Here is a 57,977-nt window from a genome sequence, read left to right on the forward strand (position 1 = left end):
AGAAGACTTTTAGTTTTATGAAGTCTCGCTGGTCAATTGTTGGCCTAAATTTGTAGGCAAGTGAAGTCTTCTTCAGAAAGTCCTTTCCTATACTTAGATCATGTAGGGTACTGAAATGGGATATCTTTCCATTTTCTAGTGTCTTTCTCAGTCTTTTTCTTCAGAGGTTTACAGTTTTCTTTTAGAGTTCCTTCACTTCTTAGGTTTACTTGTCAATATTTTATTTTCTTTCAGGCTATTGTGAATGGAGAGTATCCATGATTCCCTTCTCTGTACGTGTGTTGTTGCCATATAGAAAAGCTAGTGATTTGTGCAGATCAATTCTGTATCCTGCCACATTGATGAATTTTTAAAAAATCATTTATAGAAATTTCCTGGAGAATTTTTGGGCTCTCTAATGTATAGTATTATGTCATCTGCAAATGGCAGTCACTCTCCTCTTCCCTGTTGGTTTCCCTTGCATTTTTTCTCCTGCCCCACTGCTCCAGCTTGTACTCCAGGCACAATATGAAAAGGAGCAGGGATGGTGCAGAGCACTGCTGTGTTTCTGACTCCAAAAGTTTTCTCTGTTTAGGGTGATGTTGGCTGTTTGTTCTCATACTTCACTTTTTTACACTGAAGTATAGTCCTTCTAGCCCTACATTCTTCTAGGACTTTTATCACGAAGGCATGTTGGATTTTGTCAAAGGCTTTCTCTGCATCTATTGAGATGACCATGTGTTTTTGTCTTTATGTCCGTTTATGCGCTCTATTACATTTATTGGATTGTGTATGCTGAACCATCCTTGTATTTCAGGGATAAAGCCAACTTGGTCACAGTTTATAATCTTGATGTATGTCTGTATTCTGTATGTAAGTATTTTTTGAGCAGTTTTGAGTCTATGTTCATCAACTACAGGAAATTGGCCTGTAGTTTTCTTTCTGTGTTGTGTCTTTACCTGGTTTTGGTGTTAGAGTAATGCTAGCATCTCAGAAGGAGTTTGGGTGTGCTCCCTCTGGTTCTTGTGAAACTTCAGTAACCCCCCCTCTATCCCCTACAGACAAAGAGAAGCTTAAACCAGGATTCCTAAGCGTAGATAAGAACTTAGACCCCTTTTTCCCAGGTGGCGGTATCAGCTACAGGGACTTTAAAAAACACAGAGTCAGAATATTCGACCAAAAGACTAAAAAAGGGAGGTGGGTTGTGGAAAATGAATTATATGGTCTGTGCCTTTAAGAACTAGCCTCACAAAGAAAGGGGAGCACTCCTTCCAACCTCCCTGCAGAGGCTTGTAAACTTAGAATACACCTTGCTTTTGCATTCTGTACCTAAAGTCTCCGGTGGCTTCTTTGGGGATGCGATCTGGGCATAACACAGGCCAGTTTGGGCTATAGAGATCCTGTCTCAAAACCAAATGGGATGGGAATATGGTGGCACACACCTTTAATCTCAGCACTGGAGATAAAAGACCCAGACACAGTTTCCCCAGAAACTCAAAAGAGCTGAGGAAAGAGATCTTAAAAATGAGTCAGTTCCCCCTTCCTGGAGAGGGTAAAGACAGGTGTTTTCAAAAGAACAAAGTCAGGATGTCTGGTGGTAACCAATTAACCACGAGATAACATGACCAGACCCCAGAGATGAGTTGTAAAACTCCTGACAGGGCAAACAGATAAGGTAAAATAAGACAAAGTCCAGGCCCGGGAAAAACTGGACCAATCAAGGATGGACCCGTACTAACCCCCTCCCCTCTAAGAAATTTTATGGGTTTTGCCTATAAAAACTAACTTCCCCAAGAAAGAGTAACTTCTCCCTGCCTCACTGTGCTGAGGCCAGTGAATGCTGGAGATGAGTTCCCTGTCGCACAACTTGTAACAAAGATAAACCTTGCTTTTGCATTCTGGTATGCTTGTCCTTGGTGGTCTCTCTGGGGGTCACGATCTGGGCACAACAGTTCTGTTTTTGAATAGTTTAAGAAGGGTTTGCTGCATGCCTTCTCTGAGTGTCTGGTAGAGTTCTGCTGTGAATTCATGTGGCCTTGGACCTCCTACAGTTGGGAGGCTTTTATAACTGCTTCGATCTCCTCATCCATTATCACTCTGATTAGGTTGCTGGCTTCTTCTTGGTTTCACTTTGGTGGTTTGGCTGAATCTGGAAACTCCTTCATTTCCTTTAGGATTTCCAGAATAGTGGAGCCCAGGATTGTAAATATCCCCTATAACACCCTGAGTGTCTTTGGTGTCTCTTGTGATGTTTCCCTGTTCCTTTCTGAGTCTGTTAACTTGAGTCCTCTCCTTCTTTCTTTTGGTTACTTGGATCAAGGGTCTTTCCATTTCTTTTATCTTCTCCAAGAACAAGCTCTTAGGTTTGTTGATTCTTTGTATTATTTTCTTTGTTTCTATTCTGTTGATTTCTACTCTGATTTTCATGATTTCTTGCCATCAACTGTGTTTGAATTTGGTTTGTTCTTGTTTTTCCAATTCTTGTATTGCATCATTAAGCCATTTATTTGTGCTCTTTCTGAATTCTAAATTTCTGATTTAGGCACTTAGAGTTATAACTTCCCTGGTAGGGCTTCTTTCTATGTGTCTCAGGGCTTTTATTGGGTTGTGTTTTGATTTTCGTTTAGTTCCAGGAAGTTTTTTTTTGTTTCTTGATTTCTTCTTTGACCCGTTCATTCAATTATGAGCTGTTTAATCTCTATGAGTTTGTATCTTTACTAGAGATTTGTTGCTGTTAATTTTAAGTTTTATTGCATTGTGGTCAGATAAAATATGAGTGATTTCAATTTTTTTGGGGCCCAGGATGTTCTCTACATCAGAGAAGGTCCTTGCTGAGTAGATGTGTTTTCTTTGGGGTTAGGATATAATACTCTGCAGATATATATTAAGTACATTTGAAGTATGATGCCAATTAATTTTGATGTTTTTCTGTTTGTTTGTTTTTTTTTGGTGGGGGCAGATGACCTGCCCATTGGAGAGAGTCCGTATTGAAACCATCTATTATTAATGATTTAATGTTGATCTGTGTCTTAAAATCCAGGAGTAGATTTTTTTTTTTTTTTTATGAAATTGAAGCCCGGTGGCGGTGGTGGTGGTGGTGGTACATGCCTTTAATCCCAGCACTCGGGAGGTAGAGGCAGGTGGATCTCTGTGGGTTCAAAGCTAGCTTGGTCTACAGAGTGAGTTCCAGGACAGGCTCCAAAGCTACACAGAGAAACCTTGTCTCAAAAAAAACCCAAACCCAGCCGGGTGGTGGTGGTGCACGCCTTTAATCCCAGCACTCGGGAGGCAGAGCCAGGCAGATCTCTGTGAGTTCGAGGCCAGCCTGGGCTACCAAGTGAGTCCCGGGAAAGGCGCAAAGCTACACAGAGAAACCCTGTCTCGAAAAACCAAAAAAAAAAAAAAAAACAAACAAAAAAACACACACACACACACACACACACACACAAAAAAAAACAAACCAAAAAACCCAAACCCAAACCCAAACCCAAACCAAAAAAAAAAAAAAAAAAAAAATGAAATTGAGTTCATCAGAGTTCTGTGCACATGAAATTGAGTTCCTCTGAGCTCTGTGCATGTGTTTAGGGAGTAATGTCTTCTTGTCTAACTGCTTCCCTGATTAGAATGCAATGCCCTTCTTTATCTCTCCAGATTAGTTTTAGTTCAAAGTCTATTTTTTCAAATATCAAATTAATGACGCCTGTTTGCTTCATGGTCCCATTTGATTGGAGTGCTTTGGTTCCTCCACAGGAGGTGCTGCTGTGGGACGTCATTCTGGATGCTGTGAATATGTGTTGCTCTGATTGATTGATAAATAAAATGTTGATTGGCCAGTAGCCAGGCAGGAAGTATAGGTGGGATAAGCAGACAAGGAGAATTCTGTGATGAGGAAGGCTGAGTGAGGAGTGGCTAGCCAGACAAAGAGGAAGCAAGATGTGAAGGCAGAACTGAGAAAAGGTACCAAGCCACATGGCTAAACATAGGTAAGACTTATGGGTTAATTTAAGTGTAAGAACTAGTCAGTAATAAGCCTGAGAAAATGGCCATACAATTCCTAATTAATGTAAGCTTCTGAATGATTGTTCTATAAGTGGGACACCAGACTGCCAGGGCTTGGCAGCACCGGAGAAACATTCCAACTTACAAGGTGCCTATTTGTAAAGATAAGATGTGTCTTGAAGACAACAGATAGATGGATTTTGCTTCTTGATCCATTCAGTGAACATGAGTCTTTTGATTGGATAATTGAGGCCATTGATATTTAAAGTTATTGAAAAATATGTGCTGATTATGGTCATTGTATCACTGATTTTGGTGGTGTTGTTTGTGTTCTCAGTGTTACTTTGTGTTTCAATAATTATGACTTTGTCTTTTTTCCCACGGTCTCACTGCTTCCTTCCTTCCTCTCTTCAGCTTGAAATATCGCTTCCTATTTTCCTACAGGTTTTATTTTTTCGGAAATATTTTTTTTTTTTTTAGACAGGGTTTCTCTGTGTGTAGTTCTGGCTGTCCTGGAACTCACTCTCTAGAACTGGCAGGCCTCAAACTCACAGAGATGTGCCTTTCTCTGTCTCCCGAGTGCTGGGATTAAAGGTGTGCGCCACCACTGCCTGTGGCATATGATTTTCTATAGATTGTTATATAGTAGAAATATTTTCCTTCTCTCTCAGTTATGGTGTGTGGTTTTTGGGGTGTGTTGTACTAGGCTGATCTTGAACTCAGAAAGTGTATACTATGAAGTACCTGTGTCTTCCAAGTCTTGATGGTGGCCTATATCAGGAGGTTCCTGATCTTCTGGGAAATCATTCACAGTGTCTTCACAAAGCTTGGAAGCAGCTGCATTCTGTGAAGTAATTATGTATTCAAAGCCCTGATATTGGCCATGGGGAGGGGATGGCATTGAACCTGTAGAAACTGCATCTTGTGTCAATGAATAAAGCAGATTTCTGTGTTCATAATACCATGGGTCTTCAGTAAAACATTCTTTTTTTCAGAGACCTTCTCATCCCTTTAAGACAATATAAATTTATTAGCCAGGGAGCATATTCTGCTCTTCTGGGATATCAATCATGACATTTTCACAAAGTTGGCCTCATAAAGTGTATCATGTGAAGTAACTGTGTCTTCCAAGTCTTGATATTGTGAGGTTCCTGCTCTCAAGAACATCATTCAAAATGTACTGACATAGCTTGGATGCAGCAGCTGCATTCTGTGAAGTAATTGAGTTTCAAAGCCCAGATATTGGCTCTGGTGCCAGGATGGCTTTGAACCTGCAGAAACTGCATCTTGTGACGATGAGGAAAGCAGACCTGTGTGTTTGTGTGCTCTGGGTCTTCAGGAAAAAGTTGACTTTTTTTTTTAAAAAAAATCTTGATATCCTCGCATTGTTCTCCCTTTAAGACAATATAAATTTATTAGACAAAAGTTATTTTTACCATTCTAAAAACAGTTTCCCTCTTTGTCCTCCCCAAATTTGTAGAGCCTGTATCATGATACTGCTTTAAATATGTTCTTATTTCTTAAATTACTAGAGTAAATCTTATGTATTTGGGTTGGGGTGATACCTCAGTCTGTAAAGCACTTGCCACACAAGAATGAAACCTGAGTTCCATCCTCAGCACAGGTCCCAAGCTGGGCATGCTTGCAGTCCTGTGCTAGCGAGACAGAGTTGGATCCTGGGCCCTCTGGCCAGTGATCCCAGCTCAATCTGTGAGCCTCAGGACAGTGAGAGACCCTGTTCCAAAGCCCAAGCTGAACAGCTCCTGAGGGACCACACCTGAGTTTCAACTCTGACCCTGCGCGCACACACACACACACACACACACACACACACACACACACACACCCTGCCCACTATACACACACTCACATTAACAAAAGTTAAACAGCTGTTACTTACCCAGGCGTCTTACTTTTCAGAAATATCATCTCTGACATCTGACACATCCCACATAGCCAGGAAAGAGCCAAAGTGTGAAACTTCCTCTGCCTCTTGCAGGTAGGGTTTATAGAAAAATGAATAATGATGGGCAATGGCTACAAGGAACATTTCAATGCAGACTATGAAATCCTACAACAGCCATGAAAATATCCAACATCTTTGTGCTTAAATCTAGTTTTTCAAACTGCTAACTTTTTCAAAGTTACTTTGGGTGTCAATAACTTTTAAAAATATAATCCAGATTATATTCATTTTTCAACATGCTTTTTTTTTCCCACTTCAAAACATGACAAGATGCCGGGTGGCAGTGACACACACTTTGATCCCAGCACTTTGGAGGCAGAGCCAGGAGGATCTCTGTGAGTTCGAGGCCAGCCTGGTCTACAGAGTGAGATCCAGGGCAGGAACCAAAACTACAGGAAGAAACCCTGTCTCGAAAAACAAAACAAAACAAAAAAACTAAAACATGACAAGCCAAGATTTACATCTTTCTGCTTTCCCTCAGTCAAGTATTTGCTAATTCATCACCTAAGTAGTGCAATGAAGATCTTCACAACCAAAACTCTTTTGAGAAAGAGACTTATTTGGGGAGGAGGAGTCCAGGAAAGTGACTGCCTCTGCCAGGGTGGAAAGAAGAGCCACCAACTGACCAGGCAGGCTGGTTTATATAGGATCTCTTGGGGGTGGAATCAATCAGGCAATGGTTAGTTTTTCTGCCCAGGGATTGATCAGTTTTGTGGGCTAGGGGCAGAGATGTCCCTGATTTCTTTAAAAGGCCCAAACTGTGTTTCTTTCACTGGCCTTTCTTGGCTTTTTGATTCTAATTCTAAGGCCAGGGCACATTTCTTTCACTGACTCTGATTCTAGGGACCAAGAGTGTTTCTTTGGTACTGGTTTCAGAGTCAGGGTCTATTTCCTTGTTTCTGGGTTTGGGGATAAAGTGTTCCTTTCTCTGATTCAGTTCCCAGACCCAGGCTGTGTTTCTTTCCCTGGTTCTGGGCTCTAGGGCCAGAGTGCTACTTTCCTGCTCTGTGATTGGTTGGTTTCACAGGTCAGTTGGCCAGGGGCAGAGATGGCTCCGATCTGAGCCAAACTGTATTTCTTTCACTGGCCTTACTTAGCTTTTTGACTCTCATTCTAAGGCCAGGGCACATTTCTTTCACTGGCTCTGATTCTAGGGACCAGCAGTGTTTCTTTGGTCCTGGTTTCAGAGTCAGGGCATGTTTCCTTGGTTCTGGGTTTGAGGATAAATTGTTCCTTTCTCTGGCTCAGGTCCCAGATTCAGGTTGTGTTCCTTTCCCTGGTTCTGGGCTCCAGAGCCAGGGTGGGTTTCTTTAGCCAGCCCTTTTTCCCTACACAGATATAAGTGGACCAGGAATAAAATCATACCAATCAGTACCTATGTGCCTTTTCTCTAGGGTTCCCGCTCCTCACCTCGGAGTAAGCTAACAGTCTTGCCCATGGTTTGCACGATGGCAGGTTTAGGGCAACAGTAGGTCAAACAGCTTAAACAGTAAAAACCCCCGATTCACTGACAGTACTACTTACCTGCAGGCCCATGGCCACAGCTTCCACGCTCTGCCATTCCCCTAAAGGCTTTTCAGAAATCACTCCTGCCTTCACCAACAGTGCTATAAGGCCTGCTTGCCTGTAAGTCAAGAAAAGGTAAATGTCAAATCTAGATCATAAAATGACCAACTGTTTATGGAATTAGGGGCTCGGGAGGGGGCTCGGTGTGTAAAGCACTTGCTGCACAAGTGTGAGGATCTGAGTTAGTCACAGAAGCCAGGGAAGGCTGGCATGGTGGTGCACATCTGTAAACCCCGTGCTCCTGCAGTGAGCTGAGAGGTGGGGAAAGAGAATCCTGGGAAGACTGCAGGTCGGCGATCCTGATGTGTGCAGAGTGACAGTTAAGAAACCCCATCTCAAATGAAAGTCGAGGACCGATACCCAAAGCTGTCCTCATTTCCACATGCACACATGGCATGGACATGTCGCCACTCACACAATAAACACATACATATCATATACACAAAGAGATTAAAATGTTCCCCTTAAAAACAGTTAATGCCTCAACATACCCCAGGACTCCCCACTGTTCTGCCTTCAGGGCATATTTCCAAACAAGGTCTGCTTATATTAAATATACTCACCCAGCTTTACAAATTTATTCTACTACCTTCATAAGATGAATTTCATTATGAATTCTCAGAACCTCATCATTTGATTCGTACCTTTTTTTGCTTTGAAATCATGTAGAATTAATTAGATTCTAACAGCTTGTAAGTAAAGGCCTGATACTCAAGTGCGTTTACATGTGTATTCACTACTAGGATTTTATTTTATCATTCATTCATTTAGATACAGGGTCTACTAATGTAATAATCCTGGCTGTTCTGGGACTTGTTATGCTGACCACCTATCCTTGAACTCAGAGATCTGGCCGCCTCTGCCTCCCAAGTGCTGAGATTAAAGGTATGTGCCACCATGCCTGGATAATGAGTAGGATAAAAAAATAATATTTATTGCTGGCTGTGTGTGTGTGTGCACACATGTAACATGTTGTGTGTGTGTGGAGGTCAGAGGACAGCCTGCAGGAGTCATTTCTTTCCATCTACCTCGTGGGCTCTTTGATGGAACTCCAACTGTCAGGTTGGTGATGGCAAGCATCTTTTCCTGCTGATCCATTTCACTGGCCCTATTAATTTCAGTTTTGTTTTATCTTCCTTTTTAAGGCTTACTTCTTATGATTTGTGTGTCAGGGTGCCAGAGATCAGCTTTGTGGAGTTGGTTCTCTACTTCCACCTATACAGGGGTCCTGGGGATTAAACTCAGTTCATTAGACGTGCATAGCAAGTGCCTTTCCCCAGGGAGCTAGTCTGCCAGCCCACAGCATATCTGCATTATAATACCATCGAGTCCCAGAAGTCTCTATAGCATATGATGTACGCCTTCAACTGCTAATGATTACTTCTGGCAGTGCAATTTCATGAATTCCTTCTCCTTTGCCCTACTGAATTGCTAAACTGGATCTGACTGTTTCTATAACTCTTAGTACCTATCCTGTCCTAACACCATGGCTAGTTTGCTGTTTGCTTTGTGACATTGAGGACAGACAGTAGAGTTGTGAATATACCATGCAGACACTCTGATGGATCTCCAGCCTTGCCTTGTGTTTTAAAGGACACTCACTGATAAACATTTCCCTGTCATTAAATATTTTCTCCCAAATTGATACTGTTTGATTTATGGCAGAGTTTAGGTAATTTATTCATTTTGAGACAGGGTCTCACTATGTAGCTGACTGGCCTCAAACTTGCTATGTAGACCCTGCTAGCCTTGAACTCATAGAGAGTCACCTGCTTCTGCCTCCCTGGGGAGTGCTGGGATTAAAGGTATACACCACCACACCAACATCAAGATATTTAGGCTATCTCAAATTATCTTCGTCTTTTAAATGTCACAGTGGCCATCTGACCACTTCTTTGATTGTTCAGATACAAGATAACACAATGTGGCATAGGCTGCTCCACAACTTGCTTTATAGAGCAGGCTGTCCTCAAACTCACAATGTGGGATTCTCTTGCCTTACCCTGAATGTTGGGATTACAGGTATGTACCACCACACATGACTAAGATTATTTGTTTTTTTATCTTTTTAAAACTATTTAATATTTATTTTAATGTGCATGCGTTTTGCCTGCATGTATGTATATGATGCATGTGCAGTATCTGCAGATACTAGAAGAGGGCATTAGAACCACCTGGATCTGAAGTTACAGAAGGTTGTGAGCCACTAATCTTGTTAGTGTTGGGTCCTGAGCAAGAGTAGCAAAGCGCTCTTGTCTGCTGAGCCATCTCACCATCCCTGTTTTTGTAAATCTTACAAAAGCTGAAGGGATGGCTTTTTAAAAAGATGTCCTTGTGTGTGTCTGACTGCAAGTATGTGCATATGCTCACAGAGGCCAGAGGAGGACTTCAGACCCCTTGGAGCTAGAGTTACATGAGGTTGTGAGCCGCCAGACGTGGGTGCTGGGGACCAAACTGCGGTCCTCTGGATATGCAGCACACTCTCTTAACTGCTGAGCCTCTCTCCAGCCCCAGAGACATCTTCCTAGTTCAGGCTGGTCTTGAATGGTAGTCCTGCCTCAGTCTTCCAAGAGCTGGGATTACAGACAGGCACCACTGAGCCTGGCATTGTATTCACATTATTTAAAAAACTCCCTTAACCAACAGTTTATTGGCATTTATAAAATGAGAATATTTAAGAGCAAGCAGTACTTACCAAAACAAGACAAAGGCTACCAGTTTGACACAAAGAAATTTGCCATCGGGTTTTATAGGGCTGAGCTCTTCCTTCAGCACGTTGTAAAACAGCAGGAGGCAGTACATGGCAAACTAGAAACAAAAGCCACATTCAACATTCTGCAGTAGGAAGACAGTGACAGAACCATTCGTTAAAGCCGAAACCAGAGTCTACAGTAATGTTCCCGGCAGAGCTTAGAGCTAATCAGCCGACGTTTTAGTGCTTTTAATAATATGTTGCAGAAGATGCATATATGTGAGATTTCAAGAGAGGTATGTCACATTTTTCCTGAATATGTTTCTAAGTGTTCACGTACTGGAACTCAAAGCAATAAACAAATGATATGATCGAAAGGTTTCCTTCAGTCAAAGAAAAGGCAACACAAATTACCACCACGTTTATAAATACTACTTGATTATTATTATTAGCTAGTCTCTCATGCAACATTTACACAACACACACAGTTTATAAGGCAACACGTTAAATAAGCACAGTTTCAGCAAAACTGTGATCATGAAATCTGCATCATACAAACCGATTTCCTTGAGAGCAGTGTGTAAGTCCAGCTGGCCTTACTTCTTAAAATAAGTGCTCACATATTTAGAGTCAGTTATAATAACCAAACAGCATTTCAACAGCAAGAAGCATTTCTGGAAGCTTACTTTCCCCATTAAGACCAGGAGATACTTTATGCTCATTTAAAATACTTCAGGATATGAGAGCAGTAGAGCAAGAACCAAGCTCAGACCCTTGCACTGGAGCAGGACCACCCAGGGTGCATGTCACACACTCCCGAGCCCTGGGTTCTAGCTCTAGTACCACTAGAAACAAACAGACTCTTAGCACTGCGCCATTTCTCTGTACATAGGAACTGTGACCCTCATGCTGGGATCTGACCCAGGGCTGTGTGATAGGCAAACACTCCAGGCACATTCCACAGTCATAACCCAATTTTCTAACATCTGTCATGAACTAAAATGAAATGTTGTTCCCCAATATCTTTTTCAACTGAAAGTAGCTAACTTTTGTGTATGTTTCATAAGTTTTTTTTTAAATGGAATTCTTTTATTTATTTATTTATTTATTTAGTATTTATACAGTGTTCTGCCTGCATGTGTCCCTGCAAGCCAGAAGAGGACGCCATTACAGGTGGTTGTGAGGCACCATGTGGTTGCTGGGAATTGAACTCAAGTCCTCTGGAAGAGCAGCCAATGCTCTTAACCGCTGAGCCATCTCTCCAGCCCTGTTTCATAAGTTTTACTTTTAGTATCTGTCTAAATGCCAATGGGAAGACCAAACTATGCCTACCAGGTTTAAAGTGTTTCCAGTCCTTTCTTATAATGGGCATTACATCCCAGAAGGCAAGAACACTTCTACCATTTCTTTAGAGTACATTCCCAGAAAAAAGACTGCTGGTCATGGAGATGAACATGAGAGAAAGCTCTGGAGACAGACCCCATTTATTTCCATTATAAACTTCTTTCCTTCCTTCCTTCCTTCCTTCCTTCCTTCCTTCCTTCCCTTCCCTTCCCTTCCCTCCCTCCATCCCTCCCTTCCTTCTTTTTTTTTTTTGGTGCTTTGAGACATGGTTTCTTTGTGTAGCCCAGGATTTCTCTGTATAGCCCTGGCTGTCCTGGAACTCACTTTGTGGATCAGGCTGGCCTCAAACTCAGAGATCTGCCTGCCTCTGCCTCCCAAATTCTAGGATTAAAGGCATGCAATGCCATGCTCGGCTCCATCATTAACTTCTAGTAATTTATGTATTAGAAGTGTTTACTATACTGTAAAAAGCACTATCCAAAGACTTTAGATGAAATACACATCAGCTTAAGAGAGCCTTTCAGTTCCTAGAACAGCACTCATTAAAAAAAATCAGTTTTTATGTTCCTTTAATTCTAAATATAGATCAGAAATTTGAATTCTTGCTTTTTTTTTTTTTTTCTGGAGCTGAGGACCGAACCCAGGGCCTTGCACTTGCTAGGCAAGCGCTCTACTATTGAGCTAAATCTCCAACCCTGGTTGGTTGCTTTTTTGAGACAAGGTTTCTCTGTGTAGCCCTGGCTGTCCTGGAACTCGCTCTATAGACCAGGCTGGCCTCAAACTCAGAGATCTGCTTGCCTCTGCCTCCTGAGTGCTGGGACTAAAGGCATGCACCACTGCCTGGCAAACTCTTCCATTTTTATTTAAACTCTATCTTCTCATGCCAATTAGACTTTTTCCTCTCACTGAATAGGCCGATTGCATTATGTTTTGTTTATTTAGAAGGCACACCATGCTTATCCCCACAAGGCTGTGTGGTCACAAGAGCAAATAGCTCTGCATGTAAGTCACCAAATCATTCATGAACATATTACTGTACTTCTATATTGTATAAAGGTATACATTAAAGCTGTTTCAAGTTCCATGTACAAAGTAAAAGGTAATTTTTTTCTCAAGAAATTGTGCCTGATAATATTTAGCAACAGAAAGAAATTTAGTACAATTAAGAAGAAGGATGATTCACTTACCAGTTGTGACAAATAATTTATTATAACCAAGTAAGTCCAAGCATTGGAGAAACCTAAGTTCCCTTTGCCATAGACACCAACAAGCTCAAATACCCTTAAAAATGGCAAAAATAAACTTTATGACTGACCAAGTAAACCTTATCTTAATATGTACACTTTAGAGACTTATTTTATGCATATGAATGTTTTACCTGCATGTATACCTGTGCACAATGTGCATGCAATGCCCTTGGTGACCAGAAAAGGGCACTGGATACTCTGGAACTAGATTTCACTAAACCTCTGCAAGAGTATCAAGTGCTGTTAATACTGAATGCTCCACTGAGTGCTCTCCAGCCCTGAACACATTCTTAAGGTGTAGTGGTAGCAACACTTAAAATTTGGAGTCCTTTTACTTCAGTAAGTCTATGGAAAATTACTTGACTTTGGTCACTGACAGAGAAACATTTTTCTAGATATGTGATATGATTATTCCTTTTAATTTAAAGAAATTATAAACTGAGAACCATTAAGCTAGAGAATAATCATTAACTTCAAAAACAAGGCCTAATTTTGGAAAACTTGACTGATAATCATTAACTACAGCTCACCTTTTCCTGTAAATTGCAGGTAAGTATCTGAAGACCCAGACACTCCCACCCTGCATATAAATTTATCATAAGTATTAAGTTATATGCTCACCCAGTTTCTAAGCATCAGGGAAATGAAGCAAAATTCTATAAATAATTCTAGTTCAAAGGCTAGTAAAGAGTTGAACTGTTTTTTCTTTTTAAATATGGCTTTCTTTTATTTTGTGAGCTGCTGAAAGTTAAGATCTAATAGATAAATTATAAATTGACATTTTGGATTTTTTAGGGAACAGTTTCCCAGATAGTTTGATTATGTTTCATATTTTGACATCAAATCATTTTTGTGTGTGTTTATTTTTAGACTCGGTCTCTCTATGTAGACCAGGCTAGCCTCAAACTCACAGAGATCTGCTTCCCTCTACCTCTTGAGTGCTGGGATTAAAGGTGGCACCAGTTAAAGACAGTGTTCCTAATAAACTCTTAACAAGGTAGAAAATAAATCTGTGTTTATTTAGTTTAACCCAACTAAAGGAGTTTTGGTTTTTCTGATGTGTTGTACAGTCTGCTCTCAAAAGAATGTGAATCTCATGGCGATCCTTTGCATTGTTCATTGTAATGGAATCTAGCTTTTTTTTTTTTAAAGATTTATTTATTTATTATGTATATAGCATGTATGACTGCAGGTCAGAAGAGGGCACCAGATCTCATTACAGATGGTTGTCAGCCACTATGTGGTTGCTGGGAATTGAACTCAGGACCTCTGGAAGAGCATGCAGTGCTCTTAACCTCTGAGCCATCTCTCCAGCCCCAAGGAATCTAGCTTTTATATATGTATTTACACTATTTTTTTTTTTTTTTTTTGGTTTTTCGAGACAGGGTTTCTCTGTGTAGCTTTGTGCCTTTCCTGGAACTCACTATGTAGCCCAGGCTGACCTCGAACTCACAGAGATCTGCCTGCCTCTGCCTCCTGAGTGCTGAGATTAAAGGTGTGCGCCACTACCGCCCGGCTAAAATTTATGACTACATTTTCATATTGATATCTTTTTTTTCTCCCTGAGCTGAGGACCAAACCCAGGGCCTTGTGCTTGCTAGGCAAGCACTCTACCACTGAGCTAAATCCCCAACCCTTGTATTTACACTATTAATCAACATTGTTTTTCTACTTGTTTTTTCCATTAAAGAACATAGATTGTTTTTAAGACAGGGCCCAGTCTGGCCTTAAACTCTCGATTCTCCTGCCTCTACCTTCAAGTGCTATGATTATTTGCCATGAATCACTACACTTGGTTTCTGTCATGCTGCGAATTAAACCCAGGGCTTTTTGCATACAAGGCAAACACTCTTATCAACTGAGCTATATTCCCAGCCATGCATCATGAAGATTAAAAAAAAAAAGCTAAGGGAAGGCCATACTTACAATGCTGTAAGAGTGGTAATTGGTCTGATTAGAGTGTACTGCAGGACTCCCAGCTTGCATCGAAAGAGCAGCGTTCTGCAGAAGAAAGAGAACATAACATCTCAACTATTCAGTGGCATCAGAACATGGCAAAGCCTCCAAATTAAAATCACGCTGACAGCTGACACTAATTATATTGAATCCTGCCAATTTCGTTCTCCTAAATGATAGTAGGGTAAGAATGTGGTGGCAACATGGAAATCTGAAGACCACTTTGAAAATAATAACTTTATCTTCTAAAGCCTCCCTTCAGCTCCACTATAGTGCAACACAGAACAGAAGGAACAGAAGAAGGTGCTGGGACCTTGGTCTTTTCCTGTTTCCCTCTCTTGCCATGATACACTGCAAATCAACAGGACCAAATGAACTGAGTCTGTGAGTCAAATAAAACTGATTATCTCAGGAACTTTGCTGATAGAATTGATAGTGATGGCTCTAACTAACACAGGAGAAAAACGGAGGCACAAAGGAACTGTGAGCTTGTGCACATGCATGTGTATAAAGCATTGACATTTAGGATGCAGCTTCCTGGTGAATGTGTTCACAGAAAGATTTACTGGGACAAGGCAAACCACCCTGAGGGTGGGTGGCCATCCACAGGCTGGGGCCCTGGACTGAACATGAGGCAGTGAGTTGAGTTCCGGCTTTCCTCTCTGCTTCCTGACAGCAGATGCAGTATGACATCATGCACCTGCCACGTGCCTTTCCCACCATAAGGGACTGCACCCTCAACTGTGTTCCTAAGTTGCTTTTGTCAGTGACTTTGTCTCAGCAGGGAGACAAGTACAAGACAATTAGCTGCGTGATCATGTGCATAATCTTTTAGGCTCCAATTCCCAACTGTAAAAAAGATGCTGATTAAACATTTTTTAAGGTTTTCTCCCTCATTACATTGATGAACTTTTCTACTGGGGTAAGCAATGTAAAAATAAATAAAAAAAACTTCTCAACATGTACATTGTAAAAATATATTTTATTATCTTTCAAACTGTATTACGTGCTACGTAGGGTAAAGGCTCTGCCTACTGTCCCTGCCCCTTGCAGAGAGCTGACTGATATTTAAGACCCACACAGAGGCCCATCAAAACCAAACACACTTACTCTCCCATCACCCATGGTGGACAGCAGCAGAATGGAAAGAGATGCTGTTGCTGATCTTTAGATTCCAGGTGTAGTATCACGTTTGGCAACCGTATTGTTAAATAGTTGTTAAAGAAGATCATAAAGTTATAGATCACGTAAGCTTCATAACAGTCCCTCCAGGTATCAATATATATTGCGATTTTTGGGAATTTCAAGGCAAACCACTATGGAAAAGCATAGATGTTAAAGAGAAACGCTACTATTTCAGAAAATGTTACCGAAGACATTATTTTTCTTTTTGTTTTTTGTTTTCTTTTTTGTGGGGGACAGGATCTATGTAAACTGGATGTTCTGGAGCTCACTATGTAGACAAGCTGGCCTCCAACTTAAGAGTTCCACCTGAGTGATGGGATTAAAGGGATGCAACACCACATCTGGCTAAAGCCATTTTCTTTAGTTTTGTCTACTGTGGAAAATGTTTTTTCCTTTTATTTTCTTTTTTGGGGTGGGGTGGGGTACAAATAAAAGACTTAGTAACTAAAAAGCATGATAGTGAACAATCAGCATCCTTATGAGAATCTGCATCTATGGATTCAGCCAACCCTGGAGCAGAAATATTTGTAACAGCTCCTGACCCCAGGTCTGCATTCTGAACTCACTATACAGACAAGGCTGGCCTCGAACTCATGGAGGTCCCCTTAAATGCCTATGGCACTGATATTCTATCAGGTGTCATAAGCCATTTAGAAATGACTGTAAGGACAAGGGAGACACACTAATCCATATGCTGATGCTAACCATTTTATATAAGGGAGCTGAGCATCAGCACATTTTGATGCCTGGGGTGGGAAAGTATTCCCTTGTGGCCACGTATCAATGAGGGTAATTTATAATATTATATTCGTTAAAAGATTAAGAGCCACTAATCTTAAATTTAAGCAACTGAACAAAAAAAAAACAGCTACACATTAAAAATACTTGAAATATCTGCATTTTTCATTATATTATCTTCCTTACCAATATTAAAAACAAGTGAACTTGGCCAGAGACAGAGGCAGGGGGCTCTCTGTGAGTTCAGGACCAACCTGCTCTACATAGTGAGTTACAGGACAGCCAGAACTACATAGTGAGACCCTGTCTCAAAAATATAAAAATAAATAAGTAAAAATAGAAAGAAAGAAAAAGCTGGGTTGTGGTGGTGCATACCTTTGATCCCAGCACTCAGGCGGCAGAGTCAGGTGGATCTTTGAGTTTGAGGCCATCCTGGTCTACAGAGTGAGTTCCAGGATAGCCAGGGCTACACAGAAAAACCCTGTCTCAAAAAAAAAGAAAAGAAAAGAAAAGAAAAGAAAAATTTCACTATTAATCTCTTTTAAAAGTCAATATCATGTGTTCATTACTTTATTAAGCATTCTTTAGTAAGCATAGTTAAGTGTCAGAAAAGAAGCAAGGTGGTGGTGGCACAAGCCTTTAATCCCAGCACTCACTGGGGAGAGAGAGGCAGGTGGGTCTCTGAGTATGAGGTCAGCCTGGCCTACAGTATGAGTTCCAGGACAGTCAGGGCTACATGGAAAAACCCTGTTTCAAACCCCCCCCCAAAAAAAAAAGTGTCATAAAAGAATTCTTTTTTAAAAGATTTATTTACTTTATTACTTTATGTGCATGAGTATTTTGTCTACTTGTATGCATTACTAATACTGCTTGGTATTTCCAAAATAATTAGTAGCAATTAAAAAGATTTACTTTTTAATAAATTCTATGTATGTGTCTGTGTGAATATGTGCATGTGTGAGTGTGGGTACCTGCTGAGGTCAGAAGAGGCTGCTAGATTCCTTGGGGCTGGAGTTACAGAGTGTGGTAGCACACACCTTTAGTCCCAGTAACTTGGGAGGCAGAAGGTCTCTGTGAGCTCCAGGACAGCCTGACAAAAGAACCCTCCTCCTCATCCTTCTCCTCCAAGACAAACAAACAAAAAGAACATTTACGTAGTATCTCTGCCCATTCCTAGTGTGTTATTTGCTTTCTGTATCTGATTCTTGTTTGCTGTTTATGAGCTATCTTTATAGGTATTAGCTCCTTTTAAGCTAGATATTGTTTGCAAGTCTTTTTCCCAGTAGGTAGGCTGCTGCTTGAGGTCACTGATATTTTTCCTTTGCTCTGCAGAAGGTTTTGATTGATATAGTTGTTCTATCCTTAGGGGAGCTCTAGATATGGCAAGTAAAATAGTGTAGGTGTTTTGTGTGGAAAGCAAAGACGAGAAAAGGTCGGTGTCCAGCACAAATGCCATCTTCCCAGGGCTTTGTGACCTAGGGCTGTTTGAATCTGTGGGTGCACATGTGGTGGTATTGTGTTCCCCAAAATATTGTGCACCCCAATAAACTTATCTGGGGTCAGAGACAGAACAACCACAATATTAAACATAGAGGATAGGCAGTGGTAGCACACGCCTTTAATCCTAGCATTCCAGAGGCAGAAATCCATGTGTTCAAGGATATAGCCAAGCATGGTGACTCACGCCTTTAATCCCAGAAAGCGAACCTTTAATCCCAGGGAGTGATGGCAGAAAGCAGAAAGGTATATAAGGAGTGAGGACCAGGAACTAGAAGCATTTGGCTGGTTAAGCTTTCAGGCTTTCCAGCAGCAGTTCAGCTGAGATTCATTCTGGATGAGGACTCAGAGGCATCCAGTCTGAGGAAACAGGATCAGCTGAAGAATTGGCGAGGTGAGGTAGCTGTGGCTTGTTCTGTCTCTCTGATCATCCAGCTTTCACCTCAATAACTGGCCTCAGGTTTGATTTTATTACTAAGACCTGTTAAGATTCCTGCTACGTGCACAGGTGCCATCTGTTGTAGAATGTGGCAGATCAAGTCCTGCTGACTCATGTTTTGTTTTTGTGGGCTAAACTTATGGTGTGATTTTAATTTAATTTTTTTTAGAATGTATTTACGACGTTTCTCCATTTCCTTTTCTCCCCGCAAAGCCTCCCATATATCCCTCCCTATTCTCCTTCAGATTCATGGCCTCTTCTCATTGTTATTGCATGCACATATGTACACATATATATTCCTAAATGTAACCTGCTCAGTCTGTATAATGCTACCTGTATTTATGTTTTTAGGAGCTGAGCATTTGGCACTAGACAACTAATTATTATGCTTTTCCATGGAAAAGACCATCTCTCCTACTTCCAGCTTTCCTCAGTTGCCTATAGTTCTTTGTGTAGGGTTGAGGCCCTTGGTGTTGTCCTTGTTCAGCTCACATTTGGGCAGTCATGTTGGTGAGACTTTAGGGGTGTAGCTTCTGACATTACTAGGAGACACAATCTCACAGCAAAGTCCCTGATCCTCTGGGTCTTACAATCTTCCTGTTCCCTCTTCTGCGATGTTCCCTGAGCCTTAGGTGTGGGAGTGTTTTGTTGATGTGTCCACTGGGACTGGGCTCCACAACTCTGCATTTAGTTATGGTTTTCTGTAATGGTCTGTTGCAGACAAGTTTCCTTGATGAGGAAACTTGATGAGAAACTACACTTATCTGTGGGTTTTCGGACAGATATTTATAGACTGTTGTTAGGGATTATGCTGGTTTAATAAGTCAGTGGTTGTAGATTCTCCTCCAGTAATCACTGACACCAAGTAGTTAGCCAGGTTTCCATTCCCAGGCAGGTTTCCTCTTGTTGAGCAGATCTTCAGTCCAGTTAGAGCTGTTGCCAAGGTGTGCATGCCGCTGTTGTGCCTTAGGGTCATCATGGCATGCGGGTTGTTGACGTGGTTCTTCCATAGCTGGGTAGGACTTTGGAAGCTTGCATGGTACCTTCTGGTGTGGTGTTCTGAAAGTCACTGGCAAAGCCAATGGTTCAGGGGCTTCTCTTAGTTTTGTTACCAGTCTCACATTTGTGTGCCTTGCACAGTGAGTTGATTTTGGTGTCTGGTGTAAAATTAGGGTCTGGTTTCATTCTTTGGTATTGGAATCCAGACTTCTTGGGACAATTCACTGGGTGGAAGCTATTTTTTCTTAGTGTGCCCACTTGGTGCTCTTGTTAGCAATTATTCTGACTTTCCATTTTGTTCTACTTGTCTGGTTTTTGTTAGCGTCATGCTTTTTTTCCTTTAAACATTTTTATTTATGTGTTTGGGTGTTTGGCCTGTATACATGCCTGTGCACCAGTGTGCATGCCTGTGCCTGAGCTGGTCAGAAGAGGGCACTAAATTTCACAGAACTACAGTTACAGATGGTTTCAAGTTACCATGTTGGTGCTGGAAATCAATCCTGGATCCTCTGGGAGAGCAGCCAGTGTTCTTGACCACTGAGCAAACTCTCCAGCCCACCACCCTGTTGACCATTGTAGCTTTGTAACAATTTTTTCTTAAGACATGGGGTATTGGTTTTTGACAAAGAAGCCAAAACTATACAATGGAAAAAAGAAAGTATCTTCAACAAATGGTGCTGGCATAACTGGATGTCAATATGTAAAAGTTTACAAATAGATCCATATGTGTCACCATGCACAAAACTCAAGTCCAAATAGATCAAAGACCTCAACATAAATCCAGTTACACTGCACTTGATAGAAGAGAAAATAGGAAGTACCCTTGAACGCATTGGCACAGGAGATCACTTCCTAAATATAACACCAGCAGCACAGACACTGTGCACAACAATTAATAAATGGGACCTCTTGAAACTGAGAAGCTTTTGTAGGGCAAAAGACACGGTCAATAAGACAAAAGACAGCCTACAGAATGGGAAAAGACTTTCACCAACCCCACAGCTGACAGAGGACTAATCTCCAAAGTATATAAAGAACTCAAGAAACTAGACATCAAAATACTGAACAATCCAATTAAAAAATGGGCTAAAGAGCTAAACAGAGAATTCTCAAAAGAAGAATCTCAAATGGCTGAAAGACATTTAAAGAAATGCTCAACATCCTTAATCATCAGAGAAATGCAAACCAAAACAACTCTGAGATATCACTTTACACCTGTCAGAATGGCTAAGATCAAAAATATTAATGACAGTCAGTGTTGGAGAGGATGTGGAGCAAAGGGAACACTCCTCCACTGTTGGTGGGAATGCAAACTTGTACAGCCACTGTGGAAATCAGTATGGTGGTTTCATAGAAAACTGGGAATCGATCTACCTCAAGACCCAGCCATACCACTCTTGGGCATATACCCAAGGAATGCTCAATCATACCACAAAGATACATGCTCAACTATGTTCATAGCAGCACTATTTGTAATAGCCAGAACCTAGGAAACAACCTAGATGCCCTTCAACCGAATAATGGATTAAGAAAATGTGGTAATATACATAATGGAGTACTACTCAGCAGAGAAAAACAATGACAGCATGAAATTTGCAGGCAAATGGATGGAACTAGAAAATATCATCCTGAGTGAGGTAACCCAAACCCAGAAGGACAAACATGGTATGTACTCACTCATAAGTGGATACTAGATATAAAGCAAAGAACAATCAGACTGCAACCCAGACGCAGGGAGGCTATATAGCAGGGGGGACCCTAGGATGACTGTGGCTTATAATGAGTTTTGGCTTTACTCAATCACTGGGCAAGCCTCAGTGAAACATTTCACTATTAGTATAAGAATTTGTACTCTATCAAGCTGATAATAGACAAAAATAAAAAAATAAAAATGAAAAAAATTTGTATGTATTTTTAATTTAATTGTCACTCTATCCCTAAGAGGTATACATTATTTTGTTTCTTACCTTATAGATTTGAAAATCAAGGTTTGGAGACATTGAATAATTTGGTTAAGATTTCACAGGTTATTAAATCAAGATTGGAATTTCCATGAGAAGACATGTTTGCTAATTTTCAAAAGACAGGTATATATTTTACCCTTGGACTAAAAGAAAGTAACTACTATGGTATGAGAGAAAACCAAAGGTTTATGTTTAGAGAAACTATTTGAGACTGAGAATAAGAAACTATCAGCAGGAAGTGATTCATAATTTGGCATATTGGAACAAAACAATACAATTGAAAGCTAAATCACATAGTATGCCACCTTTCAATCTATTAAGGAAATAAAAATGAAATCAACCCAAGGTGCTACTGTATACCTAAAACGAGCAAAGATTTTTAAAATTTAATTCTATGCTTTCACTACATGAGAGCTGTCTAGACAATCAGATACTTTTATACAATAACAGCACTGTAAGAAATGTCTGGCCAGTTGTGGAACCTGCATGGGACTGGACTCGGCCCTCTGCATACAGGAGACAGTTGTGTAGCATGGTCTGTTTGAGGGGCCCCTGGCAGTGGGATCAGGATCTGTCCTTGGTGCATGAGCTGGCTTTCTGGAGTCCATTACCTATGGTGGGATGCCTTGCTCAGCCTTGATGCAGGGGGGAGGGGCTTGGTCCCGTCTTAACTGAATGTACCAGGCTTTGCTGACTCTCCTTGAGAGCCCTTAACCTTTTGGAGGAGGGAATGGGGGTGGGAGGGAAAAGTTAGGGGCCGAGCGGGAGGAGGGGAGAGGGCGATCTGTGGTTGGTATGTAAAATGAATAAAAAGTTTCTTAAAAAAAAGACATGGGGTATGTGTGTGTATTGTGTTGCTCAGGATAATCTCAAACATCCTATGCTGGAATGACAGGGCCATGAACCATGACACCCAGTTTATATTTCAAATCAGGAAATGCCATGTGTCCAATTTTCCTCAGAAGTGGTCTGGCCTTTTAAAAAATATTTCTATATGAATTTTAGGACTGTTCTTTGCCTGAAATATGCCACTAGGATTCTGACGGCAGTTACATTGGATCTATATGTTCCTGTTGGTAGTGTGGACATTCTGATAAGCTTTATTCTGAGTCACAGGGTATCCTTCCATTTAGCTTCATCTTCTGTTTCTTTGACCAGTGTTTTGTTTTTGTTTTTGGCCTAGACCAGACTGGCCGGGAACTCCCCAAGTCCCACCTGCCTCTGCTTCCTGAGTGCTGGGTTTAAAGGTGCACACCGTTAAGTCTAGCTCAAAAATTAAAAAAAAAATACAGACTTCTAATCAAGCAATTTTTGTTAAAGCATTAAGAATTTATGTTTAAAGAGTAAGACACAGCCAGGTTGGTGGTGGTGCATGCTTTTAGTCTGATGGCACAGGCAGGCTGCTCTCTGTGAGTCAAGGCCAGCCTGGTCTACTGAGGTAGTTCCAGGACAGCCAGGGGATATACAAAGAAACCCTATCTCAAAAATAAAACAAACAAACAAAATAGAGTAAAAGAGTAAGATACATAATAGTTTCAGAAAATGGTATTGCATTTATTGAAAGACATGTAGTTGAACTATAATTATGTAAACTTAAATGGCACATGATGATTAAATTAAATTAAATTAATCTTAATTTTGTATTTACATTTTCAGTCCAGATCATTACATTCATGCAGTGGTAAGAAGCAATGATTTTTTTTTCAAATGTCCATCCTCTTGAGAAATGCAAGAGTTCAGCTGAAATTGTTATTTACTGTTTGAATATATGATAACCTAACAGTTTAAGAAAGCCAAATCCTAGGAAATTTAAATGTTATTTGTGATATACTGTGGGGCGTTTACCCAACCACCCCCACAGTTCCCCAGAGTTTTCTTGAGTGCGAGCAGCAGGAAATATTAGATAGAAGGATTTATTGCGGAGAATATCGCGGAGATAAACAGATAGAAAATAAAGGATAGCCTCGAGAGGGCCTGGAACCTATTCCAACGGGCCCCGACTGTCTCTGCCCCAGGGTTTTTATAGAGACGCCAAGGGGTGGAGCAAAAGACCTCCTCCCCCAGCACAGCCAAGTGCAGACCATCCCAGACACCTGCACTCAGGCCCGTGGTCTAATCATCCTCTATGCGGACCTGCTGGGTAAAGCCACGAGGAACCCGAGAACGGGCTCCCACAGGTCCCCCTTTCTTAATATATAAAAAAATAACTAATTATTGATGGCTTACAACAATCTCCATAGCTGTTACACCTCCCAATATGGGAATAGAGGATGATAAAGATGGCATTTCTCTTTTGAATTAGGTCCAAGGTGACTACAGCAGTCTTAGCTGCCTCAAGCCCTTTCTAAACCAAAAACTCTTAAGGCTACTACGAACTTAAAGAATCCCTTAGCTTCATCATTACCATTAACAGGTTAACATAAATATTGCTATACATAGTCACAATTCTCTCAATCTTACAACTCAAAGCAAACTCTTAACAGAACCATTTGAATTAGCATATATGGTGCTAAATATAGTTAACAATTTTCTCCGTCTTACAACTTTAACTCAATCATTTGAATTTTCTTGCTAACAGAGCACAGGAAAAACTTCGATGTATTCACATCAAACTTAAATATTTTCTTAACTCCACAAAACCAGGGTGCATTAATATCAATAGGTTTCTGCAAACATAATTCAATCTCATAACTCCTCCTTTTCTTTATAATTTTTTAAACAAAATCTCAGGCCTAGTTAGAGGAACCCAAACTCATACAATTCCTACAAACCCATATTGAAAAGCAATCTTCTCAATCTAACCATTAACACTTTGAAAACTTAGCAAAACATCCAAAAGCCGTTTCTTAATAAAACTCTTTACAAGTAGTCTCTTAATATACATTTCTTACTAACAAAAACATGACATGAAATTAGACTAAGGAATATTAACTCTCCCCCTTTTCTTTATACTTTAAGCAAAATCTCAAGCCTAGTTAGAAAACCCAAACTTTTCCATTTAAACAGTTCCATTTATAACACAAAACCAGTTCTGTAAGTAATTTCATTTTTACATAAACAGTTCCACAAAACAATTCATGAATCACCAATTAATAAAGCATATATGCATACACAAAACTGAATCTTGATTCTAGGTAGAAATAAATTTCTTCATTTAAACAGTTCCATTTTTAACCCAATTCCAGAAAACAGTTCCTAGGTCATTACTATAAGTAAACTCAAAATTGTCCCGTTGCAATGAAATCTATTGTTCAGTTCATTAAGCCCTAGAATTCAAATGATAAATTCTGGTACGAGCCTTCCAAATATGTAGAAATCCATAACCAAATTCTTTCTGTAGTTTTATCTCATTTTAATTTCAAAAAGTTCAAACAAGAAATAAATTCTGGTATTAGGCTTTCACTTCAAAATATGAAGAGACGTTTTTCAACCAAAACTTTTTGCAGTTAACAATTTTTGTTCAAGCAAGCGTCTCTGAACTTATTCATTTTTAGGTACAGTAGTATTCTAAACCGCACCGTTTTTGATGTTAGCTCAGGTTTTTCTGTGTTGCGAAGATTTTCCACGGATCTCAGCTGCGGATGTCTTGTGCTGGTTCTGGCGTCCGCCATTCTTAGCTTCTTAGCGGCTTCTGGAGCTTTTGAAAACCGCTCAGACTGCCTGCTTTGCAGTCTCCTGGGACACTAACCTTCTGTGTCTCGGGTTTTTTCACCATATATATTAGGAATAGACTCACACTTAACATTTACACTTTTTTACAGACTCACACATAACATTTTTTGGAAAGCATTTAGACTCACATTCAACATTTACACGTTTTTACAAACTCATAACATTAACATCTACTTATTTATACTCCTTAAGGAAACTATAGAACTACTTTAGCAAATATATTTCTTATTACTTATATACTTATATTCATTCCATCTTATTTCTTATTTAAACTTACATTTACAGCTAACATCTTTACTTCTTACAAGCTTATTACTACATGTCTTAAGACTACCTTAGATACTTCTTGCAAGCCTGTATTCTTAAAGGATCTATAGATCTATTTTACAAACTTATACAGGGCTACTATTAGCATACGTTTAACTTTGCAAACACCTAAAGATTTCTTAACACAGATCTAACAAGACAGAATTTCTTCAAACTCACATATTTTCATCCTTTTCTATTTCTTACTCTTAATTATCACTATCTCTATTAGAAAGATTCTTAACTAGACAGGAAGTACGTACGTACGTCATTTCTAAAGTTTAGAGTTTATAGTCAGCTTTGTTATAAAGCACTGGGATTTAGTGAGTGGTGTTGTTATAGAATTGTGATAGTTGTTGCTAGGGGACTGTAACCTTCCCAGGATGACACCACACTCCAAAGTTGCCAGTTCTCTCAGCCGTTCCGAACCGGCAGAGATGCACTGTCAACGGTAGACGGTTTTTAACTAGAGGCTGTCCCTTCACCCAAATTCATAGTAGTTCCCCTAAGTGCTTCAATTCAGACAAACGTTTCTATTACAGCAGTACTTTTGGTTCTTTCTACTGAAAAACTTCACTTCACGCTGAGCGTGAAATTACCGTATTTAGCTGCCGTAAAGCTCTTCGCCAAATACTGCACAGCTATTAGGTGATATAAAGTATTTTTCTAAAGGAACTAGTAAAGCCACAAGTGGCACAGCTCCGAACTGTATTTAGTATTTTCACCTCTTTAGCTTTAACTCCTGATGTTATTAGCAGCTGTAATATTTAGCATTGATTTCTTATAAGGAACTTTCAGATGAAGCAACTCTTTTGTAAGACAGCTAGATTTTCTGAAGTTTGTTTCCCATCTATAAAGCAGTCATTTCATTTTGAATGCCTGTTTCTTATCCCCTTAATTAGATTTGCAAAGGAATCACTCATTGCAGGCTGTTTGTTTAAGAGGTAAGTAATTTTTAATTTCACATAAGTTTCTTCATATCTAAGACAACGTCCAGTGTATAAACTGCTCTCTCTTGCTTTCTTAAGGATTTTAAAGTGGCTTGTTTGCTCTTAAAGGTAGCTTTTTGTCATCCAACTGCCGCAAAAACTTTGTACAGCTATTAGGGTAAATAAGGCATTTTACCAACAGAGCCCCAAACCGCGAAGCACCTAGTTGCGTATCCTTTCAATTTTTCATTGGAACTGACACTTAAACTCTTAGATGATTTTCCTCCTCGAGCTGACAAGTGTTTCAGGGCAATGTCGCCATCTTTAATGGAAAAACTACCTTTCCCAGAATGCATTTCCCTTATATCAGTCCATAATATCAGTCCCTTATATTAGTCCCTTATATCAGTCATTTCCCATAGTTCTTTTTGGGTCTGAGAGTCAACTGGTTCTCTTTTACCAGACTTGCTTACAAATTCTTGCCCGGGAGATTTGAACAAGCATTTTACATTTTCAGCTTTGGGAGGTTTCTGGTCTCTCAGCTGGCTACAACAGGTGTCTCTCCTTCATTTGACACTGGCCCCCAAATCAGAACTGCACCTGCCTCATTAGCCGGCATTGAGGCTGGCATTTCTGATAGCAACTTTCCTCAGAGCTCGTGTTTGTCTTAGCCAGTCAGTGAAAAACAAGATCATGTACAACAGCTTTTCCATAGCTCTTTCAGAGAGATTTTCTCCCACTGATCTGTCTCATTTTGCTTGTTCCTTTCTTCCCCAGATGCAGAGCTTCAGGTATCTGTCTGCGGATCTGTACCTCTGCTAGCTGCCTTTGGAAATAGGGGCTTTTTTTCTCCCCCCGAATCTGCCTCAAATTCTAGCAGCTTTTTCAGGTCATATATTTTCTGGGGAGGATTATGTCCCTTCTCTGTTTCTTCAGAGTCCTTCTCCCAGACAGTATCCAATTTGGTCTCAGTTTATCCCCTCTGCCCCAGAAACAGTTTCCGACACTACAGTGGTGGCTTTCCCTGCTACTGAAGGTAGGGGCTTTTTGTCCATTTCTGTTTTTGGGGTCTGTGTGGTTTGCGTACAGACTGAAAATCTAGCAAGGGAGGTTTTTGCCATCTCTAAACTCCCATTAGGACAGGTGTTTTGCCTTATCAGGCCTTCACCTGGCCCAGTCCCCCAGTGGGTTGCATTTGCTTGTCTAGGTGATCAAGGACAGAGCTTATGCCAGAGGCAATCACCCCTCAGGGCTACACTCCATCTCATTGGGAGTCAGTTGAAACAAAGCTTTTCTCAAAGAGATGCTTTCTCTGACAGAAAAGAAAGCTTTACTCCTGGATAGTTCTGTCCTGCCCTGGCTGGGCTCTTTCCCCAGACAGCGTTCTGACTCAGCGTAGCACAACTGCTTCAGACACAGTTCAGCTTTACTGTTTTCCCAGAAAGGTCCTTACTCTGATGGGAAAACTTTTTCTCAGATTTTTTGCAGCTGTGGACCTATCAACCCGGGACTTGTAGGAAAGCAGGCAACTGTGCTGTTCCCACTGGCTTTAGCTTTGTTCATTAGCAATCTTCCCCTGGGTCCTGCACCTTCCTGCCTCAGCTCTGTGCTCCAGGAAGTTTGCAACTGCAGGAACCCTAGTATCCCAGAAATGCACTCCAACTCAGAGACGCTGGCCAGTCGCCTCTGGGTTTTTGCTCAGAATCGAGGATACAATGCTTCAGGGGATCTTTGCGTTAGGAAGATTAGGAGCACCTTTTCAAAGACACTCACTCAGAAACAAAACCCTTGATGCCTCAGTTCGGCTGTAACTGAAAAGCTTGGCTTTTTTGCTTTTCTCAGGTAGTTTCCTGCCCTTTTGGGCTCTCTGTAGCTCTTTACCCACACTCTCCCAAGCGTTTCCCTCAGGGTACTCTGACCCACTGTCTTTTACTAGCTTGAAGAAACAGCTTAGAAGAGAGGTTTTTAGGAACTTGTCCCTGCCTCCTGCATTGCAGGGAGGATTTTTAAAGCTTGAAAGAGAACTTAAGTTTTGCTGTCTTAAGAGGTTTGTTGTTTTCCCTTTGAGCTAATCACAGGTGGTCCCCATACTAATATCTTCAGGTGATTCTAATTTTTGCCCTTTTGAGAAAGTTAAAGGCTTTAGTTTTCAAGTTTAAGAGCTTTTGAGAAAGATGAAGGCTTTTTAGAGAGATTTTTTTCCCCCAAAATTTAAGAAAAGCTGTATAGTTTAAGAGAAAGATTTTTCCCCCCAGGAGAAAGACCAACTTTCCCCAAAACTTCCCAACTTTAAACTTTGGCTTTTTACACCCCCATTTTTGCCTCAGGGAGAAATCACTTTCTCCTGCCACTTGGACTTAGCATTTCAGCTGTCCCCAGGTCAAAAGCTTCCAGAGGAAACTTTTTCTTCCCCATAAGCTCAAAGAGCTTTTTTACTACCCGAAAAGCCCAAAGAAAGATTTTTTTCCCAGTTTGCATTCAGAGCCCCCAAAGTTAGAAAATTGAAGAGTTTTTCTGTCTAGTTGCCTTATTTTTCCTACACAATCTTACACTTTTAAGTTTTTCCTAGACTATATTACTACCCTATGCCTTACTTTTCACAGATAGAAATTGAGAAAGGGATACAAGATAGAAAATTTTGACAGAAGAGAATTTCGCTGCAGCATCAGACATCCTTCCAGTCCGCTTTCCTTTTCTCTCGAGGATAAAACCCCTGCCTCTCAATAATATATATATAAAAATATATATTTTCCATAACACTGGCATGCCTTATCCACTGGCAGGGCTGACTCAGCACTTTCACCAAAAACTCTGTAATAAAACTATTATTTTCCTTTATCTTTAGTCCCTATTACTTTGTCTTTAGTCCCTGTTCATTTGTCTTTAGTCCCCTTTTTCTTTGTCCCCCCTTTTTTTTCTTTAGTCCCTTTTTTTTCTTTAGTCCCTGTTCATGGCGCCATTCTGTGGGGTGTTTACCCAACTACCCCCACAGTTCCCCAGAGTTTTCTTGAGTGCGAGCAGCAGGAAATATTAGATAGAAGGATTTATTGCGGAGAATATCGCGGAGATAAACAGATAGAAAATAAAGGATAGCCTCGAGAGGGCCTGGAACCTATTCCAACGGGCCCCGACTGTCTCTGCCCCAGGGTTTTTATAGAGACGCCAAGGGGTGGAGCAAAAGACCTCCTCCCCCAGCACAGCCAAGTGCAGACCATCTCAGACACCTGCACTCAGGCCCGTGGTCTAATCATCCTCTATGCGGACCTGCTGGGTAAAGCCACGAGGAACCTGAGAATGGGCTCCCACAATATACAAAACACACGAATATATATATTAACATGTGTGTATTGGCATTATATGTATGTTTATTATATATAGTAGTTATATCTGTTTTTTGCCTGTTTTTGAATTTTTCCAACATTTTGAACTGTCCAGATCTTGAGCCTACACACAAAGAGGATTGTGACAGCTTTAAGAATCCTTTGAATGGTTAGGGGGCTCCTTCTGCCCTTCTGGGATATCAATAATGACATCTTCAGATAGCTTGGCCTCAGAAAGTGTATCCTATGAAGCAACTGTGTTTTCCAAGTCTTGATGTTAGCCTGTATCAGAAGGTTCCTGCTCTTCTGGGACATCAATCACAATGTCTCACATGACTTGGATGCAGCAGCTGCATTCTGTGAAGTATCGTGTGTCCAAAGCCCTGATACTGGTCCTGGGGCAAGTGAGGATGGCTTTGAACCTGCAGATACTGCATCTTGTGATGATCAGGAAAGCAAACTTGTGTGTTCAGAATGTTCCGAGTCTTCAGAAAAACTTTTTTTTTTTGGTTTTTCGAGACAGGGTTTCTCTGTGTAGCTTTGCGCCTTTCCTGGAACTCACTTGGTAGTCCAGGCTGGCCTCAAACTCACAGAGATCCGCCTGGCTCTGCCTCCCGAGTGCTGGGATTAAAGGCGTGCGCCACCACCGCCCGGCGGAAAACTTTTTTTTTTCTGGATAATATTTCATTGTTCTCCCTTTAAGATAATATATAAATTTATTAGTCAGGGGGCTCCTTCTGCTCTTCTGGTATATTAATTATTACATCTTCACATAGCTTGGTCTCAGAAAGTGCATCCTGTGAAGTATCTAGATGTTGGCCCTTAGCAGCAGGTTCCTGTTTTTCTGTAATCTCAGTGACAAAGTCACATGACTTGGAGGAAGCGGCTCTATCCTCTGCATTAATCCTGGGTGCAGAGGCCTGATATTGGCCCAGGTGTGAGGATGGCTTTGAAGCTTGGTGTTCGGTATGCTCCGGGTCTTCAGGAAGACATTTTTTTTTCTGATGTCCTCTCATTTTTCTCCCTTTAAGACAATATAAATTTATTAGCCAAAAGTTATTTTTACCATTCTAAAAAGAGTTCTGCTCTTTGTCCTCCCCAAATTTGAAGAGCCTGTATCATGGTACTGCTTTAAGTATGTTCTTATTTCTTAAATTACTAGAGTAAATCTTATGTATTTGGGTTGGGGTGATACCTCAGTCTGCAAAGTGCTTGCCACACAAAAATGAGGACCTGAGTTCAGTCCTCAGCAGAGGTCCAAAGCTGGGCATGCTTGCAGTCCTGTGCTAGTGAGACAGAGTTGGATCCCTGGGGCCCTCTGGACAGCGATCCTAGCTCAATCTGTGAGCCTCAGGACAGTGAGAGACCCTGTTCCAAAACCCAAACTGAACAGCTCCTGAGGGGCCACACTGACCTTTCCTGCACATGCAGACACTCCCCCCCACCCCCATACACACACTCACACTAACAGAAGTTAAACAGCTGTTACTTACCCAGGTGTCTTACTTGTTGGGAAATATCTTCTCTGACATCGGATACATCCCACATGGCCAGAAAAGAATCAAAGCAAGTGCCTTCCTCTGCCTCTTGCACGTAGGGTTTGTAGGAGAATACATGGTAATGGGCAATGGCCACAAGGAACATTTCAATGCAGATTATGAAATCCTACAACAGCCACAAAAATATTTATCATCTTTGGCTTTAAATCTAGTTTTTCAAAATGCTAACATTTTCAAAGTTATATAGGGTGTCAACTTTTAAAATATAATCCAGATTATATTCATATTTCAACATTTTTTCCACTTCAAAACACGACAAACCAAGGTTTACATCTCTTTTGCCCTCCCTCAGTCAAGTATTTCTTAATCTGTTCCCCAAGGACTGAAAGGAAACATGCAGATATATGTAGACCAGGAATAAAACCATTACCAATCAGGACCTATGGGTCATTTCTCTAGGGCTCCCGCTCCTCACCATAGAGCAAGCTAACAGTCTTGCTCACTGTTTGGATATTTGGGGCAACACTGTGTCAAACAGCTTAAACAGTAAAACCTCTTGAGTTCACTGACAGCACTACTTACCTGCAGGCCCGTGGTCACAGCTTCCGCACTCTGCCATTCCCACGTACCCGTTTTAGATAAAACCCCAATCTTCAAAAATACTGTGATGAGGACTGCTTGCCTGTATGTCAAGAAAAGGTAAATGTCAAATCTAGATCATGAAATGACCAACTGTTTATGGAATTAGGGGCTCGGGAGGGGGCTCGGTGTGTAAAGCACTTGCTGCACAAGTGTGAGGACCTGAGTTAAAGTCACAGAAGCCAGGGAAGGCTGGCATGGTGGTGCACATCTGTAAACCCTGTGCTCCTGCAGTGAGCTGAGAGGTGGGGAAAGAGAACCCTGGGAAGACTGCAGGCTGGTGATCCTGATGTGTGCAGAGTAACAGTTAAGAGACCCCATCTCAAATGAAAGGCGAGGACCGACACCCAAAGCTGTCCTCATTTCCACATGCACACATGGCATGGACATGTCGCCACTCACACAATAAACACATACATATCATATACACAAAGAGATTAAAATGTGCACCTAAAAACAGTGAAGTCCTCAATGTACCCCAGGGCTTCCCACTGTTCTGCCTTCAGGGCATATTTCCAAACAAGGTCTGCTTATATTAAATATACTCACCCAGCTTTACAAATTTATTCTACTAGTTTCATAAGATGAATTTCATTATGTATTGTCAGAACTTCATCATTTGGCTCATATATCATTTTTGCTTTGAAACTATGTACAAACAATTAGATTCTAAGTTCTAACAGCTTGTAAGTAAAGGCCTGATACTCAAGTGTATTTACATGTGTATTCATGACTAGAATTTGATTGTATTATTCATTCATTCATTTAGATACAGGGTCTACCAATGGAACCCTCGTTGTCCTAGGACTTGTTATGCTGACCAACCTGTGCTTGAACTCAGAGATCTGGCAGCCTCTGCCTCCCAAGTGCTGAGATTAAAGGTATGTGCCATCATGCCTGGATAATGACTAGGATAAAAAAATAATATTTATTGCTGGCTGTGTGTGTGTGTGCACACATGTAACATGTTGTGTGTGTGTGGAGGTCAGAGGACAGCCTGCAGGAGTCATTTCTTTCCATCTACCTCGTGGGCTCTTTGATGGAACTCCAACTGTCAGGTTGGTGATGGCAAGCATCTTTTCCTGCTGATCCATTTCACTGGCCCTATTAATTTCAGTTTTGTTTTATCTTCCTTTTTAAGGCTTACTTCTTATGATTGGTGTGGCAGGGTGCCAGAGGACAGGTTTGTGGAGTTGGTTCTCTACTTCTACCTATACAGGGGTCCTGGGGATTAAACTCAGTTCATTAGGCGTGCATAGCAAGTGCCTTTCCCCAGGGAGCTAGCCTGCCAGCCCACAGCATATCTGCATTATAATACCATCGAGTCCCAGAAGTCTCTATAGCATATGATGTACGCCTTCAACTGCTAATGATTACTTCTGGCAGTGCAATTTCATGAATTCCTTCTCCTTTGCCCTTACTGAATTGCTAAACTGGATCTGACTGTTTCTATAACTCTTAGTACCTATCCTGTCCTAACACCATGACTAGTTTGCTGTTTGCTTTGTGACATTGAGGACAGACAGTAGGGCAGTGGATACACCAGGCAGACACTCTGATGGATCTCCAGCCCTACCTTGTGTTTTAAAGAACACTCACTGATAAACATTTCCCTGTCATTAAATATTTTCTCCCAAATTGATACTGTTTTATTTATGAAAGATTTTAGGTAATTTATTCATTTTGAGACAGGGTCTCACTATGTAGCTGACTGGCCTCAAACTTGCTATGTAGACCCTGCTAGCCTTGAACTCATAGAGAGTCACCTGCTTCTGCCTCCCCGGGGAGTGCTGGGATTAAAGGTACATACCACCACACCCAGCATCAAGATATTTAGGCTATCTCAAATTATCTTCACCTTTTTAATGTCACAGTGGCCATCTGACTACTTCTTTGATTGTTCAGATACAAGATAACACAATGTGGCATAGGCTGCTCCACAACTTGCTTTATAGAGCAGGCTGTCCTCAAACTCACAATGTGAGATTCTCTTGCCTCGTCCTGAATACTGGGATTACAGGTGTGTACCACCATACATGACTAAGATTATTTGTTTTTTTATCTTTTTAAAACTATTTAATATTTATTTTAATGTGCATGCGTTTTGCCTGCATGTATGTATATGATGCATGTGCAGTATCTGCAGATACCACCTGGATCTGAAGTTACAGAAGGTTGTGAGCCACTAATCTTGTTAGTGTTGGGTCCTGAGCAAGAGTAGCAAAGCGCTCTTGTCTGCTGAGCCATCTCACCATCCCTGTTTTTGCAAATCTTACAAAAGCTGAAGGGATGGCTTTTTAAAAAGATGTCCTTGTGTGTGTCTGACTGCAAGTATGTGCATATGCTCACAGAGGCCAGAGGAGGACTTCAGACCCCTTGGAGCTAGAGTTACGTGAGGTTGTGAGCCACCAGACATGGGTGCTGGGAACCAAACTGCGGTCCTCTGGATATGCAGCACACTCTCTTAACTGCTGAGCCTCTCTCCAGCCCCAGAGGCATCTTCCTAGTTCAGGTAGTCCTGCCTCAGTCTTCCAAGAGCTGGGATTACAGACAGGCACCACTGAGCCTGGCATTGTATTCACATTATTTAAAAAACTCACTTAACCAACAGTTTTATTGGCATTTATAAAATGAGAATATTTAAGAGCAAGCAGTTCTTACCAAAACAAGACAAAGGCTACCAGTTTGACACAAAGAAATTTGCCAACGGGTTTTATAGGGCTGAGCTCTTTCTTCAGGACATTGTAATAAAAAACGAGGCAGCACGTGGCAATCTAGAAACAAAAGCAACATTCAGCATTCTGCATACATGCATTTTGCCTGCATGTGTGTATATGATACATGTGCAATATCTGCAGATACTAGAAGAGGCCATTAGAACCACTGGGATCTGAAATTACAGAAGGTTGTGAGGAAGACAGTGACAGGACCTTTCCTTAAGGCCGAAATCAGAGTCTACTGACGTTTCAGTGCTTTTTTTTTTTTTTTTTTTTTTTGGATTTTCGAGACAGGCTTTCTCTGTGTAGCTTTGCGCCTTTCCTGGAACTCACTTGGTAGCCCAGGCTGGCCTCGAACTCACAAAGATCTGCCTGGCTCTGCCTCCTGAGTGCTGGGATTAAAGGCGTGCGCCACCACCGCCCGGCTAGTGCTTTTAATATGTTGCTGAAGATGCATATATGTGAGATTTCTCAAGAGAGGTATGTAACATTTTTCCTGAATATGTTTCTAAGTGTTCACATACTGGAACTCAAAGCAATAAACAAATGATATGATCGAAAGGTTTCCTTCAGTCAAAAAAAAGGCAACACAAATTATCACCACTTTTATAAAAACTTGATTATTATTATTAGCTAGTCTCTCATGTAACATTTACACAACACACACAGTTTATAAGGCAACACGTTAAATAAGTACAGTTTCAGCAAAACTGTGATCATGAAATCTACATCACACAAACCAATTTCCTTGAGAGCAGTGTGTAAGTCCAGCTGGCCTTACTTCTTAAAATAAGTGCCCACATCTTTAGAGTCAGTTATAATAACCAACCAGCATTTCAACAGCAAGAAGCATTTCTGGAAGCTTACTTTCCCCATTAAGACCAGGAGATACTTGATGCTCATTTAAAATACTTCAGGATATGAGAGCAGTAAAGCAAGAACCAAGCTCAGACCCTTGCACTGGAGCAGGACCACCCAGGGTGCATGTCACACACTCCTGGGCCCTGGGTTCTAGCTGTAGTACCATTAAAAACAGACTCTTAACACTGAGCTGCTGTGGGATGGTCTGTATGTCAAATGTGTTGCTGATTGGTCAATGAATAAATCACTGATTGGCAGTGGCCAGGCAGGAAGTATAGGCAGGACTAACAGAGAGGAGAATTGAGAGAACAGGAAGCTGGGTGGGGGAGACACTGCCAGCTGCCGTTTGGACAAGGAAGATGTAAAGTACCGGTAAGCCACAAGCCATGTGGCAAGGTATAGATTTATAGAAATGGATTAATTTAAGCTGTAAGAACAGTTAGCAAGAAGCCTGCCATGGCCATACAGTTTGTAACCAATATAAGTCTCTGTGTTTACTTGATCGGGTTTGAGCGGCTTGGGACTGGCAGGTGAGAGAGATTTGTCCTGACTGTGGGCCAGGCAGGAAAACTCTAGCAACACTGAGCTGTTTCTCTGTACATAGGAACTGTGACCCTCATGCTGGGATCTGACCCAGGGCTGTGTGATAGGCAAACACTCCAGGCACATTCCACAGTCATAACCCAATTTTCTAACATCTGTCATGAACTAAAATGAAATGTTGTTCCCCAATATCTTTTTCAACTGAAAGTAGCTAACTTTTGTGTATGTTTCATAAGTTTTACTTTTAGTATCTGTCTAAATGCCAATGGGAAGACCAAAGTATGTCCACCGGGTTTAGAGTGTTTCCAGTCCTTTCTTATAATGGGCATTACATCCCAGAAGGCAAAAACACTTCTACCATTTCTTTAGAGTACATTCCCAGAAAAAAGACTGCTGGTCATGGAGATGAACATGAGAGAAAGCTCTGGAGATACACACCATTTATTTCCGTTATAAACTTCCTTCCTTCCTTCCTTCCTTCCTTCCTTCCTTCCTTCCTTCCTTCCTTCCTTCCTTCCTTCTTTCCTTTCTTCTTTTTTTTTTTGGTGTTTTGAGAGAGGGTTTCTCTGTGTAGCCCTGGCTGTCCTGAAACTCACTTTGTGGATCAGGCTGGCCTCAAACTCAGAGATCTGCCTGCCTCTGCCTCCCAAATTCTGGGATTAAAGGCATGCAATGCCATGCTCGGTTCCATCATAAACTTCTAATAATTTATGTATTAGAAGTGTTTGTTACTGTACTGTAAAAAGCACTATCCAAAGACTTTAGATGAAATACACTTCAGCTTAAGAGAGCCTTTCAGTTCCTAGAACAGCACTCATTTTTTTTTTTGAAAAAAAAAGTCATTTTTAATTTTCCTTTAATTTTAAATATAGATCAGAGATTTAAATTTTTGCTGTTTTGTTTGCTTATTTATTTGGTTTTTTGAGACAGGGTTTCTCTGTGTAACCATGGCTATGCTGGAACTCAATCTGTATGTAGACCAGTTGGCCTCGAACTAAGAAATCTGCCAGCCTCTGCCTCCCAATTAAGGTGTGAGCCACCACCACCTGGTGAACTCTTCCGTTTTTATTTAAACTCTATCTTCTCATGCCAATTAGACTTTTTCCTCTCACTGAATAGGCCGATTGCATTATGTTTTGTTTATTTAGAAGGCACACCATGCTTATCCCCACAAGGCTGTGTGGTCACAAGAGCAAACAGCTCTGCACGTAAGTCACCAAATCATTCATGAACATATTACTGTACTTCTATATTGTATAAAGGTATACATTAAAGCTGTTTCAAGTTCCATGTACAAATTAAAAGGTAATTTTTCCTCAGGAAATAGTGCCTGATAATATTTAGCAATAGAAACAAATTTAGTACAATTAAGAAGAATGATGATTTACTTACCACTTCTGACAAAGTATTTATTGTAGCTAAGTAAGTCCTTGCATTGGCTAAACCAAATTTCCCTTCATTGTAGACACCAACCATTTCACATATCCTTAAAAAAGGCAAAAATAAACTTTATGACTGACCAAGTAAACCTTATCTTAATATGTACACTTTAGAGACTTATTTTATGCATATGAATGTTTTACCTGCATGTATACCTGTGCACAATGTGCATGCAATGCCCTTGGTGACCAGAAAAGGGCACTGGATACTCTGGAACTAGATTTCACTAAACCTCTGCTAGAGTACCAAGTGCTGTTAACACTGAATGCTCCACTGAGTGCTCTCCAGCCCTGAACACGTTTTTAAGGTGTAGTGAGTGGTAGCAACACTTAAAATTTAGTCTGTTTACTTTAGTAAAGTCTGTTTACTTCAGTAAGTCTGTTTACTTTAGTAAGCCTAATCTTGGTTTTTCTGATGTGTTGTATAGTCTGCTCTCAAAGAATGTGAAAATCGTGGCAATCCTTTGCATTGTTCATTGTAATGGAATCCAGCTTTTATATACGTATTTACACTATTAATCAACATTGTTTTTCTATTTGTTTTTTCCATTTAAGAATAGAGAATAGTTTTTAAGATAGGGCCTAGTCTGGCATTAAACTCTCAATTCTTCTGCTAGGATGATTTGCCATGAATCACTACACTTGTTTTCTGTCTTGGTGAGAATTAAACCCAGGGCTTTGTGCATACAAGGCAAACACTCTCATCAACTGAGCTATATTCCCAGTCATGTATCATGAAGATAAAAGAAAAAAAGCTAAGGGAAGGCCATACTTACAATGTTGTAAGAGTGGTAATTGGTCTGATTAGAGTGTACTGCAGGACTCCCAGTTTGCATCGAAAGAGCAGCGTTCTGCAGAAGAAAGAGAACATAACATCTCAACTATTCAGTGGCATCAGAACATGGCAAAGCCTCCAAATTAAAATCACGCTGACAGCTGACACTAATTATATTGAATCCTGCCAATTTCGTTCTCCTAAATGATAGTAGGGTAAGAATGTGGTGGCAACATGGAAATCTGAAGACCACTTTGAAAATAATAACTTTATCTTCTAAAGCCTCCCTTCACCTCCACTATAGTGCAACACAGAACAGAAGGAACAGAAGAAGGTGCTGGGACCTTGGTCTTTTCCTGTTTCCCTCTCTTGCCATGATACACTGCAAATCAACAGGACCAAATGAACTGAGTCTGTGAGTCAAATAAAACTGATTATCTCAGGAACTTTGCTGATAGAATTGATAGTGATGGCTCTAACTAACACAGGAGAAAAACGGAGGCACAAAGGAACTGTGAGCTTGTGCACATGCATGTGTATAAAGCATTGACATTTAGGATGCAGCTTCCTGGTGAATGTGTTTACAGAAAGATTTACTGGGACAAGGCAAACCACCCTGAGGGTGGGTGGCCATCCACAGGCTGGGGCCCTGGACTGAACATGAGGCAGTGAGTTGAGTTCCGGCTTTCCTCTCTGCTTCCTGACAGCAGATGCAGTATGACATCATGCACCTGCCACGTGCCTTTCCCACCATAAGGGACTGCACCCTCAACTGTGTTCCTAAGTTGCTTTTGTCAGTGACTTTGTCTCAGCAGGGAGACAAGTACAAGACAATTAGCTGCGTGATCATGTACATGATCATTTAGGCTCCAATTCTCAACTGTAAAAAAGATGCTGATTAAACATTTTCTAAGGTTTTCTCCCTCATTACATTGATGAACTTTTCTATTGGGGTAAGCAATGTAAAAATAAAAACAAAAAAAACAAAACAAAAAAAACCTCTCAACATGTACATTTTAAAAATGTATTTTATTATCTTTCAAACTGTATGACGTGCTACATAGTGTAAGGGCTCTACCTACTGTCCCCACCCCTTGCAGAGAGCTGACTGATATTTAAGACCCACACAGAGGCCCATCAAAACCAAACACACTTACTCTCCCATTGCCAATGGTGGACACCAGCAGAGTGGAATGGGATGCTGTTGCTGATCTTTTGCTTCCAGGTGTAACATTATATTCGGGATCCGAATTGTTAAATCATTGGTAAGGAAGATCATAAAGTTATAAATGGTGTAAGCTTCGTAGCAGTCTCTACAGGTATCGGCATATATTCCAACTTTGGGGAATTTTAAGGCCAACCACTATGGAAAAGCACAGATGTTAAAGAGAAGTGCTACTGATTCAGAAAATGCAACTGAAGGCATTTTTTCTTTTTTCTTTTCTTTTCTTTTCTTTCTTTTTTTTTTTTTTTTTCCCAGATAGGGTCTATGTAACCTGGGTGTTCTGGAACTCACTATGTAGACCAGGCTGGCCTCCAACTTAAGAGTTCCACCTGAGTGATGGGATTAAAGGGATGCAACACCACATCTGGCTAAAGCCATTTTCTTTAGTTGTGTCTACTGTGGAAAGTGTTTTTTCCTTTTATTTTCTTTCTTGGGGTGGGGTGGGGTACAAATAAAAGACTTAGTAACTAAAAAGCATGATAGTGAACAATCAGCATCCTTATGAGAGTCTGCATCTATGGGTTCAGCCAACCCTGGAGCAGAAATATTTGTAACAGCCCCTGACCCCAGGTCTGCACTCTGGCCTCAAACTCATGGAGGTCCTCTTACCTGCCTACGGCACTGATATTCTATCAGGTGTCATAAACCATCTAGAGCTGACCATAAGGACAGGGGGACACACTATGCTGATGCTAACCATTTTATATAAGGGAACTGAGCATCAGCACATTTTGATGCCTGGGGTGGGAAAGTATTCTCTTGTGGCTACGTATGGATGAGGGTAATTGCAATATTTCATTCTTTAAAAGATTAAGAGCCACTAATCTTAAATTTAAGCAAGCGAGCAAGGAAAACAGCTACATATTAAAAATATTTGAAATATCTGCATTTTTCATTATAATATCTTCCTTACTAACACTAAAATAAGTGAACTTGGCCAGTTGCAGTGGTGCATGGCTTTAATCCCAGCACTTGGGAGACAGAGGCAGGGGGCTCTCTGTGAGTTCGGGCCCAACCTGCTCTACATAGTGAGTTCCAGGACAGCCAGAACTACATAGTGAGACCCTGTCTCAAAAATATAAAAACAAATAATAAGTAAAAACAGAAAGAAAGAAAAATCTGGGTTGTGGTGGTGCATACCTTTGATCCCAGCCCTCAGGTGGCAGAGGCAGGAGGATCTCTGAATTTGAGTCCAGCCTGGTCTCCAGGGTTAGTTCCAGGACAGCCAGGGCTACACAGAGAAACCCTGTCTCAAAAAAGAAAAAAAAAAAAACTAAAACAAAAACAAAAACACAAAAAAAACATGAAAAATTTCACTATCAATCTCTTTTTAAAAGTCAATATTTTGTGTTTATTACTTTATTAAGCATTTTTTTTTTTGGTTTTTTGAGACAGGCTTTCTCTGTGTAGTTTTGGTGCCTGTCCTGGATGTTGCTCTGTAGACCAGGCTGGCCTTGAACTCACAGAGATCTGCCTGGCTCTGCCTCCCGAGTGCTGGGATTAAAGGCATGTGCCACCGCTGCCTGGCTATTAAGCATTCTTTAGTAAGCATAGTTAAGTGTCAGAAGAGAAGGAAGGCGGTGGTGGCGCTCGCCTTTGATCCCAGCACTCACTGGGGAGACAGAGGCACGTGGGTCTCTGAATATGAGGCCAGCCTGGTCTACAGTATGAGTTCCAGGACAGCCAGGGCTACATGGAAAAACCCTGTTTCAGAAAACCAGAAAAAAAGGTGTCATAAAAGATTTTTTACAAAGATTTATTTACTTTATTATTTTATGTGCATGAGTATTTTGCCTACATGTATGCATATGTGCTATGTTCATGCCTAGTGCCTACAGAGATCAGAAATTGGGTTCCCTGGGACTGGAATTATAGTTGTGAGCTGCCATGTGGGTGCTGGGAATTGAACCTGGGTCCTCTAGAAGAGCACAGTACTCTTTACCAATGAGCCATCTCTCCAGCCCAAGAATTCTTAATGCAATACAATGAAACATACTTACACTACTTAAACTGTATATTGGGACCATCCAAAGAATCCTACAGAAAGTAAAACATAAAAATCACTTAATATGTTTATGATTTAAGTCAGTCAATAGTAGTAATAGCAAATACATTAAGATTTGACCTGATAATAGGTTTTTGAAGTCCAGGTTGTGTGAAATGCGCCAAGTGTTGCAGAATCCCCCAGAAGGACACATGTACTGTCAACAGCATAAAGACACCAGCAATAAACCATGCTTTAGTGTATATTCCAACCTTGAAAAACAAAAGAACACATTGGTTTAGATTCTGATATTAAAACTATAAAGATCAATATATATATATTGGTTTTTCGAGACAGGATTTCTCTGTGTAGCTTTGCTCCTTTCCTGGAACTCGCTTTGGAGACCAGGCTGGCCTCGAACTCACAGAGATCCACCTGGCTCTGCCTCCCGAGTGCTGGGATTAAAGGCATGCGCCACCACCGCCCGGCTAAAGATCAATATTTTTGTCTTAAATTTTCATTAGATTACTAATACTGCCTGGTATTTCCCAAGTAATTAGTAGCAATTAAAAAAAGATTTACTTTTTAGTAAATTCTATGTATGTGTCTGTGTGAATATGTGCATGTGTAAGTGTGGGTACCTGCTGAGGTCAGAAGAGGGTGCTAGATTCCTTGGAGCTGGAGTTACAGAGTGTGGTACCATACACCTTTAGTCCCAGTAACTTGGGAGGCAGAAGGTCTCTGTGAGCTCCAGGACAGCCTGACAAAACAACCCTCCTCCTCCTCTTCCTCAAAAAAAAAAAAAAAAGGAACATTTACATAATATTTTGCCCATTCCTAGTGTGTTATTTGCTTTCTGTATCTGATTCTTGTTTGCTGTTTATGAGCTATCTTGAGGAAATGCTCCAGTTAAGCCTCTAACCTTGAACACAAAAACAAAACCTTCCTTTAAACTTCTCAGTCCCCTCCACCTATTGTGCTATCATTTCTCAGGCTCCTTCGGAGTCAAAATCTCCAAAACTCATATATTCTCTGGATTCTAAGTTTCCACCACACATTCGTACTTCAACAATTCTGTTCTGGGTTTGGTCCTCCAGCTTCAGTGATCACTAAGCTCCCACTGACCTTTCTACTTGTGAAGAGTGACAGGCAGGTTGGCAACAGTGGACAGTATTCAGAATGTCCCCTTGAAACCCTCCTCCCGGGCATTCACTTCATTGGTTCCTTGTGAATTCCTGGGAAATGCCGGTGCCAGGTCTTTGCTGTTCCTTCTCTGTGTCCTTGATCTCAAGCATTCTTTAACTGCAGACACTGTCTAAAGTCTGACCATTAGTACCTAGGTGTGTTCCCCTTTCAGAGGTCGGAACTTAACCCCTAATGCAAACGACCATATTTGGAGATAAAGCTGATGGGGACTTAGGTGAAATGAGGTCATCATCTCATAGGGCTGGCGATCTCAAAATGAGATCATTCAACCACCTGAGGATTCAGCAAGAGTATGGCCATCTGCAACCTGAGAGTACCCTCCCTAGACAGCAACCCCATGATATCTGACTCCAAAATCATTTTCAAGACTGTGACAAAACAAATTCCTCTTGAAGGCACTCAGTTCATGGTATACACATGTGCTTCCGTGTGTGTGAGTGCAGGTGTGCATGTGTGGAGGTCAGAGGTCAGCTCTGGGAAGTCAGCTCTCCTTCCAGCTTAGGAACCAGGGTCTCTTGTTTCTGCTGCTGTGCTGCACAGTGGAGGCTAGCTGGCTGGCAAGCTTCCAGGCAATTCTGTGTCCACCTCCCATCTTGCCATAGATGCCATTCAGGTGGGTTACAGAGAGGGAACTCAGGTGGTCGGGTTTCCTGGTTATTGCTCCACCTGCTGAGCTGTCTTCCACAGCCCAGTTTACGGCCTTTATTAGGGCAGAGAGTAGATTAAACAAGACGTGTACCTGCAGTTGAAACTGTTCTGAGGTCCAGACTTGCATATCCAAGTGCATTATTTGGCAGGCTCACCCGCATGTCCTCCATTAAACATCCCTGTCAGAACTTGAGGGACTCAACTTGGGGTGTTAGCAGTTTACACCGCAGATTAGAATTGGTCTTAAAGGTTAATGGCACTTTCAAACTACGCTTGAAGCTCACAACTAAGAGAATACTAAGTGAATTAAGTACTCCAAGGAACACTAAGTGAGGAAATTATATTTATATTATGATTGCTATACCTAAATTTAGGTGGATATATTTTATTTTTTTTTTATTTATTTATTTTTTTTTTTGGTTTTTCGAGACAGGGTTTCTCTGTGTAGCTTTGCGCCTTTCCTAGTACTCGCTTTGGAGACCAGGCTGGCCTCGAACTCACAGAGATCCACCTGGCTCTGCCTCCCGAGTGCTGGGATTAAAGGCGTGCGCCACCACCGCCCGGCTAGGATATATTTTAAATAACAAAAAACTGAACAAATGAGAAATACTTAATGTCATATCGTAAGAGTCTTAAATAACTATATGGACTATAATAAGAAAGCCAACAAAAGTTTAGTGAACAAAATAACCCTCCAGACACGTTTGGACACATTATTTAACTAAGATATTTTCCACACTCAAAAGCGGGGGGTCATGTACATGGTATGTCATAACTCTTCTAAAATAATAAAGTACTTTCTGGTTATTATTAATAATTCTAAGTTCATTTTATACATATATTACGGATATGTTAGGTATCCAGCTTGTAATACTTTAGTAATGTCACAACATGATGTCATGTTGTGACATCAACAAGTAACAAAAGGCAGCAGGAGAGATGAGTCAGGTAAGGGGCTTGCCTCCAACACTGCGCTGATCTCTTGAGCTCAGTCCTCACTCAGCACTCATGATGGAAGGAGAGAACAACTCCCCCAACTGGTCCGACATCTGACCTCCACAAGTGGGCCATCCCACGAATACACCAACAACAAATACATAAAAAAAAAAAAAAGAAACAAATACACGAGGAACTTTTGTAAAACTTTTGCTTTGACTGAGGAGTAACTTCAAGTCGCCAGCATAACTCAGTTGGTAGAATGCTTGCTTGCCTCAAATGAAGAAAGCCCTGGGTTCCATCCCCAGCGTTGAATAAACAGAAGCACTGAGAATGTGGACGTTAGAGGACCATCCTAGGCTACAAAGCAAGTCCCAAAACAGCCGGTCTACATGAGACTTTATCTCATTAAAGAAAGAAACAAATAAAAGACGGAACTTCAAACGTAAAAACAATTAGCAAAGTCCAACTAACGGGAATCCTTTCGTTCCAGGAAGCAGGCTAAAAGCTTATAAAATCCAGAACGTAACTTTCAAGGTAGTTTATCTGATCTGGTCAAGCCCAATATCTGCACAGCAGATATGATTTCAAGAATAGTTTTCTGGGAACTGATGGGTACCAGCGAAGCATTCTAAGCAGCAACATTAACTATTTTTCTCCACCCGGTCCCACCTCCACTTGTAGCGGCAAAGTTAGATCAGACGGGTCTGTTTACTATTCAGAGATGAAATGTTTTTCTGACCCCCAAGCATTAAAGGCTGACAAAGGGATTCTGTCAAAGAGACTAAGAAAGGGTAGAGGTGCTGGACTCTCTTACTTTTTGTTTATGATGTTCCCAAATACATAAAAGAGCGAAGATGAGAATCCCAACAAGGAAAGTAATTATGATCAGGGGTCGGTTCCATCGCCTCCAGTTTTTCCTATTGCACGCACAGGCCATTTTCATCAGTGAAAAAGCACTGAACAGCCAAGAAAATGAACCAAATCAAGATTTTGGCTTTTTCACTTTTTAGCTGTTTTCTGTGAAGTCAGACCTCAGACCTTTATGATTGGGCAGCTACGGAGGAGGGCGTGACTGTAACCAAGGTTACCGAAGGGCGTGGTGGGAGGGATGCCTAGGAGGGTAGTGGAGGACTGTTGGCTTCGCTAATTTGGCTGGTCTTAGTGGATCCTGAGGAGGATTCCGGAAGCTGTAGGGACTGGGGACGTTTCAGAAACACGTGCTGTATTACTCAGACTTTGTTCCATCTAAAGGAAAGCCTTAGTGTGGGACAGAGCGGAACTTGAGATAGGCTTGTTTTCTGAGAAGGCTCCCTGGTTGTCTTTAGGGATAGAATTAGAAACTGGCTGGAAAAACACAGAATAGGAAACCTTTGCTTAGATTTCAGTCAGTTGCTAAAGTTTAGAGCCCTAAGGAGGGGTTTCTCTGCATAATTTCTGAACCAAGTAGAAGAATCATTCTAAAAAATAGCTTATTTGGAAGTAACTGCCAATATGAAATGTTCACATTTGGAACGTGTGTTAAAAAGTCCTACTCATTTAGAATTCAAAAAGTTGGAATTCTGACACCACATTCTGTGCACTCAAAGCTTTTAGCTGTATAGGTTTGCAGAGCAAACAAATGGCAAACGGGATCGTACGGTCTCTCTAAATCAAGGGAGCAAGCAAACATCTGTGTCTCAATTAGACATGTGAATATATATGGCCTATATCGTCATCAACACTATCCTACATTCTTTACCTACAAGTGTTAGTTTTATGTGGTGCTATATTATTCATTAAGTGGCACTGTTTACTGTGAGAGAAAAGCCAGGAGGTATGACAAAACCCATTGCTGTGGGATGGTCTGTTTGTCAAGTGTGTTGCTAATTAGTCAATAAATAAAACACTGATTGGCCATTGGCTAGGCAGGAAGTGTAGGTGGGACAAGGAGGAGAATAAAGCTGGGAAGTGGAAGGCTGAGTCAGAGAGACACTGCCAGCCGCCACGATGACAAACAGCATGTGAAGAGGCCGGTAAGCCACGAGCCATGTGGCAAGGTATAGATTAATGGAAATGGATTAATTTAAGCTGTAAGAACAGTTAGCAAGAAGCCTGCCACGGTCATACAGTTTGTAACCAATATAAGTCTCTGTGTTTACTTGGTCGGGTCTGAGTGGCTGTGGGACTGGCAGGTGAGAGAGATTTGTCCTGACTGTGGGCAAGCAGGAAAACTCTAGCTACAACCCACTGTAGGAGTTTATTAGGAGAAGGAACAGAGGGGAATGTGCTTTAGGCCTATGGAAGGTTATGCATGGAGAGAGAGGAAGAAGGAGAAGAAGAGGGGAGGAGTCTGTGACCTGCTTTTTATGGATGCCCCCGCACATGAACATTTGGTCTCAGGAGCTCTGCCATGCGTGCACATAGACTGCGTGATCACACTGTGTAAATTACACCACCATGCAGCTCAGGGATTATATAGGACATAAGGGATGACTAAGCCTCTTGCTTGGTTACTGAACACATGTGGTCATGTAGCAACAATATGAGTTGATCTGCACAAAAGTACCGAGAGACAGGCAGTTTTCTGTTTCACAGATGAGAAGTTTCAAGTGATTGATTTGCCCAAACATTAGCTGTTTTCTCTGACCTTGGAGTCTGCTTGATGTTTAAATATTTGGTTTGTCATCATCTGCAACCAGGGAAATTCTGCCTTTTGGCCACGTGGGCAAAATGCTGTGGCCCCAAGTCTCCCAGAGATACAGATGGAATAGTGTATTCTTGTCACACTGTGACCCAGAGCCTGGAGACTGACTTCCACAGTCTTTTTCCCTGTTCCTCCATGATCTCTATTTTGCAACTTTTCCTTAAAGGGGCACTTCAAATTTTGTTTGGTCGAAACTAAAACAGCTGGTTAGGAGGAATTCCTAATCATAGTGAATACCTTATGTATCGTTAAAGTTCAGAAAATAAGAGAAACTCTTGCTCTATAACCAAATGTCATTACTATTTACTTCTTGGAAATGACAGTCTAGCAGGGCTGTTTCTGTATGTTCAGCCACACACACTCATTGCTGCCTGCAGTCATCTTCCCCGTTCCTTCTCATGGAAAACCATTTTTAACAGAATTTCTGAAAGCTGTCTCAAATGCTCTAGCACCATCCTTCATGTTTTGTTACCGCCATTAAATGTTTGTCTGTTTTTCTTAGACTGTGAGATTCTCAGAAAAAGCTAAAATTCTTGAATTATTAAGAGCCATTATTAAAAACCAAGGCAATGAAGAGACAAAGGTGTCAGATGCAGACGTGACTCTGCATGTGTCTTTGAGCTGGAATTCATTTTTGATGAAACATCTGGACAGCAACAGAGAAATCAGAGGTAGTGAGTTTTTCATTTAAATATGTTCACTCATAAAGGCTCTGCTTTATTTTGAAGATGTCCTTCCTTCCTTCCTTCCTTCCTTCCTTCCTTCCTTCCTTCCTTCTTTCCCTCGCCCTTCCTTCCTTCCCTCCCTCCCTCTCTCCCTCTTTCCTCCCTCCCTCCCTTCCTTCCTTCCTTCCTTCCTTCCTTCCTTCTTTCCCTCGCCCTTCCTTCCTTCCCTCCCTCCCTCCCTCTCTCCCTCTTTCCTCCCTCCCTCCCTTCCTCCCTTCCTTCCTTCCTTCCTTCCTTCCTTCCTTCTTTCCCTCGCCCTTCCTTCCTTCCCTCCCTCCCTCCCTCCCTCTCTCCCTCTTTCCTCCCTCCCTCCCTTCCTTCCTTCCTTCCTTCCTTCCTTCCTTCCTTCCTTCCTTCTTTCCCTCGCCCTTCCTTCCTTCCCTCCCTCCCTCCCTCTCTCCTCCCTCCCTCCCTTCCTTCCTTCTTCTCTTCCTTCCTTCCTTTTCTTTATTTTTCCCTTTCATTCTTGACAGTCTCTCTGTGTAGTCGAGACTGTCCTGGAACTCACAGACACCCACCTGTTTTTGCTTCCTCAGGGCTAGGATTAAAAGTATGTGCCACCATGCCCCACAGTTGATAGTCACTGATTTTAAAGCAAGATCTGCTGACTTTACAGGGCTCTGTGATGAATTCAGAGAGAGAGAACAAGGGCCTGTAAAGCCAGGGCTGAGAATAAAGGCCTCAGCTGTGTCACTCGGTACATAGAGGCTGGAGGCCCTGGCCCCTTGCTTTTGTTCTACTCTGGTTTCCCGTGAAATCTTCTAATTCTCGCCTGAGTAGCTGCATCTTTGCCCTTGCCTAGCATGATTCTAATGTAGAAGTTCTGATCCCCCCATATCCTCAGCAAAGAAATATTATATATATATATATTACATTAATATAATATAATATTATACTAGAGAGAGAGAGAGAGACAGAGAGAGAGACAGAGAGAGAAACAGAGAGAGAGAGAGAGACAGAGAGACAGACAGAGAGAGAGAGAGAGAGAGAGAGAGAGAGAGAGAGAGTCTGTATATAGCCCTGGCTGTCCTAGAGCTTGCTCTGTAGACCAGGCTGGCCTTGAACTCAGAGATCTGCCTGCCTCTGCCATCCAAGTGCTGGGATTAGAGGTGTGTAATTGCACCCAGCAGTGATAGCAAAGATACCTAACTATTCTATTTCTTAGGTATTTCAGCCCTCAGAAGAAAAAGGAAGGGAAAAGTATGCATGCCCACACAGTTTAATTGTAGACATTTGTGTATTCTGTGACAGCTGTATCTGTTTTCCAAAATTTAAGATACAGATTAAAGTATCTCAGACACTTCTGTGAGCTCCAGCAGCCTGTGTTCTGTCGGCACACATACTGGGAGCTGTAATCCTAGGTCAGTCGCCTGTGTTTCTGACCTGGATTTATGCTTCTCCTTGGTCTTGATTTCTTCATTCCAGACACCATCCCCACATTCGCAGAACTTATCTGAACAGTTTCTGATGGCTTCCTATGCTTTACAAGCTTTACTTTTCCAGTTTTTCCTCTGGTTCACTTCCCCGGCACACACACTTTTACCCTGGGTTTTGTTTGTTCCTTGGTTAAACCTCTGAGATAAATATTTAAATGAATATTTGAATTTCCCTTGCCCTTATCCTCAAGGTGTGCTACTAGAGATACTGGATCCATGACTATCGGCTTCTCTAGTTTCCTCACAACAAAACCGACAAAGTGCCTTCTCCTGCCCGGTAGATTTCTGTAATGAAGGTGTTTAGCTGAGGATGGGATACTGTGAAGGTGTAAACAACCTACTGTAGTAATAAATTACCTCGTGTAAAAATTAGTACTCCCTAGACGGCTTTCCAGCCTTCTTCCTTCCTTCCCTTCCTTTCTGCTTCTGTCCTCTCCTCTCCCCTTCCCTCCTCTCTCTCTCTTTCTGGCTCTCTTGTATCCCAGGCTGACCTCAAACTTGCTACATATCCAAGATCCTTGAACTTCTGATCCTTCTCTATCTCCCAAGTCCTGGGGTTACAGGGCCGCAGTGCCAAGGGCAGTTCATGCAGTGCTGGGATTGCACCTGGTGCTTCACCTGTGCTGGACGATTGCTTTACCGTCTGAGCACTAACTACAGCCCAGCTCTTACTTATTTCCACCAGCGTTTTGTTTTCAGACCAATTTAAGTGACACTTGTCAAGCATCAAGGTGCAGGCTAAACGAAATGAAAACGAAACCCCTGACCCTGTGCGTGTGTGTCTTCAGACAGGGTCTCATTCTGTATCTCAGGCTGGTCCCAAGCATTGTAATTCTCCTGCCTTAGCCTCCCGAGGGCTGGAATTGCAGATTTGAGCCATCACATCTGATTTGGGAAAAATCCTATTAACTTAGCAGAAATTGTGTTACCTAGAAAAGTTGAGAGGAAAAGTTTTTGTGGCAAGGATGATGATTCTGTATATTATAAAAAAAAAACAACATGAGAAATGAAAAAGTTATACTGAAAATTTTTATGATTTTAAATAAAAATGAAATGTTATTTGTGCATTACACGGTGACCCCCAAAGAAATCTTTGACTTGTACAAGCAAGGGGAGATGTTAATCCTGCCGGAGGAGAATAAGACCACTACCACAATTTTAAGCCAAATTTGAAGCAAGCTTTAATTAGACACTGACTAGGACAATGGACTCTGGCCAGGTCCATTCATGGATTTCCAGAAAATGGCCAGGAGTCACATTTTGCAGAGGCTTAAAAAGACAAACCCATAAGGCCACAGCATTTCCCATCAGGTCCAGTCAGTGGCAAGCATATAGCTTGACATACTACTTCCTCCCTGTGTACCTCTTGCCTATGTCCAATCAGGGCAAGCATACATCCTGATGCACTTCCTGTCTGCATGCCTCTTGCCCACATGATCAAGCACATCCAGTGCAGTTAGGTCAACCAAACTTGTTTAGGGGAATTTAATCCCAGCACTCAGGAGGCAGAGCCAGGCAGATCTCTGTGAGTTCAAGGGCAGCCTGGTCTACAGAGTGAGATCCAGGACAGGCACCAAAAAAACTACACAAAGAAACACTGTCTCAAAAACCAACCAAGCAAGAAAACAAACAAAACAAAAACCGAAATGTGACTTTGGCTCTCACAAAAGATTACAGGGAGGGTTTTGTGCTAATGTGAAGAGTGAGTTTTGTTTTCAACTATGAGGAGAATGCTCTTTGGAGGTGGAAGTTTTGCCTTTACTTTTCTCACATATGTTGGGCTGTTGAGTGCCCTAAACACATAAGCATACATCCTGAATGGTCTCATTTACATGACATGAGTGTGTGCACATGTGTCCTGCATTTGGAAGTGAGTGCTCTCTGTGTTCCGTGCTGTGAATGGAGTCCACCAGGCTTAGCTAGTGCAAACAATACCTGTTTATGGAACATCTTCCCTCTGTAGATAAGGGTTGGAGTTGACTCCTCCTCCTCCTCCTCCTCCTCCTCCTCCTCCTCCTCTTCCTCTTCCTCCTCCTCCTCTTCCTCTTCCTTCTTCTTGGTTTTTGAGACAGGCTTTCTCTTTGAGTCTACTTGTTCTTCTTTCTATAGGAAATGTGAGTGAATAAACGCTCCCCTTATTGGCAGTGCTACTGTGGGAAGCTGTGGAACTTTTGGAAGTGGAACCTGGCTGGCAGAAGTAGGGTGCTTGGGGACATGCCTTGAAAGTTACCCTTCTTCCCAGTTTGTGTCTCTGCTTCTTGATGTTCTTCCCGAGTTCATGGAGTCCAGCAGCCATGGAACCCCAGAAACTGTGAGCCAAAATCTTTCTCCATGGTAAGTCTTTCTGCATCAGGATTTTGCTGCAGTCATGGAGAAACAACTAATATCTTGTACAGTATATGTTCTGCTGTGTACTTCCCATGTTCCTCTCCTGGAAAAAGAGGAAAAGAGGGGAACACTGGCTTGTGTTTTCCTTTCCAACTTGGTCATTTCCTGGAACCATCTCTAGATCAGGATAAAAATCAGTCAGAGCTTTCAGTGCTCTCACATTCTCAGAGTTGTCCCCAGGAAGAAAGACTTGAGGGACACGGTATCTTGCTTGCTTGTAATTTTTCTGCTGTCATAATAAAAACCACTGACTTAGTGGCTTAAATGTTTGTTCATTTTATTTCCTTGTTGCAGAAGTCAGAAATCTGGGGCAATGGGCCTCAGAGGGCTGAAAACAAGAGGTTGACAGCACTGTGTTATTTTCTGGATGCTCTAGGGGAGAATTCCTCTTCTTGTTCACTGGAGTCATTGTTAGAACCCTGTTCCTTCCTTTCTGGACAACAGCTGCCGACAGTTCAAAGTTTTCAGAGAATGTACACACTCCTTGTGAAGAGGTCTAACTTAACATGAGTGCAGCCATGATAGGCTGCAGACTAACAATATTGGGACTAGGCCTCACCATTACAATAACCAGGAAAAGCCACAAACTGTACCCCACAGGGGACCAATCAGAATTGAGATAAACAAGTACTAGATGCTCCAGAACATTAAGGATACCTTACATCACTTATATATAAGTTGTTAATTTCCTTGCAGCAATGCCAGTATCAATTCTTATTTGACAAGACTTTGGTGCCCCACTCCTACCCAGTCAGGAGTTCAAACCCCATCTGAATCTGGAATTCCCCTACCCCCACAATCCTTTACTCTTTAAAAACCCTGCCATAACTGAGCTCAGGGCTTTCCCTGATCCAGCCGCTGTGTTGGAACAAACAGAGAGCCCAAGCTCAAGCTTGCAATAAAGGCTCTTTGCTTTTGTATATGAACTCAGACTCCTGGTGGTCTCTGGGGGGCTCAAGATGTGGGCATAACACTTGCTATTGATCTGTCTCCTCCAACTTTGAAGCCAGCAACAGGAGATACTTATTCCTCCATCTTATACTTTTTTGTTTTTATTTTTGAGACAGGTTCTCATTATGTGGGTCCTAGATATACTGGAACTCACTCACCACATAGACCAGACTGCCCTTGAGCTCATGGAGATCTGCCTGCCTCCGCCTCCCGAGTGCTGAGATTAAAAGTGTGTGCCACCACATCTGGCATTTTATTTATTTATTTATTTGTTTGTTTGTTTGTTTTATTTGTGTGTATTATGTCCATGTACCACAGTGCATTGGTGGAAGCCAGAGGACAACTTGGGGGGGGGGATTGGGTCTCTCCTTCTGCTATGTGGGTCCCAAGGATCAGACTGAAGCTTGGTGGCAAGTGTCTTTATCCTGGGAACCATGTCCTGGCTTCATATCTTGAGGTTCCTAGTCAACCTGCAAAATCCTTTTTGTCCTGAAAGATAACATAGTCACATGTGCAGAAATCTTTGGAGATTCATTGTTCAGTCTAACACACCTAGTGACATTCAAAATGATGTCACTTGGAAACAGTCTTCCACTTCCACCCCTCTGTCAGCACTCATCTGTATATGTAATGCATCATTATCCAGGCTTTGTGCCTTGTGCATTCACTGGAAAGTGTCTGGGGCTGGAGAGATGGCTCAGCCATTAAAGGCTAGGCTCACAGCCAAGAAGAGAAGTGTCTAAAGACAACTCTTTTATAGCATACAGGATAAGAGGAGGGACACAGTTAAAGGGAAGGGGATGAGTAGAGTTTTCTTTCTTCTCCCTAGATGGAAGAATATAGCAACTCATGTGGTACAGAGAAAGAATGGTAACATCTCATTGGCTATGAAGTACAATCGATGGCTGGCCCAATGAGTATCCACCTTTCATAGGAGAAGGAATAGCTTGAGATCTGCCTTGTAGTAGCTAAGAACGAAGCACATGTACAGACAGGTGAAGGCCAGATATACTGCTTAGGAGCCCTGCACACATACACATGTGCACACACTTCAGACACACATGTGTGTATACATAAATGCACCTGCAGCTAACCAGTAGTATATCAGTCTGATTTCCTGCTTGTGGAGGGAGGGTTATTATGAAAGGAATAACCATGTCCTGTGGCCTTTAAAACTCATTCCAGAGGGATAGAGAGATGGCTCAGAGGTTAAGAGCACTGGGTGCTCTTCCAGAGGTCCTGAATTCAATCCCAGAACCCTCATGATGGCTTACAACCATCTATAATGAGATATGATGCCCTCTGCTGGTGTGCAGGCATACATGCAGGCAGATTACTGTGTACATAATAAATAAATCTTAAAAAAAAAACAGGGTTGGGGGTTTAGCTCAGTGGTAGAGAGCTTGCCTAGCAAGCTCAAGGCCCTGGGTTCGGTCCTCAGCTCCGGGGTGGGGGGAACCCTCCTTCCACATGACATATTATGCTAGTAAATCATAAGCAACATAACCCATAAGAGGCTGTGGGGAAGGGCTCCTTCCCTCTGTTTGGTGGTGGCTATGAGGTAAGCCAACATGGGTACAAACAAGCAAATCCAGGAACTATGGAGAAGGAAGCAGTCTGAGGAGATATGCTTTCTTCTTAGAGTCCTCTGCAGATGCCTCTCTGTACTCTTCAGGGCTCTCACTCCACCCAGGCAGATAAAGTGTGAGACTGGAAAAGATGGCCACACCAAGACAAGTCCCATAAGGAAGTGCACCATGTGACTGTAAACTGCTAATCCTAAAGGTGGGCATACAGCAAGCCTGAGTGGCTGGAATTCTCGCTGGGTTGAAGATTCCTGGTAGAGACTCAGAGCTTCTCCTCATTGATAGAGACCATAAAGGTAGAACTCTTGATTCCAAATGCACCAGCAGCCTAGACCACCAGCACAGGAAGATGCATGGGTTTGACATCGGCCAGCCCAAAGGCCACAAAACCCACCATGCATCCTTGCTGAGAGTAGCTTGGGGAAGGAGTAGAATGCCCACTTTCACTGTTACTGCTAATATAAGCAGTGCCTATGAATCACACCTTGAGCAGTTTAGTTTGGACAGCAAACAGGTAGGGTAGTAATGTCTGTATCTGCTTGGAACATCCTGTTTGGCCAGTAAAAGACTGACGGGCCTGGCAGATGACTCAATGGCTAAGAGTGAATGCTGGAGAGATGGCTCAGTGGTTAAAAGCACTGACCGTTCTTCCAGAGGTCCCAGGTTCAATTCCCAGCACCCACATGGCAGCTCACACAACTGTCTGTAGCTCCAGTTCCAGGCGACCCGACACCCTCACACAGACATACATGCAGACAAGACACCAGTGCACATAAATTAAAAAAAAAGAGTGCATATTTTTGCAGAGGATGAATTTCAGCTTCCAGCACTGATGTCAGGTAGCTCACAACTGCCTGTAATTCCAGCTATGGAGAATCCAACTCTCACTTCTGGACTCTGTGAGCAACTGCCCTCGTTTGCACACACAAACAAAATTAGAATAATAATAATAAAATTAAAAAGGATAGGAAATAAATCCTATGAAAGTTTAGGGCCCTACCTCTTTGATGTTTCAAGGAGTCCAGGGGCCTGAGGCACAGTGGGAAATCCTTTCTTTTCTTTCTTTTTTTTTTTTTTTAAAGATTTTTTTTTTTTTTTTAAAGATTTATTTATTTATTATGTATACAGTGTTCTGTTTGCATGTATCCCTGCAGGCCAGAAGAGGGAGCCAGATCTCTTTACAGATGGTTGTGAGCCACCATATGGGTGCTGGGAATTGAACTCAGGACCTCTGGAAGAACAGTCAGTGTTCTTAACCTCTGAGCCATCTCTCCAGCCCCAAGATTTTTTTTTTTATTTATTATGTACACAGAGGAGGGCGCCAGATCTCATTACAGATGGTTGTGAGCCACCATGTGGTTGCTAGGAATTGAACTCAGGACCCCTGGAAGAGCAGTTGGTGCTCTTAACCTCTGAGCCATCTCTCTAGCCCTGGAAATCCTTTCTATGGAGAGCAGGTAGTAGCATCTCCCACAATACTCCACAGAGAAATACAGCATGTGACAAGCCTCCTTGGGTTCTGATGAGAACATAGACCACATTTGGGTCCATTGCACCAAGCTATGACAACCCATAATACTCCTGCTTGAAGTGAATCCCTGGACGAGGACAAACTGCGTGTCTGGGCCAGCCTGTCCAACATCACTGGATGTGCATAAGCAGCAAAGGTGTCGCTTGGAGACCACCAAACTGCAGAGAAAGCACTGTTGGCTGTGGAAGAAGCCCACACTGTCGCTATTCCTCATTTGAAAAGCTGCTCTTAGCTCACTGCTGGGTCCTGATAGAAGTGAGACGTCACACCTGGGGACAGTAAGTGACCAGGCAGCCCGAACCACCAAAACCCAGCTATTGTCACTAAACCGTAAAACTGGGCACACTCACCAACATTCCACTATAAAACAAGCAGCAATTAGACAACTCCGGCAGGACCAGAAGCATTCTTTTTTATTTTAATATGGAACGCTTCATGAATTTGTGTGTTATCCTTGTGCAGGGCCATGCTAATTTTCTCTGTATCATTCCAGTTGTAGTATATGTGCTGCTGAAGCGAACACCAGAACGTGCTCTTAAAAACACAAGCAAGAAGAGTTAGTGAAAACAAGCTCTTAATCAAGAGCTTGGAACAGGGACACCTTTAATCCCAACACCTGAGGAAGGAGCCGGCTTTGTGGGATGAGACCAGAACAGATCTGAACACTGTCTGAGGCCAACCCAGGGCCCAGCTGCTGATCCTGCGAAACCCAACAACTTGGAGGTGTTGGTGAGACTACCCTGCTCAGCTGAAATCCATCTGGGAGAGGATTCAGAATCCTACAGTTTGAAGTCTGAGGAAACAAGATCAGCTGGGGAGTTGATGAATGAGCACACAAAAGAAGGCGCCGCCCAGCCACCCAACCAGATCACCAGAATCGTATGTATGCACTTCACCAACTGAGAACAGGTAAGCTCCCATCTCCAGACCTACAGATCAGGTCTCTAGCCCCTAGGCCCTACCCATCGGAGTCCCAGAGACCAGACAGTTACCTTTCCCTGCTCTCCCACCAACCCCCCCCCTCCAAAAAAAAACAAAAAACAAACAAAACTAACACCTCCAAACCTAACAACCACTGAAACCATAAGCACACCCTACACCAACTGGGAACAACTGCTCCCAGAGACAGAACAAACTAACACTGCTAAGCTGCTCCTGAAGAAACAGAGCCCAACAGCACCAATTTAACCAAGAACTCCTAGTGAACCAAGACTAACAATTAGAACAAGAGAGGCACCTTCAGACACAGACACTGCCTTAGAGATGAGTAGACGCCAGTGCAAAAATACAGGCAACAACATAAAGACCTATATGACACCATCAGAACCTAGTGATTCTACACCTGCAAGACCTGAACATACCAAGGCAGAAGAAACAGAAGAAATCTCTCCTAAAAATGACTTTAAGATGATAGAGGCCCTTAAAGAAGAAATAAAAAATTCCCTTAAAGAGGAAATGAAAAACTCCCTTAAAGAGGAAATGAAAAACTCCCTTAAAGAGGAAATAAAAATTCCCTTAAAGAAATGGAAGAAAAAACAAACAAAAAAATTGGAAGAAATCAAAGAGAGCCAAGAAAAAGTAATTAAACAGATGAAGGAAACAATCCAAGATCTGAAAAATGAAATTGAGACAATAAAGAAAACACAAACTGAGGGAATGCTGGAAATAGAAATCCTGACTAAATGAACAGGAACTACAGAAACAAGCATAACCAACTGAATGCAAGAGATGGAACAGAGAATCTCTGACACTGAAGACACAATAGAGAAAACAGATGTGTCAGTCAAAGAAAACACTAAAACCAAAAAAGTCGTAACACAAAACGTCCAAGAAATTTGGGACACCATGAAAAGACCAAACCTAAGAATAATAGGGATAGAAGAAGTAGAAGAATACCAACTCAAAGGCACAAAAAATATATTCAACAAAATCATAGAAGAAAATTTTCCTAACCTAAAGAAAGAAATACCTATGAAGATACAAGAAGCTTACAGAACACCAAATAGGTTAGATGCAAAAAAAATTCCCCTCACCACATAATAATCAAAACACTAAACATACAGAACAAAGAAAAAATATTAAGAGCAGTAAAGGAAAAAGACCAAGTAACATATAAAGGCAAACCCATCAGAATAACACCAGACTTCTCAATAGAGACTATGAAAGCTAGAAGGTCCTGGACAAGTGTTATGCAGACAGTAAGAGACCACGCATGCCAACCCAGACTATTATACCCAGCAAAACTCTCAATCACCATAGACGGAGTAAACAAAATATTCCATGATAAAACCAGATTTAATAAATACCTGTCCACAAATCCAGCCCTACAGAAAGCACTAGAAGGATAAATCCAACCGAAAGAAGCTAAACACACCCATGAAAACTCAGGCAATAGATAATTCCA

At 41.6% G+C, this 57,977-nt stretch overlaps 1 protein-coding gene, 1 non-coding gene and 1 pseudogene across 2 annotated transcripts; all 3 read right to left on the reverse strand.

The window, feature by feature from the left end:
• Positions 1-5,887: 5,887 nt before the first annotated feature.
• On the reverse strand, positions 5,888-16,128 carry LOC128104607 (transmembrane protein 184C-like). Its single transcript, XM_052729545.1, has 7 exons — positions 16,120-16,128; positions 15,860-16,065; positions 14,720-14,794; positions 12,734-12,827; positions 10,206-10,318; positions 7,469-7,568; positions 5,888-6,049 (listed from the first exon to the last, which is right to left on the reverse strand). The coding sequence occupies exons 1-7, from the start codon at positions 16,126-16,128 to the stop codon at positions 5,888-5,890; spliced, it is 759 nt and encodes a 252-aa protein (XP_052585505.1).
• A 13,821-nt stretch (positions 16,129-29,949) lies between these two features.
• On the reverse strand, positions 29,950-45,210 carry LOC128104608 (transmembrane protein 184C-like; annotated as a pseudogene).
• Positions 45,211-55,990: 10,780 nt separating this feature from the next.
• LOC128104805 (U6 spliceosomal RNA) lies at positions 55,991-56,096 on the reverse strand. The gene has a single exon (XR_008216108.1). It is a non-coding gene; the product is annotated as a U6 spliceosomal RNA (small nuclear RNA).
• Between the last annotated feature and the right edge of the window lie 1,881 nt (positions 56,097-57,977).

Source organism: Peromyscus californicus, unplaced genomic scaffold (assembly GCF_007827085.1).
Source record: "Peromyscus californicus insignis strain IS unplaced genomic scaffold, ASM782708v3 Scaffold_8__1_contigs__length_139910024, whole genome shotgun sequence".
Lineage (NCBI taxonomy): Eukaryota > Metazoa > Chordata > Mammalia > Rodentia > Cricetidae > Peromyscus > Peromyscus californicus.

Excerpts from the sequence above, each read along its gene's own strand:
- LOC128104607 (XM_052729545.1), bottom strand. Across the intron at positions 10,319-12,733 it reads TAAATTATTTGTCACAACTG|TTTGCCATGTACTGCCTCCT; the intron begins GTAAGTGAATCA and ends TTTTGTTTCTAG. Across the intron at positions 6,050-7,468 it reads CTGTGGCCATGGGCCTGCAG|GATTTCATAGTCTGCATTGA; the intron begins GTAAGTAGTACT and ends TGGCTGTTGTAG.